The 70,208-nt window shown below is 45.7% G+C and overlaps 2 protein-coding genes across 2 annotated transcripts; both read right to left on the bottom strand.

Moving 5' to 3' along the window:
• Window positions 1-14,101: 14,101 nt before the first annotated feature.
• LOC148056481 (myosin heavy chain, skeletal muscle, adult-like) lies at window positions 14,102-29,869 on the bottom strand. The gene is made up of 38 exons (XM_087751353.1): window positions 29,663-29,869; window positions 29,433-29,576; window positions 29,183-29,339; window positions 27,577-27,604; window positions 27,364-27,478; window positions 27,178-27,270; window positions 26,984-27,047; window positions 26,793-26,891; window positions 26,583-26,686; window positions 26,363-26,501; window positions 25,584-25,702; window positions 25,317-25,466; window positions 24,344-24,514; window positions 23,685-23,994; window positions 23,474-23,541; window positions 22,599-22,686; window positions 22,390-22,507; window positions 22,047-22,170; window positions 21,824-21,960; window positions 21,464-21,719; window positions 20,433-20,675; window positions 20,026-20,202; window positions 19,794-19,939; window positions 19,616-19,706; window positions 19,138-19,527; window positions 18,859-18,985; window positions 18,592-18,710; window positions 17,887-18,083; window positions 17,286-17,469; window positions 17,034-17,199; window positions 16,737-16,861; window positions 16,261-16,569; window positions 15,957-16,160; window positions 15,563-15,688; window positions 15,298-15,468; window positions 15,107-15,211; window positions 14,872-14,967; window positions 14,102-14,257 (listed from the first exon to the last, which is right to left on the bottom strand). The coding sequence occupies exons 1-38, from the start codon at window positions 29,867-29,869 to the stop codon at window positions 14,102-14,104; spliced, it is 5,823 nt and encodes a 1,940-aa protein (XP_087607479.1).
• Window positions 29,870-51,722: 21,853 nt separating this feature from the next.
• On the bottom strand, window positions 51,723-69,148 carry LOC104014557 (myosin heavy chain, skeletal muscle, adult-like). The gene is made up of 38 exons (XM_087751337.1): window positions 68,942-69,148; window positions 68,711-68,854; window positions 68,461-68,617; window positions 67,156-67,183; window positions 66,943-67,057; window positions 66,765-66,857; window positions 66,575-66,638; window positions 66,394-66,492; window positions 66,185-66,288; window positions 65,966-66,104; window positions 65,117-65,235; window positions 64,870-65,019; window positions 64,337-64,507; window positions 63,561-63,870; window positions 63,338-63,408; window positions 62,390-62,477; window positions 62,178-62,295; window positions 61,880-62,003; window positions 61,658-61,794; window positions 61,301-61,556; window positions 58,876-59,118; window positions 58,591-58,767; window positions 58,359-58,504; window positions 58,181-58,271; window positions 57,703-58,092; window positions 57,415-57,541; window positions 57,121-57,239; window positions 56,334-56,530; window positions 55,752-55,935; window positions 55,500-55,665; window positions 55,203-55,327; window positions 54,701-55,009; window positions 54,397-54,600; window positions 53,978-54,103; window positions 53,713-53,883; window positions 53,522-53,626; window positions 53,283-53,378; window positions 51,723-51,934 (listed from the first exon to the last, which is right to left on the bottom strand). Exons 1-38 carry the CDS (start codon window positions 69,146-69,148, stop codon window positions 51,779-51,781), a joined length of 5,826 nt encoding a protein of 1,941 aa, XP_087607463.1. The 3' UTR covers window positions 51,723-51,778.
• Window positions 69,149-70,208: the final 1,060 nt, after the last annotated feature.

The following is a 70,208-nucleotide window of genomic DNA, read 5'->3' as shown; positions in this document are numbered from 1 at the left end:
CTAGACCACTCCGATAAGTTCTTCCGCATGAGTGAGCAACAGGTCCAGCAGTGCCTCTCCTCTGGTCGGGCTCTCCATCGCCTGTACTAGGAAGTTGTCCTCAACGTACTCCAGTAGTTTCCTGGACTGCCTGCAGTTTGCTGTGCTGCTTTTGCAGCAGGCGTCTGGGCGGTTGAGGTCCCCTATCAGGATCAGGGCCTGTGAGCGTGATGCTTCCTGCAGCTGAAGCAAAACTCTTCGTCCACCTCCTCTTCTTGATCAGGTGGCCTGTAGTTGACACCAGCCACAAAGTTTCCTTTGTTGGTTTGGTCTCTCATTTTCACCCATAAGCTCTCGACCTGCACATTGCTGTTTTTCAAAGGTAGCTCCGTGCAATCAATCCCATTTTGGACATAGAGGGCAACTCCCCCACCTCTCCTTCCTTGCCTGTCCCTTCTGAACAGTTTGTAGCCATCAATCACAGCACTCCAATTGTGCGATTCATCCCACCAAGTTTCTGTGATAGCAATCAGGTCATAGTTTTCCATCTGGGTGGCGGCTACCAGCTGCTGCTCTTTGTTTCTCATGCTGCGTGCACTGGTATAGAGGCACTTCAGCTGGGCTATGGGCCACATCCCCGTTTTAGGGGAGTTTGCCCTAATTCCCTTGAGGCAATTCACAGGTGTTTCCCTGTTGCTCCCTAATGCCTTGGCACCCCATTTGCACATTGAGCCTTTGACTGTAACTCCTTGGATGCGGCCATCCAGACAATTCCTTATCCATCTAACTGCGCATCCATCCAAACCATAACTCTCTGGTTTAGCGGCAAGAATGTTGTGGGGCACTGTATCGGAGGCCCTACAGAAGTCCAGGTAGATGGTATCGGTTGCTCTTCCCTTGTCCACTGATGCAGTCACTCCCTCATCGAAGGCCACTAGGTGAGTCAGGCACAATTTGCTCTTGGTGAAGCCATGTTGGCTGTCTCTTATCACCTCCCTGTGTCCCATGGACTTTGACATAACTTCCAGGAAGGTGTGTTCCGTGATCTTGCCAGTCACTGACATGAGGCTGACTGGTTGGTAGTTCCCAGGGTCCTCCTTATTACTCTGTTTAAACAATGAGAATAATTCCAAGCATGAAAATAGTTCCAAGAGAATTCCTGTATAAGTAATGTGAGCCTAACTGACTGTGGGCAGAGTCAAGGAAAGGTAATGAGCTGACTTCCATTGAGAAGCAGAAGGAAAAACATTCCAAGAGAAGACCACTGGTAGGTGAGAAGACGCCTAGGAGATCTGTAAAGGAGAACCCAGAAAACTGCAGACAGCAGCATCCAGAAAGGAGGATGCAGAAGGCTGCCTGTCTGCTCAGGGTGCAGAAGAACACAACGCACTGTCCCACCTAACCCTGCATGTGGCTGGAAGGTCTTGGAGGAGGTTTTCCTTTGACAGAATGTTTCTCTGGTCAAATGCTAGCAGCAGATACAAATCCACAGCATGAACGTATGCGCTGGCTACCTCTTGAAGAAGAAACTGCAGTTGCAACGGAGCTCTATTTGCAATTTCTGTGCTCAGCACGGAAGTTGGCCTCTGTCTATTAATAGCTCTGCATTGACACCTTATGCCCCAGGTACACGCAATGGAGGTTAACATAAAGCAGTTACAGATGTGCGGGCTGTGTTTGGTGGGATGGAGCAAAACACACCTTGAAAGGTGACTGCTATTAATCAAGTAATAATCAGGAGGATTAGCGAAAGGAAGCAAAATTCTCCAAACTATTGCATACAGAGGTTCAGTCTTCGCACTGAGAACACTTTGCAAATGAGTTCAGCTAAAAAACCACAAAATCTCTCCATTAAATGCTGATGTCCCCACCATTGTGTGACTCCTGCAAATGGCACCAGATGTGTCGTCTTATCCTTCTGTCAGTTGTCTTGTAGCGCAAAAATGGTACAAGCTCGGCAGGTCAGGCCCAGCAGTGGTGGTTACAGGGTTGAGCCTTACACTATTCCAGGCTCAGCTGTAAACATTTCACTGTAATACAAAGTAAACAGAAACAGCAATGAACACGGGAGAAGTCCCATTTCCAGTCATGCTACCCATTCGTCATGCCCGCCATTCATAACCATAAGCTGTTCTCGCAAATCCTGATTTAGGATCCTGCCGACTACGCCAGTTTGTCGCAAATGGGTGATTTAGAATGCTTAAGGAATCGCCGACAAAGGTATTAGCAAAAGTGGTTTTAATATGATGTTGTAAAAGTGTGACTTAACCAAGTTCGATGGCAAGGTTCACTCTATTAATTACTGCGTGGAAGAATCACACAAGGGAAAACTGAGTTGCACTCAAGTCAGAATGATTCGTAGAGAGACCAGAGATGCAAAGAGTAAGGAAGACCCTCCCGTTGAGTCACGGGTTCAGAGTCGGCCACCTTGCTTTCTAAACTCCTGATGGATCTTAGGTGCGGCTAGGTCCAATCTTAGTCTCACACCTGGTCGACGGTTTATGTCTAAGGGATTATACGTGCAGTTTAGATAATGTTTCATGAGCATCAATTTGGCATGCAATCAAAGTTGCCAAGACAAAATCAAAGTTACCGTACTACAAGGTTATGCACGATGTCGGTCGCTTACCAAAGATCTGTTGTTGGTAAAATGTCTCTCTGCCTCAAGGAGCAACCTTGAGAGGTGTCCCAGCTGAAAGGGAGATCACTGCCATGCAGCCACGCTGCCTAGCAGGGAGAACTCAAGGAAGGCTCACTTAGGCTGTTGTATTTATAGGATAAAGTGGTTGGCTTGTAGTCAGTTACATGCAATGGGAAAGGTATGCAGGAGACTCCTTGTACCCACAACTTTCTTTGTTCCTTGAGTCTTGGAAAAGCCACCCGCTCTTCCTGTGTCAATCGCATGATCGGTGTTCCAAGCTCATATGCATCGATGCTCACTATGTCACTCTGCTCCTTTGTGGGTTTTCAGAGAACAGATTGAAACTAGAGGAGTGCATGGCCCGGCTACAGCTCAGGCCTTTACCTCTTCCAGAGCCTGCACCAAACCACCACCAGTCTGGTCAAGGGGTCGAGCACATCCATCACAGCTGTAACTTTTCCTTTTGGAAATTAAAGGTAGTTAATTCTTAGAGCAGCAGCAGCAGCCTTGTAACCTGTCTAGTTAGAAGGAAATTCCAGGACCAGGATCTCCGTGTCATTGTCATGGAACCACCTTCAGGCCTCCTGCTTAGGTCCTCCACTCCTTCCACCCCCGACCAGGCTGACCAGGACCTCCTGTCCAGTGGCAATAACAGGAAAAGAAGCATGATTGCAAGCCTCTGGCCTCCATTTCAGGCCCATTGTCTTCTTTTCTGCCCAGAGAGAAGCAACTAAAGCAAACCCAGCTGGGCCATGTGGGAATCAACCAGCAAAGTTCAAGAAGGCATCTTCTTGGGGGTCAGTACGTGTGGGGTAAAATTTAACCTTGGCAGCAGTGACTGCCAGTACAGAAAGGTAGCTGAGTTGGTGAGCTCCCATCTAAGCCTTTGAAGGAGCACAACATCGGGGTCACCCTCATGTAGTTCATGCTTTCACAATAGCATTGCGTACTTTTGTTACTCTCATTGGATTCCCTTAACCATGCAGCCATCTTAGAGCAGCCGCACCATGGATTTCACAGGCATTTTGAGGAGGGGTATTCATGGTGATATAACAGGATAAGCCATCCCTCTTTTCCCAAGCCGTCCTGAAGTGCCTCAGTGATGATGTAAAGTCCTCTTCTACTCGGAAGTTTTAGTCAGGCCACCAAGCAGCAGCCAGCCGGCTGTTCCTCCTGCCGGAAAACATCTCAGCACAGCTTGTGGAGGTCAAGTCCCATAACTGCCGTGAGCCACAATGGATGGCATGGCCTAAACTGAGCTGCCCATTTTTCCTGCTGGCTGCTCCTGCTATCCTGGCCATTCTCGTTAGCTGCTCCTTTCCCAGTACTTCCTCCAGCTAGTTACTCCTTCCTCCACCAATCTCTCCAGCCAGGCCTTCCTTCTTTACACGCCCACCCTGCAACTGCTCATGCCCTGATCACGGTTCTAAATAGCTGCTAGCTGAAGGGATTACTTTCAGCACTGACAACGGAGCAACTTCTTCCAAATCTTCTGCCTTTAGCAAGACCCCATGGAGCAACCAGAAGGCACAAAGTCTGTGCTGCTGAATGGGCCTGACCGAAAGAAACTGATGTGCCTGTGCACAACAGTAACATTTCCTTCCCATTCTGGCACGCCCGACATTTTGACGGACATGCCCCTAAATACAACCAACTACAAAGCACAGATCGAACATACTTTGGGCCTGCCCGCTGGTTCCTTGTGTCACACTGTGCTTCCTGTTGGCAGTGAAGCCTGTGACCGTCTGCAAGCAGGCAGGCGTCTGTTGGCGCTGCACACTGCAGGAGGGATACTGATTCGTACCAGCCAGTGGACATGCCAGACCTCAGACCTCAGCTAGCCCTTTGAGGTTTGGCAGAAAACTGTTCCAGGACCTGGGCCCCACAGTGTTTGTTCCCAGTCAATGGTGGGCTTTTCCCCCAGTTGCTGCTGGAACCATTGTTTCACGTAGGTGTTACACGTACTGTTACGTTCAATACTTAACGTGTCCCTGGTAAAGTAATAAGCCACCCTTGGAAACATCAAAGGCCAGGATGCAGTCAAACCCTCTCTCTGCTGTTTCCAAAATGCTTCTGTGAGACAGCACTGAACCTGCTACCCTGCTGCTAAGCCCAGAAAGATGGGGTAGAGTTTGTGGTTCCAGTAGATGACTTTGCAAAAGCAGTCCCTGTGGGATTTGCAGCATGCTGGTGTTATCAGCCATGCTGTCTGGATTAGCAAAGCATGCTTGCAGGGATCAGCACACCCTGTGAATCACCAGCAGATCATGTGACATGGAAGACCTAGCTTCAAGCTAGTGTGCAGCAAGGCAGACTTGACAGAGAACACTGGCTGCTGAAGAGGGAGCTACAGCAGAGGTGAGATGTCAGTGTGTCACCAACTCATCCACAATGCCTTCCTTCTTTCTTTCCTTCCTTCCTTCCTTCCTTCCTTCTTTCCTTCCTTTCTTCCTTCCTTCCTTCCTTCCTTCCTTCCTGCCTGCCTGCCTTCCTTCCTTCCTTCTTTCCAGATTTTTTAATTGGTTTCACAGAGCAGATTTCCTGCTCACAGGGTTAAGGGGATGGTGCCTCGCATGGGTGATGCTGTATGGCGCTTCTTAGGTGAAAAAATAAAGCTATCGTAAACCTGCATTCAGTAACGGGTAGGGATTGCATTTGTTCAGCACTGAACCCAGGGTGCTTAGAGATGCAGTAAAAGCATTCCCAGCACCGGCAGAGACAAAAGATGTTAGAAAACATCCACTGTAAGAAGCGCAGCTTTCAAATGGTGTTGTCAGTTTATGCTGCAGTTATTTGTTAGGCATGCTGAGAGAGATGTCACCAGACGCGATGGGCAGTTTGACAGGGAATGCCCAGCCTCCACTTCAGCAGTGTTTCTTCAGACAGCAGTCCTCTGTGTAAAAGGAGAACTGCCAGGAATGCTAGCCCAGGCTGAACAGAAATGCCGGCACCCTAATCCTTTGGAGGAAAACTCCTCTTCCCTGCCCTTCTGCTAAGACATGGCTGAGTGCTGGAGCCTGTATATGGTACGGACGCACTTTCCTCGTTAAGAAGCCTGTTTATTCTGCTGATGGTCATTGAGTCATGTGGAATTAAATATGAGGAGTGCTTTCTTCATGCCTAGCACACCAGGTCTACTCCACGTAGGTGTTTGTGTGTTATCTGGTTAAGATATATCCTATCTCAGGATAGCCACGAAGAGACCGGGATGGCCTTTTGCCATCTCCTCATGCTGCTTCTCCACTCAGGGACCAATTTCTGTAGGTATTCCATGACCTCACAGCAGGGAAAAGGGAATTGAAGGCATCTTTCCTTTGGGGAGTTTGATTCACAGCTTTATCTAGTGGTCGTGTCTTCTCTTTCCAGTGATGACACTCTTACATGGCTTCCTGCAGCCTGAAAAAGACAGAGCATCTCAGTGGAGAAGGACCAGACTGTCTAACTGAAAAGGCAAGCAGAGTGGCCGGTAGGACAGACCTGTCATTTGAAGTTGGGCTGCACTTGAACGAGTGCCCGAGTTGCACAGTTACTCAGACGCCTCTTATGTTCTCAGCTAACGTCTCTGGAAGCAATCGCTGCTGAGCAGTGAGTCCTGGCTGAGAAGGTGACCTTCCGAACACCCGTCAAAGCAACTGGAGGGCTCCTGCTGCAGGGCAGGTGAGGAGGGGAACAGGCCTCTTGGGTAAAAACAGGGAAGGAAATGGGTCAGAAATGAAGCAATGATGGCGACGTGCCACCAGATAGCCAGCAGCCATAGCATCAGGGTGCTCTAACAGTGTTGCATCCCCTGTCTGGAGGAGATTCCCTGCTCACCCCATTAAAGGCTGCTGGGGACACACCTTTCTTTCCATGAGGCTTGTACTTGGCAAGGTCTGAGTTTAACCTGAGAGACGGGGACATTGTCTGAGCTCTAAGCAAGTAGACTTGGGAAAATGCATCTCATATCCTCCCCAGCTCAAGCTGCAACGGCCCCTTCACTTGGTCACTGCTTGGCCAGGCAGCACAGGTGTATATTGCCCTCCTTCCAGACCAGTCTCTTCAGCTCCCTGAGAAGTGCCTCCAGTCAGGCAGTATCTTGCAGGGTGACTCACAGGGTCTCAGAGCAGAGCCATCCCATGACCCCACGCTGCTCTCGGCCTCACACGTTAGCCAAGCTTGGACTTTACCTCCTTGGGCTCCGATTCCAAAGCCTTCCTGTGTGCTGGACCGTGTTTACCCAGCACTACTGTGCTGATGTTGGGGCTGTGCTGCTGGCATGGCGAGGGGGGTGCGGCGTGCCTATTCTGCGGGAGGTGTAAGAGCACTGTCATGAGAACCTAAGAGCAAGGCTCAGGTGCTAGTTGATTCCTCTACCCCATGGAGGGGTGTGACAGGGTGCTCAACTCTGCTCGTGGAACAGAGCAGGTGAATTGAACTTTTCTGACAAAATTGCTACTGGAATGCTGTTTTTGTGCTTGGGAGAGACAACGTGCTATTTCTTGTTCAGATTCTCATAGGTCCATGATCCTGGTGTTTTACTTCGATGTTTATTGTTAGTTATCTTCAGTGGGCGTTCTCCATCACAGATCCAGCAGCAGAGCATTAGTACATGGGACAGATCAGAATTCGCTGACAGTAACGTGCCTTGGGATTTATAGTGTAAGTTTAAGCAAGTACATGGTTATAGTTGATAAGACATTCCTCAGAATCTGTCACATTAGTGCACTAAAGTTGCTGATGAGCCTGAGTATTTTCAGGGTGTTTCAGTGTGAGAACAGCTGTTGGATGTTTTTCTCCAATTTGTCAATTTCATTTTCTCCCATTTTATTTTTCGTCCTGATGGTGTCCTCTGAAATTGCTTGGTTGCCCTTTTCTCCACTGGTTCCTGGGCCCTGTGTTATTTTCAGTGAGTGTAATCATAGTATCGTGTGACGGTAATCGTTAAGCTGTGCAAACACGCAGTGAGTGACTTGGCAGCTCAACGGCAGAAGGCCTGATGTCCTTGTGTTTCTTGCCTTACCCCCAGTCACTGAAGCTCAACATTTCCTAGCAGACTTTGCTGGGCAGCTCTTCTCCATACTTTTACCTGTCAGTAGCTTGGCTGCTGTTTGATGAGTGTTAGTATTCTGAGTGAGCAGCATACTCACTGCCCCTTAGAAGTTTCTTCAGATCTGTAAAAATGGAGCACAGCACAGATTGATTTTGTTCTATAATAATAACTAGGAATACTGAGTTTTCCCAATGAGCTGCATTCCCATGAACATGGAGCTGATGAGCTTCCAAGTTCCCAGACTGGAAGGACATGAGGGGCAGAATGTCATCATCCCACTGTAGCCCTGCTCTGCTTCTGTGTGTGAACAGTGAAGGCCTAGGTGAGCTTTGCTTGGGTTCACAGTACCATTTTCACATCCACTTCATGGGGGCAAATATTGTGATTACTTGTGTGTTTTGAGCCAGCATAAAGGTAGACCATGAGAGTGACTCCTGTACACTTCACTGTGCAGAAGGCTTCCTGTAAAGCAGCTGCTCTGTTCCTGGTGGGGAGACCATGTCCCAGGAGAGGATAGTGAGAATCCAAGGTTCTGGGTTCACACAGTGTTGTTCAGCTGACTTCACACTCTTGCAGAATGATGAGAGAGAGCACATCCAGGCCTGCTGCTGATTCTCAGTGTTTGAAGCAGAAAAGGAAATGTGCCTGACTGATGTGGGCATCTGCACTGTGCCCTAAAATGGCAATTACAACACATTACAATGCAGCATGAGGAAGATTCAGTAGTCCATGTGTTGAATACCATTATGGGTTATTAGAGGAAGATTATCCCTAGAAGGAGACATGATCAGAGTGCAGGAGCTCTCCTAGAGAAGTACATTCCATAAGCAAAGCACCCTATGCTCAGCTTTCACCCAATAGCTCTGCACAGCAGTGTGTCTCAGTGTCAGCATTTTGGGACTTTTTTCCCGTGGCACATATGTTGGCCTTATGTCCGGCCCATGGGTAGAACTTTCTGGCAAGCTGGGTAAGGACCTACACAGTTTGAAGGAATAAACCAGGCTCTTTCTTGGTTGCTTCTCACTCCTAGGAAGTTTATGATTACCTCCTGAGCTGGTTACTTTGTGCTCAGGTACCAAGAGCGGTGAACCAGCAGAAATACACACCTCAGTAGAGCACACAAGGCAAGGCCACAACACATCAATTTACTTGTGCTGATGGAAAGTCCTGACTGATAGCATGCGCCTGCATTTCTTATCAAGGACAGAATAGGAACTGAACAGCTTCCAAGACACATTCCAACAAAGCTACTGCCTGTTACACTAAGGAGAAGAGACCCAGCAAAGGACCTGGTATGTCGTAGTAGTCCTTCAATGAACGCATTACCTTTGCTGCAGTGTGGTTTGCACCAATTACTTCACTACAAGATTATCAAAGAAAGTATGTACTATGTTGCAAAGGGAAACTCTGCACCCTGCTTCACATCCACAAGCTTCCACGGCAGAGGACACTGCAGGGTCTGTAAAGCAAATTCATGCTTGTATAGAGTAGCCCTGTCATCATTACATTTAACAGGGATACTCAGGAAATGCTGTGTGTCATCTAGGCTTTACCCAGCGCCACCTGAAGCTTTGGAGATGTGGTTGTGGATGGGGATTTGTGGTGGGTTGACCTTGGCTGGATGCCAGGTGCCCACCAGCTGCTCTATCACTCCCCTCCTCAGCAGGACAGGGCGGGGAGAAAATAAGATGGAAAAAACTTGTGGGTCAACATAGAGGCAGTTTAATAAAGCAAAACCAAAAGCCATGCATGGAAGCAAAGGAAAACAAAAGATTCATTCTCTACTTCCCATCAGCAGGTGATGTCCAGCCACTTCCTGGGAAGCAGGGCTTCAGTTGGTGTAGTGGTTGCTCTGGAAGACAAACATTGTAATAATGAATGCTCCTCCCCCCCTTTCTCTTAGCTTTTATTGCTGAGCAGACATCACATGGTATGGAATATCCCTTTGGTCAGTTTGGGTCAGCTGTCCTGGCTATGACCCCTCCCAAGATCTTTCCCACTCCCAGCCTACTGGTGAGGGGGGAATGTTGGAGAAAGAGCCTTGATGCTGTGCAAGCACCACTCAGCAGTAACCAAAACACGGGCATGTTATCAACACCTTTCTATCTACCAATACAAAGCACAGCACTATGAGGGCTGCTATGGGGAAAATTAACTCCATCTCAGCCAGATCCAATACAGGATTCTGGAGTCATCTAAGAGTAGCAGTGGTCTTGGAGATAGGCTTGAACAAGCAAAGCTCAGCACAGAGACACTGCTGCCATGGTAGAGCCATTCAGCAGGCCAGACTGCCTGACAAGCTCTGGCTGTTGGTGAGGTTGGACCTGGAAGCCAGGTAAGGTGAAGCCCTTTGGATAATGCTGTCATGCAATTTGACAAATTGCTAAATGCAACTTCCCAGAAGTGTGAGTGTCCCTTTGGAAGCCAAGACCATGCTCAGACAGTACATGTTGACCACTGTCAACCCACAGGACTTCCCAGTGACCTTCACTTCCCGGGAGCTCTGCTAGCAAGCCTTCCTTTCTAACACTGTGGCAACTAAAGTTTAGAAGATTTCAGAGACCACCTGTCTCAAGCTTGAGCACTGCAGGCTGCAGCTGGGGACTACTGACAGCTGAGCAGATGATCACTTCCTAGACTTCCCCTGCACTGCTCTCTGCTGGGGCATGCAGCCCCATGGAAATTGCAATCATAGCTGCAGCCTGAATTCACAAGACCTTGTCCTTAAGGACCCCTAAAGTAGTGGGTGGGCATCCAAAGAGCCAACTGTGCGGAGCACAGGCATGTAAACTCAGTAGAACTACCCAAAAACCTACCTCCCTCTTTTCTGCTTCTCAGGTAAACAACCCCATAAGTGTCTCAACCTGGGAAAGTCCAGTAGTGTTGTTAGTGTGGCAAGCCAAACATTTGTGGAAAAACAGGGGGATTCAACACCTCTGCCCCTGTGTTCCCTTGGGGTGCCTGATTTGGTGGCTGTGTTCTGACTGGCAGCGTCATTTTGATTGAGTGTGGCCCTGCTGAGAAGGACTTGGGGGTACTGATAGAAAAAAAGCTGGACATGAATCAGCAATGTGCTCTTGCAGCCCAGAAAGCCAACTGTATCCTGGGCTGCATCAAAAGAAGCGTGGCCAGCAGGTCGAGGGAGGGGATTCTGCCCCTCTGCTCTGCTCTGATGAGACCCCACCTGGAGCACTGTGTCCAGTTCTGGGGTCCTCAGTACAAGAAAGACATAGACCTGTTTGTTGGAGAGGGTCCAGATCATGGAACACCTCTGCTATGAGGAAAGGCTGAAAGAGCTGGGGTTGTTCAGCCTGGAGAAGAGAAGGCTGTGGGGAGACATTATTGCAGCCTTTCACTACTTAAAGGGGGTTTATAAGAATCACAGAATCATAGAATCATAGAATTGTTAAGGTTGGAAAAGACCCTTAAGATCATCGAGTCCAACCGTTAAGCTATCACTGCCAAGTCCAGCACTAAACCATGTCCTTAAGCACCACGTCTACCCGTCTTTTAAATACCTCCAGGGATAGGGACTCAACCCCTTCCCTGGGCAGCCTGTGCCAGGGCCTGACAGCCCTTTGGGTGAAGAAGTTTTTCCTAATATCCAGCCTAAACCTGCCCTGGTGCAGCTTGAGGCCATTTCCTCTCATCCTATCACTTGTTACTTGGGAGAAGAGACCAATCCCCACCTCACTACAACCTCCCTTGAGGTAGTTGTAGAGAGCGATGAGGGCTCCCCTCAGCCTCCTCTTCTCCAGGCTAAACAACCCCAGCTCCCTCAGCCACTCCTCGTAAGACTTGTTCTCTAGACCCTTCACCAACTTCGTTGCCTTTCTCTGGACACACTCTAGTACTCGATGTCCTTCTTGTAGTGAGGGGCCCAACACTGAACACAGTACTCGAGGTGCGGCCTCACCAGTGCCAAGTACAGGGGCACTATCACCTCCCTGGTCCTGCTGGCCACACTGTTCCTAATACAAGCTAGGATGCCATTGGCCGCCTTGGCCACCTGAGCACACTGCTGGCTCATGTTCAGCCGGCTGTTGACGAACACCCCCAGGTCCTTTTCCACCAGGCAGCTCTCCAGCCACTCCTCCCCCAGCCTGTAGCGTTGCATGGGGTTGTTGTGACCCAAGTGCAGGACCCGGCCCTGAGCCCTCTTGAATCTCATACAGTTGGCCTCGGCCCATCGATCCAGCCTGTTCAGGTCCTTCTGCAGAGCGTTCCTACCCTCCAGCAGATCAACACTCCCAACCAACTTGGTGTCATCTGCAAACTGGCTGAGGGTGCACTTGATCCCCTCACCCAGATCATCAATAAAGGTATTGAACAGGACTGGCCCCAATACTGAGCCCTGGGGAACACCACTTGTGACCAACTGCCACAGAAAGATGGGGACAGACTTTTTAGCAGGGCCAATACCGATAGGACAAGGGGTAATGGTTTTAAACTAAAAAGGGGTAGATTCAGACTAGATATAAGGAAGAAATTTTTTACAATGAGGGTAATGAAACACTGGAATGGGTTGCACAGAGCGGTGGTAGATGCCCCGTCCTTGGAAACATTCAAGGCCAGGCTGGATGGGCCTCTGAGCAACCTGATCTAGTTGTAGATATCCTTGCCAGTTGCAGGGGGGATGGACTAGATGACCTTTAAAGGTCCCTTCCATCCCAAAGCATTCTATGATTCTATGATTCTATGATTTTCTACCCTCAAAATCCACTTGAGGTGGAGGCTGTCATTCCTTCCCCTGTCCCATACACAGAAATGCACAGATATGCTTTGTGCAATGGCCTGCTGTTTGGTTCACCTCTCAAGAAGTGGATGTCCAGGACTCTCTGCCTGCTCCCAGTCCTAGGAAGGAGTCTGGTTCTCTATTGGGACTACAATGGAGCTAGGAGTCAGGAATGGTCCCTCAGCAGTTCAGGCATGCATCCAGCATGAAAGAGACCTGGTTCTCTACTCCCAGCTGCCTCAATTTTCTCATTTTTACCCTGATACTTGCCAACAGGGAAATGTGCTCTCTGTCGAAATGCAAGACACCACAAAGAGGTCCTGCAGATGCTTGCCTGCACATTTTCATTTTCTGTTGGTTTCCTTGGGCATTGCAAGATCTTGTTAGACCTAGGGTCTAAATGCCCCTTTTCTCTGTGAAATGAGCAACGGTGCATCTAAAAGTGATGTAGGTAGATGCTGGATGGAAGCACAGCTTTCTTCCTGATGAGAGTGAGCAGAGAATCACTGTTGTTACACTGGATGCAGTTGTGCAAATTTGCACATTTTAAAGGATTTGCAATCTGTAAAGGAAAGGCTATTTAAGGCAACTCTCAGTTCAGCAGATCAGAGTCACTGTCTCCTCAGCCTGCCATGCCATCTCCACTCCTACCCGTTGTACTCTGCTAGACCCACTGCTCAGTGCAGGAACTAGCTCCTGCTTCAAACACCAGCACATGCATGGCAGAGCTGGAAAGAGATACACTGTCACAAGTATTCAACATCAACACATACTCTGGCCTCCACTTTGTAATGTGCTTCTTGTTCTCCCCTCATTGCCAGCTGCTCTTTATTCCTCATTTTTTTCTGACTTGTATCTCGTTCAGTTACCATTCATCTCTCACGCAGAGCTCCTTCCGTCTTTCTGGTTTCTGAGAAAATCCTCCAAGGTTGTCTGGTCTTCCTGAAAATAGGGGACAGAAGTTATTTCAAAGCACAGAGCTATCAAAATACCAGCTTAGGCAGACATCTCTGTGTATGTTTTTCTTTTAACATACCATGACAGTGTTCATGTGTCTTTCATCCAGAGGCAACATGTAATGCATAAGCATAATCCAGCTCAGACAGCTGAGAGAGCACATAAGAATTCATGGCTGTACATGCCCAGTGTGCCTCTGCTGTTCAGATCAGGATCTAAATGAAGGAAAAAGTATTTGCCAATACTCACCTATCTCTTCCCCTCCAAAAAAAAATATAGTCATGATGCAGCCCTATGAAGTGCCCAACAGCTCTATGAAATTCTGGAGCCAAGAGGTGTAGGTGAAAGGAAGAGTAGAGAGACTGAGGAGAGAAAAAATGCATAATTGTGGGGTATCAGTGAAGCACCTAAACAGTGTGGTGTCTGTTGTAAATAGGTTCTCTTCTACGTCCTTTCCCTTAGCAAGAAAAATACATTATAACTTATACTTTTAAACAATTGCAAAATAAAAGCATGTGCTACACATCAACACAAGCTAAACATTCAGCAATAGCCAAAGTTCAATGGGATCCCATAGTTAACTATGGAGATAAAAATAGCAAAACAAAGAGAATAAGAAGAAGATACTCATGGTCTGTATGCAAAGGATTCTACGGTCTTTATTCACTACACACTATTACAAAGGCTCATTGCAGAAGAAAGTGACCGAGAGGTTCACATTTTTGCAGCCCTCAGGTCACTTTGCTGCCTCATGACATCCTCACTCTTCCTCTTCTATCTTCTTGCCGTGAAACTCCCGGCTTTTGACTCGGAGCTTGTTGACCTGCGACTCTGCAATGTCAGCCCGCTCCTCGGCTTCCTCCAGCTCATGCTGGATCTTGCGGAACTTGGAGAGGTTGACATTGGACAGCTCCTCCTGTGTGGGGAGAGGGTGGTGAGGAGCCCAGGGCAGGGGTTTCACTCCTCCTGCGCCTCGGCCTTGCGGGGCTGCGGCTCTTCCCTGGGGGAAGGCACAAACCTCCATCCCCCACCCACCACTGCTTACACATAAGCCTCACACAGACCTCCCATCTTCCCTCATTCAGGACTCCACTGTGAAGAGCTTCCCCAGTAGCGTGACACTCTTGAGGAGCTATTTTGTCACTGGGATTTGTCATTGGTGTACTTAGTCTCCCACTACTTGCTGCCCAGCTATCAGCGTAACTTATTAGGTTGAGAAAGACCCTGAAGCCTTCTGCTGTAGATTAGTGAGATTCATGAACTTCTCAGTCAGTGGATGTGGCCCCCGAGTTTCTTTAGTCTCACCTCCTGTATAAAACAGGCTGCAGACCTTCCCTCAGTTCATCCCCGACAGCTGCAGGGTGCCCACAACTCAGCAAGGCCTCATGACAAGATAGTAAAATGGCGTGGCCAAGACTGTTGTGTCTTGGGAGTTTCTTTCATGATCATTTCCTCGTATTCACATTCATCTCAAGGAGCGTGCTGCCCCAATGGAAAGTGGCTTTTGCCCATTCTCCAAGCAATACTTACAGCCTCCTCAGCTTGTCTCTTGTAGGATTTCACCTTCATTTGCAGCTTGTCCACCAGATCCTGGAGCCTGAGAATATTCTTCCGGTCTTCCTCGGACTAGAGTGGTTGGTAAGGAGGAAAAAGAGTGAATTGCTTTCCCTGACATGTGAGTTAGCAATTGCCCTTGGCGATCAAGTGCAAAAATTTTTACTTCCTGCAAGAGGGTGTGTCAGCCCGCAGAGGCCTCCTGCCTTACCTGGTAGGTCAGCTCCTTCACCCTCCTCTCGTACTTGCGCACACCCTTCACGGCTTCAGCGCTGCGCTTCTGCTCAGCATCAACCTCCCCTTCCAGCTCTCGCACCTGCAATGAGAAGCCCATCTTTGGAGCTTCCCTGGTATCTCTCCAAGGGACACGCTCACTCATGCACAAGTATCAGCCCTACGCACTCTGGCCTCCAGCTTCTGGATTTGCTTCTTGCCTCCCTTCAGTGCCAACTGCTCAGCCTCATCCAGACGGTGCTGCAGGTCCTTCACCGTCTGGTCCAGGTTCTTCTTCATCCTCTCCAGGTGGGCGCTGGTGTCCTGCTCCTTCTTCAGCTCTTCTGCCATCATGGCTGCCTGATGAGAGCAAAGGGTCAAAGCCATTTTGGGGCTGCAGACAGTTTGCAGAGAAGGTACTTATCTCCAGCAGTGAAAGGAGCCCCCAACTCACATCTGTGATGGCCTTCTTGGCCTTCTCTTCAGCATTGCGGGCTTCCTGGATCGTATCCTCCATTTCACCCTGAATTTGCACGATGTCTGTTTCCAGCTTCTTCTTGGTGTTGATCAAGCTGGTGTTCTGTGCAACCGGAAAGACATGATTTTTACCGTTAGACCTAATGCCTCCAGACAAGAGCTAAAAGTGTGAGTATTGTTTATGAAAGTCTTTAATGCAAGAGTCCTCTTTAGAGCCATAGCAGGAAACCAGACATGGGTGGCTGGCTAGATTGGCCCTATCACAGCATGGCTGTTCAAGTGTTTGCATAGTAATCACTTACAAGATGCATAGCAATCGCATTCTGTGTTATCCCTTCTTGACAGGATTAATTTCCAGCAGAGCGCCTGACCTGGGTATGGAGGAGCTGCACACGTTCAGTGGCATCCAGAAGCTCCTGCTCAGCCACTTTCCTCGACCGCTCCGTCTGCTCCAGGGCTGCCCTTAGTTCTTCAACTTCAGCCTGCAGCAGGTTTGCTCTGCGCTCCACCATGGCCACCTGCTCCTTCAGGTCCTCCTGTGTCCTGAGAGCATCGTCCAAGTGCAGCTGGGTATCCTGTAAAAGAGGCAAGAGAAGTTGCAAGGCAGCAGTGTGAGCTTGGGTGCCAAAAATGTCAGGGATGTCATTTCTCTTTCTGTAGCTTTGCTGAACACACCTTGAGCACTGCCTGTGTGTTCCTCAGGTTCTTTTGTGCCTCTGCAGCCACGCGGTTGGCATGGCTCAGCTGGATCTCCATTTCATTCAGGTCTCCCTCCATCTTCTTCTTCAGCCGCAGGGCTTCGTTCCTGCTCCTGATCTCAGCGTCCAGGGTGCTCTGCATCGACTCCACAATTCTGAGGTGGTTTCTCTTCATCTGGTCGATCTCCTCATCTTTCTCTGCTATCTTCCTGTCAATCTCAGACTTCACCTGGTTGAGCTCAAGCTGGAGGCGCAGGATCTTGCTCTCTTCGTGTTCCAGGGAGGCCTGGACAAGTCAGCAGGAACAGTGACTTAAACTACTGCTTCCTTTCTAGAGTAATCTCCTCTGATGTAGTCCTTCTTCATGAAATCTAAGTTTGCTTTCCTGCTGTTTCTGCAGAAAACTGTTCCCATACTTTCAGTCTGGACACCATGCATTAGCACTGTGTGTACCTCAGCTTCCTCCAGGGAGGCTTGGAGTTCAGATTTCTCCTGCTCAATCTGCTTCTTGACTTTCTCCAGCTCATGAATCGCCTTTCCTCCCTCAGCAATCTGCTCCGTGAGGTCGGAAATCTCCTCTGTGGGAACAAAGACCAAGGGCATGGTCAGGCACAGAGCAGAATGGGAAGGGCCCTGCCACACCAACGTAAAAGGCAGCTTTGCAGACCTGCAGGCACAGACCCATGTGGAGCGGTGGGTAGTGGTGCATAGTGAGAAAGCCCTGCCAGGAGCAGAGGGCCAGGGACTTACGCTGCAAGTTCTTGTTCTCACGCTTCAGCGTTTCCAGGTGGTCCAAGGACTCCTCATAGGCATTCTTCATCTTAAACAGCTCCGTGCTGAGAGAGCGAGCCTCCTTCTGGGAGGCTTCCAGCTCAGCCTGCGTTTCCTCATACTTCTGCTTCCATTCTGCCAGGATCTGAAGAGAAACGGGGCGTGAGTATGGATGTGGCAATGAGGAGGGGATGCTCTGCCCAGGAGCCCCAGGTCTGGAGCCCAAAACACCTTGTCAAAGTTCCTCTGCTTCTTATCCAGAGCTGCGCATGCAGCATTCGATCGCTCCACGTCAATCATCAGGTCCTCCACTTCGTTCTGCAGCCTCTGCTTTGTCTTTTCCAGAGAGGCACATTTGGCATTGACGGCTTCAACGTGTTCCTCTGCATCCTGCAGGCGCTGTGCCAGCTTCTTCCTGGGAGGAGATAAGCACAGCTCCAGGTTAGCGCTTAGAGAGGAGCCAATGTTGTACTGTTCACAAGAGGGCGGTTGGCCGCTTTGGGGGCTTTGAGCCTAGTGCTTTTCACAGTGTTTGTTCTGTTCCAAGATTGCATGCAGCCTGAAGGGTCTATCACTTCCGTGTCTTAGCACCTACTGAGTATTCGGCCTGTCTTAGCCTTTCTAGCCCTAAAGGCTATGTTTGTCCTTCCAATCTACACTTCTTCCACAGCACCCTTTTCCTCTCCCTCCCTCTCTCCCCTTCACCACAAAGACAGTATATCCCTGCCTTCGTCCCACCCCTGTCCTATTCCACTCTCAGAGACTCCAGTTTCCAATTTCCCTTGACAGTCTCCGTCTTCTCCAGCCATTCGACATCCCGCTTGCCACATACTTGGCCTCCTCCAGCTCTTCCGTGCGCTGAATAGCATCCGTCTCATATTTGGTTCTCCACTGGGCCACTTCGCTGTTGGCCTTGGACAGGGCACGCTGCAGCTCCCCCTTGGCTTCCTGCTCCTCCTCATATTGCTCCCGGAGCAAGTCACAGTCGTGGCGAGCAGACTGCAAGGCGTGGGCCAGGGCGTTCTTGGCCTGTGGGGACATTGGGGCTGGTAACCTGAATACTTGACTTGAGATACCTCTCGACAGTGAAACCGACAGTGGAATTAGAATGAAACTCTCAGCAGGCAACTGCAAAGAGTTGATGAAGCCTTCATCAGTGTGTTCTGGAGATCAGGATGTGTTAGTGACGGGTGCTCTGGGGACAGTAAGCTGCTGTTTCTCTAAATGTTTGGACGTGTGCGTCTGAATCCCGCCTTGGACAGTATCGTCAGAATCCCATGAAAGCCTTGTGGATGACTTCCTCCAGCATCAAAATCATTATGCTTCCTTCCCCCTCTAGCTTATGAGTTGGGGTATGCGCATTGCTGCTGTTCCCTCCAGTACCACGTGTGTTTGGGGGAAGAATGCTGAATCCCTTTTGGTTTTAAAACACAAAATATTGTAGACAAGATTTTCCAGATTCATTTAGGGGTGATGTCACTAGTTGAAAGAACGGTTTTATCCCCAGAAAAAATAATTTTATACTAAATATCCTCACCTTTGTTTCTTCCTCTAAATGTCTCTTGAGTTCCTCAATTTGTTGGGTAAAGCCTTGCTTGCCTCTCGAAAGCTGAGAAATCAGAGCATCCTTCTCCTCCACCTGGCGTGAATATTCACCTGGGAAAGGTACGGTGAAGAAAAGGAACCAGACTATTAATGATATTTGTTCCTGTAAAACCCTGTGACCATTAGCTCTGAGATACTGCGTGGTATTGGCATAGCGTGCAGCTCCTCCCCTTGCACCTCAGGAATGAGGATGTCTCACCTGATTCTGTCTGCAGACGAGCTCTTTGAGTATTGAGGTCATTGATCATGCGCTGATTCTGCTCCTCCTTAGTTTTAATCTCACTCAGCTGATCTTCCAGAGTGCGGCACATCTTCTCCAGATTTGCCTACATAGCAGATGCAAGGAAGGAAAGGAAATGAACACCTGGACTCTGCCTTATCATCGCAGCAGGGACTTTTTTATGAGAATGTGGCTGGGAGATGTAGCCTATTGTGCCATACCTTGGCCCTGTGAGAATGTTCTACTGCAATTCTATACCTTGGCTTTGGAGACAGACTCCATGTTACTGGCCAAGTCGTCAATCTCCATCTTCAGCTCACTCTTCTCCTTCTCCAGCTTCTGCTTCACTCGTTGCAGGTTGTCGATCTGCTCCCCAAGCTCAGCTGTGCTGTCCGCGTGCTTCTTCCGCAGGGCAGCAGCTGTGGCTTCGTGCTGCAGCGTGGCCTCTTCGAGGTCGCGACGCATCTTCTGAAACTCTGCCTCACGCTTCTTGTTCATCTCAATCTGAGCTGCGGTAGCCCCTCCTGCTTCTTCCAGGCGCTCGCTGATCTCCTCTAGCTCCCGCGAGAGGTCAGCCCGATGCTTCTCTGCTTTTGCCCGAGAAGTTCGCTCTGCCTCAATTTCCTCCTCCAGTTCCTCAATGCGAGCCTGGGGAACATTAGGGACCCTTCACACCCGTGCCCTCCTCCTACCTGATGTCTTTCTGAAGGGCAGAAGAGAAGGAACAGAGACTTGCCTGCAGCTCCTTGATCTTCTTCTGTAGTTGCATGCCCAGGGCTTGCTCATCCTCGATTTTGCTCTGGATCTGGCTGATTTCAAAGTCTTTCCTTTGGGCAAAGCAAACCGTGTTAGAGCTCAAAGGAAGAAGACAAGTGCACCAGCCCAGCACTCAGGTGCCCCACAGCCACACTTACTTCTTCAGTTTCTCATCCAGCTGCTGCTTATCATTTTCCAGATCCATTATGCTGTCATTTGCCAGCTTCAGGTCTCCTTCGAGTTTCCTCTTAGCTCTCTCAAGGTCCATGCGCAGTTTCTTCTCTTGCTCCAGGGACCCTTCCAGCTACAAAGAACAAGACCATCAGTGCGCTGCCAGCCAGTTCGAACTCCGTACCTGGACTTATTCTTGCTCTATGCCTGTGTGCTTACATCGTCCACTTGCTGCTCCAGCTTGGTCTTAGCTTTGGTCAGAGTATTGACCTTGTCCTCTTCTACCTGCAGGTCATCCAGTGTCTGCTGATGGGCCTCTTGGAGGGCTTTCTTCTCTTTTGTCAGCTTGGCAATGGTCTCATCCAGGGCTGACATCTCCTCTGTGAGGTTTTTCACCTGTTGATTGTAAAAAAGTGCCAAAAGCCTGTGTAGAAGACTTGACTGCTAATGCAGTGACCTTTTCACCTTGCAGTCCTTAGCCAGGAGCTTGGTTTTTCTGGGGGCTGCCTAGCTGCCCTGCTCTTATGCTCCTGGTATGCTCCAAACCTAGCTTCGTTCTGAGGGTACCAGGCTGATGTGGGAGGCATCTGTCCCTTCACCCTTTACGTGCCTCCCTGTGTGTGTACCTTGTTTTCAGTGGCATGCTTCTCTTTCTCCACTTTGGCCAATGTTAACTCGAGGTCATCAATATCTTTCTTCAGCTCTGAACATTCATCCTCCAGTTTTCTCTTCTTGGCTGTCAGCTCAGCATTGATTTCCTCCTCATCCTCAGCCCTTTCAGTCACCTCCTTAATTTTGGCTTCCAGCTGGATTTTGGTTTTGATGAGCTGGTCACATCTTTCCTCAGCATCAGCCAAGCTGTCCGCTTCCTGGTGGGGAGACACAGATTTTTGTGGGTTGTAATGGTTTGAAGTTTCTCCTCTCTGTCTTTTCTGTCACTGAGGAGGCATCTGTTAAAATGGGAGCCAAACCTGGTCTTCCACTCCCGCAACTGCAAGATCTTGCCCGGTGTCTACTGGGAAACCTTGTCATCTGGAATCAACAGTGATTCCAATTGTTTTGTGTCTCTTAAAAATGCCTCACAGAGAGGGTAGCTGACAGAAACAGTACTCAACAGCTGCTTCTTTTTAATGGACTCCTCACGAACCTCGTCATGTTTGGGGAGAAGAGGCTTTGTGAGAATAATTTAGTGGAGCAAGTGGTGTTCTGTTTGGTGTGAAGAAACTGCCTTTTCCTAATGGACTTTGAACGGGAAGTATCTGTGTTTCGGGAAGTAATCAAGGCCTTCCAGTGTAGCTGTAAGTAGGAAAATGGGGCCTTCCCAGGTTTGCCTTGACTCTATTAGACAGATCCATTGCTCTGAAAGCTGCGTAGATGGAGATACTTCCCTTCCAGTTCAGAGCTCGCTGTTGTGGATTACATGTTGGCTAGTGTTACATGGCTCTTTCCTCAGGTAGCAGGAATGCTGAGTCTCAGGTGGGGCTGCCATGAGACTCACCATGCCCCTGCCAGTGCCTGGTTACTCAGCATTGGAGCGTGTGATTTCGACTGTTTTCTACTGCATGTTAGTCAGCTTCCTCTGAGTCTCTGCGTAGGACAAGAAGCATTCTGACTGTATATCATTCTTTCCCAGGGACAAATGAATGGTAATGCTCACCGCCTGCACTTGGAGCTGCAGGTCATTTTTCTCCTGCAGTAAGGTCACCATTTTCTCCTCCAGCTCTTTCCTCTTTGCCTCAGACTTTGCAAGCTCTTCCTTGGTTTTCTCAAACTCTTGTTTCATGTTGGCCATCTCCTTCTCAGATTCTGCACTCTTCAGCAAGGGCTTGATCTTGAAGAACAGCTTCATCCATGGCCAGTGCTTGACATTCATGAATGCACGAACATTGTACTGGATACAGAAAATGGCATCCCTGAAATGAAATTCACATGGCTATTGCATACTTTGTGGATGGTGAATTTAGACTCAGTTAGCCAAGTACCATGAGAACAAGATACATGGGTGAGAAATGTCTACCTCCTCTCCACCATTCTCCGATACTCCACTCTCATCAGGAAGCCCCTGGCCCTGGCCTGTGTCCTGGTCATAATCTCTGCTAGTTTCTCATCTCTCATCTCCTCCAGCAGACCTATCAGCCCAGCTTTGAAGAACACCTTAAGAAATGGAACATTGCAGCACATCAGTCTCAGGTAGTACATAACAGAGGCACATAGTTTTTGAACACGGGACTTGTTTCTACCTTGGTGTGACCAAATCTGTACTGGGTGTGGTCCACATCAATGGACCCAAGAAGCTTCTCTGAAGCCTTCTTGCTATCCATGAACTGACCTTCTGGAATAGCACTTATATTAAGCACTCTGTATCTGTAGAAGAAAACAGGACATGAAGAAATGCACATTACTGAGACCATCACTGTGACTGAACCCCACAGTCTTCTCAAGCAACAGCTGACTGCCTGACTGAGCAATGTCATGTAGTAGGGACAGACACAAAACTGTGTAGTAAATATGCTACTTAAGTAATTTAGGACATTGAAGGAGTGGAACAGGAAAAGAATGGGGAGAAAGGTGGAGCACTCTTACCTTTGTTTGAAGTCAGCATACAGGACTCTGCTGGGGAATCCTTTCCTGCAAATTCTGATCCCTTCCAGCACACCGTTACACCGCAGCTGATGCAGCACCAGCTCATGCTCCATGGCACCTAAGAAACAGCAGTAGTGACTACCCCCTTCTTTGATACTCAGGAGAAGAGCTGCTGTGCCTTGAGTTTTCCTCCTATTGGATCCCCTTACCAGGTGTTTTTGTCTCATTTGGGATGATGCATCGTACAAAATGGGGGTGAGTGCTGCGTAGATTTGTCATCAGCTTGTTTAAATTCTCCTGTGAGATTACAAGGTAAAGTTTAGATCAACAAATTAAAGATGTGCATCCCTGCACCTGCATGTATTTCATCCATGGAAAGGACTTAATTTGTCAGATTTAAACTAAATTCCAAAATTTCCATGTTAATGTACAAAAGCTTATGCTTTCATCCATCTTTTGCTATGGAACGTTACTATGAAAAAGAAACAGAATTTGGTTACTGTGTCATCATAATTTATTATTTACAAAAAATGGGATACAGCGCATTTGATAGCCTGAGAGGCATGGCTTTGAAAGTCATGAACAATTCCCTCTGCTTGCCCTCCTGAATCAATATACTGGTTAGGCTTTTATGTGTGATAATCTTAAAGCCAGCCTCTCTGTTTTTCAGAACTGCCCCATTACTGATGAATTGTGCCTGGTAGCAGTATTGAAAAGATTCAGAAGTCCAAAAACTCTATTTGGTAAAACATTCTGAACTCTGTGCAATAGCTGAAAGGAATTGACCTATTTCAATGTCATATTTAGCTTAAAAAGTAGAGCTGTACGGAAAAAAGATCTGAATAACAACATCCTCAGCGATTTGAAGGACTTTTCATTTTGATATTTTAATGAGACAATATCGTTCCACATTGAAAAAGAGAAGAAACTAGTCCCTCATTTAAATGGAAAGAAAATTTACCTATAGTACATCATCTTCTTCATGCTCTTGCTATAGGACTTCAAGAGTTGCAACATCCCTTTTCACATTTCAAATTCCCTTTCTTCAAGGAAAAAGAGAAGAAATAAGGAAACCACTACGTACCCGGAAAAGAGCTGAGACAGTCTGGAAAGAAGAACCCTTCTTCTTGCCACCCTTCTTGCCACCACCCTCTGTAATCGAAAGAAGGGGAAAACAAAGTTAAAATAGTGATGTTGAACATTGAACTACAGAGAGAAAACAATTTTTAAACATTTCTGTTTGACTTCCTGTCAACATTTTCCCACATTGAAAGTACAATTTTCACAGAGCTGACCTGCATCTGCTCCACCATAGTTGGCAAAGAGTAAAGCCAGTGTCTTCACGGATGATTTCTGGTACAACCCAATGACAGTTTCGTTCAGGGGGTCCTTGTTCTTCTCAAGCCAGCCAGTGATGTTGTAGTCCACTGTACCAGCATAGTGTATCAGGGAGAAGTGGGCCTCAGCTTTGCCTTTGACAGGCTTGGGCTTCTGGAAGTTGCTGGACTTGCCCAGATGCTGGTCATAGAGCTTGTTCTTGAAAGAGGTGTCAGTTGCCTTGGGGAACATGCACTCCTCTTCCAGGATGGAGAAGATGCCCATGGGCTGGAAGACATTACAACAGATAAGAGGGAGAAAGAGATTCCTTGGTTGGAAAGAGGCTAGTGTTAGGACAGAACGCTGTGAAACAAATCAGAAGAAAAGGTTGCTTCTTTTCTTTTCTGGACAATATGTCAGAGAAAATTAACTGAGGTTCATAATTTTTAATCCTTAGTATTTCACCTTTACTTGTGGAACTACTTTTAATCATTACTGTTATCATTACAAATTATGGAAATACAGAGCACTTTAATAACTGAAATCTATCATTTTAATCCATATATAAACAAATTCTTTATGTGTCCCTCAATAACTAGAGAATTCCAACACTAATGCACTTGAACAGGAAGGATACCTTCTCAATGAGCTCAATGCAGGCAGCCAGGTCCATCCCAAAGTCAATGAATGTCCACTCAATCCCTTCCTTCTTGTACTCCTCCTGCTCCAGCACAAACATGTGGTGGTTGAAGAACTGTTGCAGTTTCTCGTTGGTGAAGTTGATGCACAGCTGCTCAAAGCTATTGAACTGCCAAATGTAAAACAAGACGCAACATTTTCAAGGTTCAACCATCACCACAAGGCTTTTCCCTGTGTAGTTCTGATCCTTCATGTGTCTCTTTCAACAAATACAAGGCCCCTTCCCTATCTGTTCTCCCAGAAATCCTTCAGTGGGACGGTACTTGCATTCTGAAGACAGAAAAGACTTCTAATTCATTGTAATGTGGAGATATTTTTGTTTGTTTGTTATCATTCCATATAATATGGATACTTTAATGATGATAATTATCCCTTTTCCCTTTGGCATCCCTTAATTCCAAAGCAAATTTCCTATCAGAACAAATTTATTACTAGACTCTGCGTCTCCCAACACCTCGATCATGAAGACTGCCTCAATTTGCTACTCAAATATATTTCTGTTCTATAGAGGGTGGCTTTAGGTATTTCCATGCACCGGTATGGAAGCTTTTGGAGTTCTTTCACTAACAGCATGAGCATTTCCTAATCTGTTTCAATAATTTCCACCAACAGCATGAATATTTCTAATCTCTTTCAATATTTTCCACACCTTTGGCCCGCATAACTTTGTCACAGATGTCTTCATTTTTTCTTTTGTTTTAACTAAGCTTGCATGCATTCTTGCATGCTGTGGAATTAGTTTCTTTCCTATTAAGATCTAACAGTTTAAAAGGCCAATCTCTTTAATAGTCAGATCTCTTGATCATTGTATTTTTTACAAAAAATCTGACTCTTCATGAAAGAAGTCTTAGAATTTTCTTAACACCCATTGTCCCTTCCATGAAGCTGTTGTGAAATCCCTGTTCCCTTACATCAAAGATCTCAAAGCCAGCAATGTCCAGGACACCAATGAAGTACTGTCTGGGTTGCTTGGTATCCAGCTGTTGGTTGATGCGAATAACCATCCACAAGAACATCCTCTCATAGACAGCCTTTGCTAGAGCACCTACAGCATTGTTCACCTAAAGCAAATGGGAGATGTGCAAAAGTTAGGGCACAGAGAAAATTTAAGGAATTTTAACTGTCTGAAGAGAAATTCTGAGGTATAACCATGTATTCCTAGTAACCAATTACTTTACCTGCTCCACAGTTTGACCTTTGGTCACAAATTCATTCCCAACTTTGACTCGAGGATAACATAGGGCTTTGAGCAGGTCAGCTGAATTCAGACCCATCAGGTAGGCAGCCTTGTCAGCAACTGAAAGACAAGAGAGACAAAGAAAAAATTTTGATCATTGGACAAGGACTGGAATTTTATCAATGTCTGTGTGTCTCAGAAATGACACCAATGTTCAAAATTCTTGACTGCAAATCTTTTAATCTAGTATCACAGCAAGAATATTGCATACAGGAAAGCTGTGAAAGCCAATACTGGTAGTTTTTTGAAAGTAGTTATCAGTAAGAAATCTGTCCTTGAATATTTTAACTAAATTTGTAAACTGAAACAATGCTTTCACTAACTTCCACTTTAAAAATACATGAAGATTACAACTTGGCATTTTAGTAAAAATCTAAGAAATTATATTATATTTAAATAGGCCACGGTCTCCACTGTCAATAGGAGAAGTATGTAGAATCTAATTCTAGAGCCTATGTATGAAACTAGGGAAGCTGCCTCTTCAGAAAAACTTATAAAAACCCTCTGCATGCTAAACAGAAAAATGCATGAAACAAGCCCATCAAAAGCTAACTGAAGGAGGACCATTCAGTAACATAGGCCAGGAATCAGATTCACAACTTCATGGACATTAAAGAAACATTACTTAGTTTTCACTTCATGAAGCAATAGCTTTTGTCCTGCTAAAAAAAGTATCATCCCAAAACTGATGTCCTTATTAAAAGGTCAATTGCTAACGACCTTCTGTGCCATCGGGCTCTGCCTGCTCCTCTCGTTGCTTCTGTTTGAACTTCAAGTTCCCGTAGTGCATGACAGCCCCTGTCAGCTTGTAGATGGCAGTCTTTTCATCAGCAGTGAAGCCCAGGATGTCAATGGCACTCTGCAGTCAAAACAATGAAGTAAAAACATTGCCTAACAACCTTCGCAATCTCATTAAAAATATTTTCTTTACAGTACTTACATCTGTAGCCATGAGCTCCTCCTGGTCATCAATACTGGGAACAGTGACCTCACCTTGACTTACAAAGTGGAAATCATAAGGGTTGGTGGTAATGAGGAGCATGTCTGAAAGCAGGAAGAGGCAAGGCACAGGCTTAGTTTAGCCAGCCGGGTAATAGCGGGAACTGTTGCTCAGCAATCTTCCTCAAAAAGTCATAATGATCCTTCCTACCAATCAGCTCCGGCTTCTTGTTGGAGGTGATCTGATAAAATATGTGGTAACTTCTTTCTGCCTTGAGCTGAAAAGTGACTCTGGACTTCTCCAGCAGATCTGGCAAGGAAGGTAGAAAGAGTGAGGCACAGGAACGCACAAGGAGGTGGGAATTTAGGAAGGAATGGGATGAGGTCAGGAGAGTCTCTTACAGGTTTCAATGTCAGCAGAAGCCAGTTTGCCTGTGGCCCCAAAGTGGATTCTGATGAATTTGCCCTGTTAAGGAGAAGCAGCAGCATTTCAGCCTGGATGGGTTCTTTTGATGTCTCCTTTACGTGGAATACTGCTAGGGCCATCACTTTTCTTATAATGAGAGGGAGAGATTTTGTCCAAAGCAACAACTTACAAAGCGTGAGGAGTTGTCGTTCCTCACAGTCTTGGCGTTTCCAAAGGCCTCCAGCAGTGGGTTGGCGCTGATGATTTGATCCTCAAGCGTTCCCTGCAGGACAATAATTATGGCAGGTTATCCTTTCCAAAACTCTTGTCAGGAGCAGAGAAAAGCATTGATTTAAGCCAGCATTTATTAATTTACCTGCATTTTGCCAGACTGCTGCTCTTCCTTCTTCTTCTCCCCACTCGCTGCAATTATTGCAAAGTACTGGATGACACGCTTTGTGTTCACAGTCTTCCCTGCACCGGATTCTCCGCTGTCAAACCAAAGAGAGAGGCAGAGAGCGTGTGGTCAGGCAGGAGGTCCCCTGGCACCGGGCAGCCCCACGGTGACCCGAGATGGGAGTGTACATACGTGATCAGGATCGACTGGTTCTCACGATCTGTGAAAAGACAGAGTTTTCTTAGTGCTCCTCAATTGCAGAGAAATCAAAATCTATGACAGAAACTATGAACTGAAGCTTCCTTAAGAGTGCAGTAGTGCTTGATAGTCAATTCCCAATTAAAATGCCCTGGAAATGTAGTACTTAATCCCTTTCAGGATTTTTTGAGGTTCTCCCAATAAAAAAATAAAGTCTTATTTGGATAGGGATGTACGATAAAATATACTAGTTTCTTTTTAAGATAATTCTCTTTAAATCAAGATCTATGTTTCTGTATATAAGTAGGAACCAATACCAAATATTATTTTGTAATATCAATATGATTAAAGTAACTAAAACCTTTAACATAAAATGAATTGACACTTTCTGGGGACTCAAGAGCCTTCCAAGATCGGACCATAGGCCCTTCTGAGTTCAAGGATTTTATGAGCCAGGCAGAGTATAATTGTATGTAATGGTTTGGGTAGACTTTGCATGAATTCATCTCCTTCCTTCAGTCATTGAAATAGACCTTTAGGACATAGGATTTTCTTTGATAAAGAATATCCAGAACTTAAGTATGTTGTATAGGATTTGTGATTCCCTTTGCTTTTTAAAAAATATTTCAACTGATAGTTGTCTTGATGCTTCCTAGCTGTTCAAATGTTAGACAGAAGGAAAGAATGAATTCTGATTCTGCTTTCTATACAACCCTTGATTTCTATACAATTCCTGATTTTATAAATTCCTGTCAGATATCCCCTCACTTTTCTCTTCTCCATCATCGAAGTGTCCTTACTTACTTAGTTGTTATTCATACTGAATTTATTTCATGCCTATGAATATTGTTTTGTTCCTCAGTGAACTTTTCCACTATCTCCTTTTTTAACATGAGAAAACTAGAACTGACTGCATTATTCAAGATGTCAATGTTGCACTTTTTAATGGAATAGGATATCATGGAACTATTGCTCCTTTTATTCTCTTTTTTTTTTCCCCCAAGTAATTCCTAAAGTTCATTTTGTTTTCTTCTGCCCTAATGAGCAGTGAGCCAAAATTTCTGTAGCATTATTCATTGTAAGTCTGAGAACTTATTCATGGGAGGCAATAGCCATTTCTTAGCTAACCATTCTGCCAATCTTCCATTTTCCATTGTATCTCCTGCCTTTTAGGCTCTGTCTCCTTCATCTGACAATCCCTAATCATTTGGGGTTCTAGAGCAGTAAAAAAGCTCTGATAGTGCACTTATTTGGATTTGAAACTTCAATTTATAGTGATTCTTTCTTACTTTCTGATATGGATATTATGTTAGTAATGTTTGATTCCATAGCGCCAACATTTCTGTAGCATTGCTAATTCTGCTTTCCATCAGACTTTTTACTCCGCAACTACAAAAAATTTCTAGACTTCCCTCTACAACATTCCCAGTGTGCTTTCTCTGCTACTTATCTCATTTAAAGACAGGCATTCTAGTTTACTCAGCTAACATATATGACAAAAACATGACTCCATATGTTCAAAGATTATCTTCAGAGAAAAGGAAGATTTTTCCTGAAGTGCACACTACAATATCATTTGAAGGTATATCAAGCTACTCACCATTTAACATGAACTGATAGGCGTTGTCAGAGATGGAGAAGATGTGTGGAGGGGCCTCCTGGCGCTTCTTGCCTCGGTAGGCCAACACCACCTCTGGGTTGTACACCGGCAGCCATTTGTAGGGGTTGACAGTGACACAGAAGAGTCCCGAGTAGGTCTGTGAGGAAGGGAGACAGCACGTTGGCTTCCACTTAGCCTGGCAGAGCAGTTCCACCTAGCCGCCCAAAGGAAGACTGCTGCTGGTACTTACGTAGATCATCCAGGCTGCATAACGCTCTTTGAGGTTGTACAGCACAGCGGGTTCATGGAGGTGGGTCATCATGGCCATGTCCTCGACTTTATCATACTTGGGAGGGTTCATGGAGAAGATTTGATCTTCCTTCACAGTCAGAGTCTGCCAAGGAAGAGAGACTGATACATGTCAGCCATGAGCTCAGAGTGAGAATTAAATTATGTTCTCAAGCCTTGCATTTTACCCACCTCTCCACCTTCAGTTTGGACAGTGACCTTCCCTGATTCCCGGCTCTGGATTGTCCCTTTCACAAAGGATTCCTTAGGATGTACCACAAAGACAGATGTCTTGGCATCAAAAGGCCTGTTCTGGGCCTCGATTCTCTCCTTTTCTGACTTTCGGAGGTAAGGAGCCGCCTCCCCAAAGGCAGCCATCTCAGAGTCTGGAGAAGCCATGTCTGCACTTTACTGAAGATACGTCAGCAGAAGACTCTGAGGGGAAAGAAGACACTTTCCCTCAGTTAGACAATAGTTTTCTGTGCCGGTGATGAAATCTCTTACGGTTTCTATCTTTACAGTATTTAAACTAGTACGTCATTTTCAATAACACCTTTTGAAAGCTAGTTTTGATTTGAACAACTAAGTACTTACATTCCACTTGAGAATGAGACAGCATTCTAAATAATTTTAGTCTTCTAACTATGGACAGAATTTTTAATATTGATTATAATTTTGCAATATTATCATACTGGTAGGTGTTTTGCCATTTTAATATAGTTATACTGAAGAACTAAACCTAAAGCAACTGTCTCACTTCTGTTGCCCTTAATTATCAGCGATGAGTCTCCAAGAAGTCCTTTCATTGCCCATGATCTGTGGAAAGTGAATTTCCTTACTTTCACACTGTACACATCCTATCAGGCTCAGTCTTTTCTGCAATGGATATGCGTACGAAAAATGGGGAATGAATATAGTAAAATTACCTCAAGGTAATTGGACTAACAGTTAATAACTCAGGGTATTGCCTGTCATGACATCAGAGGTTCTAAAAGTCAGTTGTTATCAAGCGGGTAACTTTCTTCTCATAGTACTCCAGAGATAAATTTTAAGTTGGAAATAAAAGGATGCCATGGAAAGCAGATTGAAAATTTCAGCTATGAGAAGCAAGCCCTCCCTTCTGGTTACCAGAAAAAATCAGAATGTAGTGAGACATGCAAGATAAAAAGAAATTGCTCAGTCTCTGCAATCCAACAGAACCCATACACTTACCTTGCAACTTTCAGTGAGAGCAGGGCAAAATAGTTCCAAGGAGATTTTATAGAGTTTGGTATGCAGATGCTCTGGATTCTTCCTCTTTCTTCGGTCAAAGCATTTTTGGCCAACCTTCTTTGGCAAAGCATTGTTTGGCAGACTTACCTAAAGACATAATTGTCATTTGATTTGACTAGATATAATTAGAAATTTTTTATATCTTACCAACTATGTTGCTATATCTACTATAAATAATTTGACAAGAGAATTAACGAGGGAATCTCGATCAGTTAAAGCACTTAGAGAACTTGGATGCAGGACATGGATTATGCTGACATACTTCTGGGTGACTTTCTGATCTACCCAAGACAGATTGTTTTGTACACAGTGCTGCAACAATTCAAACTATATAATGCAGGTAGTAGCATTATCTTCTTCACATGATGCTGTGAGGTTTATGAAGAAATACTTGAAAAATAACAGTATACCAAAACCTACAACTCACAGTGACTAAAATCAAGGCATTTTTCTTGAAAATAGAAAGCCAGAAACCTACTGTAGCTCAGATTCCTGCAGGGATAATATATCAACTCTTGAAACACAGCTCATGTATAGAGAGTGATTTCCAGGGTCTTGAGATAAGTACAAATGCTGATGGATATAAAGATATTATAAAGATAAATATAAAGGTATATTATATTTTTAAAATATTATATTTAAAAGATATTCAATTGCCCAGAAAGGTTAGGTATCTAAAGACATTCTTCATGTCCCTAACAAGGAGTTGCAAATTGTTGTGGCATCTACGATATAACATATGAGAACAAAAGTTCAAAAAGTGCCTTCTGATTTTAACAGCTAAAAAAATCACAGAATCCCCATGTCTGTAAAAAAGGAAGTGTTTTCAGTTGAGCAAAAAGATGAAATTCCTGATTTACAGAGTTCAGCCAGAGGAAATATGTAACAACACTTGCTTGAGCTGCTTTGAATTGTGTCAGATCTAAACACGTTCATCTCCTGGTCATTGGCATTTTGGTTATTAAAAGAGCTCAGTGGATAACACATGCATGGATGGTGTATGGATCTGACGTAATATCCAGCATCAGGCAATGTCCTGTGCTTGTAAAGCCCATTCCAGGGAGGGCTGCAGCGCTGCAGCGCCCACTCTTTTGGAGCCCAAATCCAGAGCTCACCACTGGGCTCCACGCACAGAACATGAGGAGGCTGATGGAAACACCCTGCACCCTGCAGAAGGAGCCCAGAGCCAGGCAGTGGGAAATGGTGAGCACAGGGGTGTATCTGAAGTCCTGCCTCTCTGGGAAGAAGGCACCAAGGGCTGCTGGTGGGGACACCTCCCTCCAGCAGGACCCAGAGCACAACTGTGCTCCCAGCATGGGGCCAGCAGGCATTGCTCTGAGGGGCTCTTGCAGCTGAGTCCCTGAGGTGCTGGGGTGCCACGTGGTGTCCAGTAGCCCAGTGGCTATCAGTCCTGACCAAGGAGGGGACAGAAAGGTCTTGGCAGCTCAGAGCCCAGGGTTAAGAAGACCATGCAAGAAGAGCAAGGGATGGCTGAGGCCTCTCCCAGGGTGTGAGAGCTGGGGGTTTTCTCCCCTCAGGCTGGGGACTCAAAATCTTTGGCTTTCCAGTGGTCAGTGACAAAGCCAGCCTTCTCAGTAGAGCTCTTCTGGGTTTTTGCTGTTGTGTGGTTTGGGATGTGGACCCAGCTGTGTAACAAGCAGGAGTGAGGCACATGGCCAGGCAGCTCTGGGCATGCAGGTGGCCAAGGGAAGGTCTAGTTTGAAAGGGAAGTGGCCAGTGAGTTGAGGTGTCTCCAGGTGTTGACAGTCAGTCAGCAGTGCTTTTAGGATGGTGCATTTGGGTGTAGCATCTGCTCTGCCCACACAAGCCAGTGTTAGAAACTAAAACATTTTTTGAAAGTGCTCTTAGACTCAGACAATGGTAGCATTTCCTATGTGAGACAACCCATAAAATGGAAGAAGAGGAATTGTGCCTCACTTGCCCATCTCCATAACTCCTTCCCCACTGCCTAAACAACACAGTTGGACAGCAAATGGAGTTTTTAGATCAGCTAGTCAATAGGGCTATGAAGTACCAAAGACAGTATAAGATAACTAGCACTAAGATCTCTACAGGACTAAAAGGAAGGACCATGCAAGTAATGTGGTCTACTTGGTTAAGCAGAGTAGCCCACAGAGAATGAACAGACATGTTTTAAAATCCAGGCTGTCAGATGGGGAGTGCTGAGACTGCATGGTTCATTCTCCTGTAGCTGTGCATAAGCAGATCCAAAACCTTCAGTAGCTTCTTGGAGACATCGACTCTGTTACTAACAATACTACAACTTGGACCAATTAACTGTTGTTACTTTCACATCCTGCCTTAGCTTGCAGAAGACCCTCAGAAAGGCTAGCCTTAAAACAATAAGGTAATATATCAGAGTTCCCAAACAGACAATTAGGAATTTGCATGCATACAGCTTGGTTCCTAATTTTCCTGAAAAGAAGTAGTTTATCTTCTTCATGAGCAAGCTTAATCTTGTTCTCTATAAAGTATGGCTATGAGGACTTGACTATGCATTTTTTACTTAAATAAAATTAAGAGATCAAGACTGTTCATGTTTTGCCTAGATAGAAGATAATCAGCAAAAGAAGTATAATTGAAAATGGATACATGCGTACCGGAGGAGGAAAACTCAATTAAAACAAGTTTGTTTTTTTTTTAATACATGAGTTCTTGCTCTAAAACATCTAAGAAGTATTACTGGGGAAGAAAGGAGGCAAACAGAAAGATCCTTCTCAGTACCTCTACAAGCAAGAAAAGTGTCTCCTATCTCCTGCAAGAAGGACCTGAGCAGTGTTGGAAAAATAACCAGCACATAAGAGCATATTTCCAGGGACTGTGAGCAGAAGACTCATGGATCACAGTTGCTGTTTTGCATCATGTAGGAACTTAACACTGTGTGCCTCTAAATTGTCTAGGAACTAGGCACTGCAAAAAAACAAATCCATTTGATTTGTGGTTTAAACTTATGATGAGCATTAGAAGTTGAACATGCATTGAGTGAGACGGCTGTAACTTCAGCATAAGCCTAAGGAGCTAGCCGGACATAGAATGGTGTAAGGGCATCTGATATCTGCTTGAATGATTTGACATGAACACATATCAGCAAATTCTTCAGCCCTTTCATCTGTGTCTTGACAGAAATTTTCGGGAATTCACTGAGATATTGTGTTCCTGACACACACCTCAAAAAGCGGGCATTCCCTGTCTGTTCTCCTTGCTCTGTGATTACATGTGATTACAACTCCACCCTCACAGGTAAATGAGGCCTATAATCACCTGATTAGGAGACAAAGGAACCTTGCTTACATGGGAGCACTGGAAGATTTCCACTAGAGCTGGGCTGGCTTAGATGTGTCCAGCCAGTAAATGAACTACTCTCATCAGCACATCTAGAAAGCTGTTAAAATGAAGTGTTTAAGACCCTTTGTAGGTCCTACATAGGCAGAAGTCTCTGGAACCAATTGCTAGTAGCGGGCAGTGTGCATATAGGTGCAGATTACTGCTCAAAAAGGAATAAGCTGTTGTTAAACAGGAGGTCAACTTTCAACTGAGCTCTTTTTACTGTTTGTTCTCTCAAGCTTTGCTTTATAACTGAGAATTTAAAATATCATGTCAAGAAATTGGTATTAAATCATATCACATTCCAAAAAGTAAGCAAAATTCATCATATGGTTGCAGACTTAAGGGTTTGCCTTTTTCCTTAAAATTCTCATTACAAAGGTTCTTCAAAAATGTACCCACCTTTGAGCTGTCCTTACAGACTACACCTAGTGCACTTGTCTATTTTTCTGTTACTTTGGTTGTACAATTAAGGTGATTGCTAATTTATCAGGCCCATCAAGGATATAGGTGTTCAACAGGTTGAACAGTAAACTGCTCAGTGCTTCATATTAAACAATTCAATGCCAATAAAATGAATGACAGCGTAAATTCAGTAAGTCCTGCTGGAGCAAACTGTAATTAAAACCTTTTGCTAAGTATGAAGAAAAATAAGACATTTAATATTTAACATTTCATTTGAAAACTGTAATATCATACAATTTTCTTTCTCCAATTGTCATCAACAGAAAATTCCCTGCTTTTCCACAGATGCTATTAAAATGCATATATTTTAAGCAAGAAAAAATGATTGATAGCAATAGCAGCTGTGACAGAGCATGTGATGTCGATCACAAGATAGACATGAATTCCCAGTACAGGTTTAGAAAGGAAAGACCTTTGCCACTTGGATTAGCTTTGAAGATGTTGCAAAAGGAAAAGAGATGAGAAGACAATACATGCAAAAGAGACTAAGAGGAAAAAGTTAATTGCTTCTTTGCCAGTGAGAATGTCTGTGTATGATTATCATTTGCAACTATATCCTCTAACGGTTCTTTCTAGAGACTAGTAATGATAGTATGAAAGCTTGCAGGCAGCCTATCCTTGAAAGGCCATGTTCCATAGCATAAGAAACTCCTGCAAAGAAAATTAGAGTGTTTAATCATCTAGCCGCTCAAATGAGTGTTTGTGAAAAACTTCTGGGCTACACAGCATTTGCTTTGCTGTCTTTCTGAAATACTTATCATGAAAGGCAGTTATTTGAATGCTAGCTCTTCATAAAGGATCTGCTGTAAGAAGCAACAACACCTTAATGCAAAAAGAAAAATTAAATAGATCCTGCCCACCCCTAATTTCTTCCAGTCCTGTTACTGTCTCTGCAGGGCTGGACTCCACTGCAGCTGAAAGCAAAGCACAGCACAATAAAAAGAGAAGAGGCAGAGTGAGAGCAGTCCCTGGATACAGAATGTCCTGCTCAGCAATGTGGCATGGGCAAGGTGCTGCAGTGCTGACATTTCCCAGGGAGAAGAAGAGACTCAGGCATGCTGAAAATAGAACCATCTTGAGAAAGAGATCAGGCAGCTGCCTCACTCTCTGCCAGCCCTTAAGATATGACTTCTCTTCCATCAGGCTCTGTGTTAGCAGACAGAGAAAGAGAGAGCATACTCAGCAACACATCATAGCCAAAGTGAAAATATGCACATAGATACAGATTTCCAGCCTACGGCCAGGCAGAATCTCACAATGAGTTTTACTTTTAGATTTGCATTGTGAACTGGAGACTCGAGTTTATGACATTCCAGTGTGGAAGGAAATTTCACAGCCTGGAAGTGTGATAGCTTCTTCTCTACTTGTACCCCTGAGTTTCGATGTGATCATTAGTGGAAGAAACCTCATGGTCTTTGTTCTGGTGCCAGAACCTCCTGCCAAAAATAAACCTAGGAAAAGAGTGATCACAGGCCCCAGATCTTTATATAGTACTCATCTCTTCTGTTTTACAACTTGAAAGAAGCCATTGAAGAGGAACACTGATGATTTCTTACATTTGGCTAGGAAGGTCTTTGCATCTTCTCTAGGTTAAATCTTACCATAAACAGGTTGCTCTGTGGCAGTCTGGAAATTCCAGTACAGTAGAGAATAAATTGTGAGGTCCCATTTCTTCTTTCATTATGGCACAGCAGTGAAATTCTGTTCAATTTATAATTTTTATATGTTCATCAGATACCTTTGGCAGTCTCATTAGCTTCCACTTTTTCACTAAGTTTCCCAGTACAGTCCCAACAATTTCAGACATGTCTTGGGGAGATTTGTTTATCCAGTAGAACATCTGCTCAGTGAGCAGTAGATTAAGAAGTCCTAGTTCATAGATCCATTCCGGTCATAAAGGAACCTCCAAAAGTTAGGTAGCATCATGCCTTGTACTGAGAAATTGTCACTCCTGACTTCTGTCATGCAACTTTTCCCGAAGATTGGCTGCTATGGCATTTATTTCTTACTGACTGTATCTTTGGAGAGAATTCATTTGTCAATAAGCATTAGTAAATTCCAGCATAACACTGATTGTACTTATATGATGAACATGTCCTCTGATCTATGCCTTGCAAGATTTTACTGCTTACACAGTGGCATGGCATGGGAAAGATGCAGGTAGAAAGGGATTCATGGGGATAACGATGCATTGCAGAGTAAAATTGGGTATAGATAAGTACATTACTACTGCCATAAAATGAAGAGGAAGAATGAACCATGAGGAAAAATGCACGGGATGAACTGTGGAGGTCCCAGTTGACTGGAGGTCAGCAAAAGTGACACCCATCTACAAGAAGGGCCGAAAGGAGGATCCAGGGAACTACAGGCCTGTCAGCCTGACCTCGGTGCTAGGGAAGGTTATGGAGCAGATCATCCTGAGTGCCATCATGCACCATGTACAGGACAACCAGGTGATCAGGCCCAGACAGGGCCTTTATGAAAGGCAGGTCCTCCTTGACTAACCTGATCTCTTTCTATGACAAGGTAACCTGCTTAGTGGATGAGGGAAAGGCTGTGGATGTTGTCTACCTGGACTTTAGTAAGGCCTTTGACACCATTTCCGTCAGCATTCTCCTGGAGAAACTGACTGCTTATGGCTTGGATGGCCGTACTCTTCACTGGGTAAAAAACTAGCTGGATGGCCGGGCCCAGAGAGTGGTGGTCAATGGAGTTAAATCCAGTTGGCGGCCAGTCACGAGTGGTGTTCCCCAAGGCTCAGTATTGGGGACAGTTCTGTTTAATATCTTTATCAATGGATGAGGGGATCAAGTGCACCCTCAGAGTTTGCAGATGACACCAAGTTGGGTGGAAGTGTTGATCTGCTGGAGGGTAGGAAGGCTCTGCAGAGGGACCTGGACAGCCTGGATCGATGGGCTGAGGCCAACTGTATGAGGTTCAACAAGGCTGAGTGCCAGGTCCTGCACTTGGGTCACAACAACCCCATGCAATGCTACAGGCTGGGGGAGGAGTGGCTGGAGAGCTGCCTGGTGGAAAAGGACGTGGGGGTGTTCGTCAACAGCCGGCTGAACATGAGCCAGCAGTGTGCTCAGGTGGCCAAGGCGGCCAATGGCATCCTAGCTTGTATTAGGAACAGTGTGGCCAGCAGGACCAGGGAGGTGATAGTGCCCCTGTACTTGGCACTGGTGAGGCCGCACCTCGAGTACTGTGTTCAGTGTTGGGCCCCTCACTACAAGAAGGACATCGAGTACTAGAGTGTGTCCAGAGAAAGGCAACGAAGTTGGTGAAGGGTCTAGAGAACAAGTCGTATGAGGAGCAGCTGAGGGAACTGGGTTTGTTTGGCCTGGAGACAAAGAGGCTCAGGGGGAGATCTTATCACTCTCTACAACTACCTGAAAGGAGGCTGTAGTGAGGTGGGGGCTGGTCTCTTCTCCCCAGTAACAAGCGATAGGACAAGAGGAAACGGCCTCAAGTTGTGCCAGGGGAGGTTTAGGTTGGATACTAGGAAAAATTTTTTCACCCAAAGGGCTGTCAGGCCCTGGCACAGGCTGCCCAGGGAAGCGGTTGAGTCCCCGTCCCTGGAGGTATTTAAAAGACAGGTAGACGTGGTGCTTAGGGACATGGTTTAGTGGTGGGCTTGGCAGTGCTGGGTTAATGGTTGGACTTGATGATCTTAAAGATCTTTTCCAACCTAAGAGATTCTATGATTCTATGATTCTAAGATTAAAAGCATGACTCCAAGTGACCTACTTATCTCCCTCTCAGCACAAGGCTCACAGGATAAAGCAAACAACCCCTGCTAGTGAGCCCCAGGAGGCTGGAGAGAGCTCAGAGCTGCTCAGCTTCTGCTCCAGTAGGAAACCTCCTCCTGTGGGTCAGTGGCCTGGAGAGCAGGCTCAGGTGCCTACACAGATAGCAGCGTCACCTGTGCCTGGGGACAGGTCACTTCAGCTGCTCCTCCTCAGGTGATCGGGGTCCCTGATGCCCTAACCAGGAACTAGGAGGTGCTCAGGGACAGGGAATATCTGCATGGATGTGCTGCTCTCTGACAGACCATGGGCCTGCATGAACTAAGCACGGGTGTAGCTGGGAGAGCAGAGGTGCGGTGCATGTGTGCCTGTCCCACCCTGTGCATGGGCAGGGAAAGGGCTGGCATGCAGTGCGACAGATATCCCATCAAGGACAGGTCGTGGCTGGGTGAGTGAGGGCAAGAAGAATGAGAGACACTGATCAGTGGAGAAACTGAGATGGAGTAATGCAGGACAGGCGATGTAAAGAGAGGAAGAAGAAATGAGCGGGGAGCCTCTATGGAGGGACAGGTGGTGGAGAGAGCAAATGCAGTCATGTGGGTGAGTTGAGGGTGATGCAGCAATAGTTTTGCAGGAATGGAAAGGGTCTGAGCTAATTTCAGCTGTTGTACCTATAGGAATCCAAAAGGCAAAGTCATTACAGCATCATTCATTTCAGAATGGAGTGGAGTGTTCTTTAATTGCTGATTAACACTCTTTCACATTTCTTTTTCAGTCTGAAAGACCAAAAATCCCAGGAGGAGCTGTGTCCTTTGGAGATGAAAGTTGAGAATTATGATGAAATCCTGTCCCCTTTCATGTGGATTTGCAAGACTGCTGCAGTCCCACACTTCTTACACACACAACACTTCGGACTGCAGTGTATTCTGTATTAATGGCATGTGGGAGCACAGTGCAGTTTGTGCAGTCCCACCTGGTGAGACCTTGTCCTGGTACCTAATTTCATTGCAATGAAGTCAAAAAGCAGCTCAGGGAAATGAGAAATCCTTGCTGAAACTCAGTCTGTCTTTCTGTGAAATGCCATTTTTCCACTGGCTTTCTGCATAACATTTGCTCATTTCAGTGTTTCTTTGTGACTCCCTCACTGAGAGGCTGGGGTCCAAGAGCTTTCTGCAGAGCAAATGCAGCCAACAGTGTTTTCTTACTGGGCCATACATTCATTGTCCTATATGTATACAAACAGAATCATATTCAGACAGTGGGTGTGGAAGGCTGTCATCCACTTTTCGTGGTTGGAAATGCCAAGCACACGTCAGTAACAAACATCTCATCACACGATTTTCAACAAAAGGAGCTACCACTATCAGAATAACACAGCTTCCAGATAATCCTGCTGAAGGTACAAGTGGCTGCCTTCTGCACTTAGCTACTCAGGTGCAGCTCTAGGGCTCCAAGCTGGCTTTAAGTGTGACATTGGGACATCTATATCAAAGACGACCTCCCCTGTAGATGTTCATTGCAGGTTACAGTTGTCCCTAGGGACACCAGACCTGCCTGGCTAGGTAGGAAGGCATCAGATCCAGTAAGAGGAAGGAATGGAAAAGCTGAGGTAGAGCATAATGAAGGAAAAAAGGCATTTTCCCTGACTAGTTCTTTGCTCCCAAGGAAAAACCTCCTCTCCTCTCACTCCAAACAGTTTGATTTAGGCCTGGTTCCTGCTGACACAGGACAGAAATCCTGCTTCCCTTCATCTTCCCACAGTGGACTTGAATGGCAGATCTGGGCAAAGCAACGCCAGAACAACCCTGACTTCCAAACAGCATGGGGCACCATCGATTTGTAGCTCACAATTCATTGCCTCCCCACTTCTCCTCTGCAGACCCGTGTTAGAGAAGGAGATGTGTTTGGACTGCCTGTGGTGTCACTGGACACCTGTATCTCATGCTCATACTATTTGCATGTGCCCATTGCAGGAAACAGCTAGGTTTCCATAGCAGAAGTACACAGCCAGTATAAGGTTTGTGCCTAATACCATTAAATTCCTTTGCTAAGAGTGCTCAAAATATATTAGTGTTCTAATATATGCTTATGGAAAACAACACTGGAAGGTTTATCACTAAAAAATTGTAACAGCTGATCTTTACTGATGCCTTTCATGTTAGGATGTTGCTTCTTTTCACAGGCTAACTGCAGTTCTTCCCTAGACATGGCAGCATAAATTCATGCCACTAACTTTGTATCTTGTCCCTTTTACTAAAACAGTATAATCAAATAATAACTTTTAAATGTTGCTGAAGTGTCAGAGTACCTCTGACAGAACCTCTGCTAACCTCAAAGGAGAAAGGACCTGGGGAGCTGGAAGAAGAACCTGGTTAGGCCAACAGTTACAGATGAGAGGCCTAGGTCTTTCATAAAAAAAAAAAAAAATTAAGTTAGAAAAAAAGTCAGAGTAAGAAAGCATATAAAAAATTCTCACTGCCCTCTGTGTCTTTCTGGAGCAGGTCCTTTTCTCCAGTATTAGTTTCAGCTGTGGAATTTCTAGTTGTCTGGGTTCAGCAAGCTCTGCAAACCTTTCCAGTCTGTTGGACATCCTTCTAGCTGATGCTTTTGAGACCTGACTGTGTGCCTGCTCCCTGCTATTCTGAGCAGTCTGCTGCAGGCCCCTCTGTTCAGATGTCTTTCTTGCACCCCTGTTCTCCCCTTCAATCTGGAAGTCACCTCTCATCTTCCTGTCCTACTGCTATCAGGTAAGGTTCAGTCTTCGCTTCAGAAGACTTCACCTGACCCACAGTGAAACAGGCAGGACAAGGCTTTCCTATCTCCTCCCAAGTCACAGCCTTTTAACAAAATGCCACTCCACTGATTGCAGGGTTGAAGAGAACTAATCAAAACCTATTGTTGAGCTGAGGATAGCAATATATCAGCTTTTCAGTGGGCATCCCGATATTTCATCAGTTCCAAGTTTTTGGCAATACATTACAGTCACATATAGCCTGTAGCCTCCAGAAATCAAACACGAAAGTGAGCATTGCAATCAGACTTTATAAGTAAAACCTTTAAGCTATTCACTCTCTGTGAGATCTTTCAAAGACATCTAACTGAAACACCATCTGTTTTTCTTTCTTCATCATACCCTACGATTATTTTTAGACCCCAAAGTGGCCACCCTGCACTGCAGTTCTGTTAGGCAGGAACTTACCACTTGAGAAGGTTATTTGATTTCCATCAAAGGAAACAAGAGGCATAGGATTCAGTGTAAGACATTAACCACAGAATGCTTTGAATAAACAGCAAGACAAAAGCATACAGTACTGTTCTGTTCTACACAGAGGGATGACCAGCTTCCATTATGACCAGAGATCCTGGAATTAAATTTTACACGTCCCTGTTGCTTTACTCTGGATCACACTTCCTCTGAAGGTGGATAGTCCAAGAGTTCTCCACAGATCAACTAGTGTTTCATTCTCTTCTGTGAAGTGGGTAAAACACAGGGTTCGGTCACTGGCTCTTGAAAAAATACAGGTCACCTGTTCAGAAAATCAAGTGTGATGTGTGAATAGATTGAGGTGAGATGTATGAGATGTTTCCTTGAGAAATCTGTACTTCATAGCACAAAATACTCTTTCTCCAAACTTCCTATACAATTCCTTTGTGTCCTAAGCACTTTCAGATCTAAAGGCTCTCTATGTAAGTAAAGCAAAAACTCTCAAGATTTGAACATTTTAAATAATTCTCCATTCTGGTTATACAAATAGCTTAGCTTCAGTAGACTGAACCCAGAAAAAAAAACTAATCCAAATGCTACAGCTGGAATACAAACACATTTCTTCTTGTTGCCAAAATAGGTTATTGAACACATGGATTTAGGAAATGGACTTAACACCCACAGGGTTGCTAGAATAATTTATCTTGGGAATGAGAGTGCTAGGATATGACAAGTCTTTAGCTAAAGGAATCAAATTATCAACATGCAACAAAATAGGTTGTCTCATAATGCTGAATTACTCACAAAATGCAAAGATAAGCATCCAAGTTTCTTGTTAAAAATGAAAGATATTCAGTATTTTTTACTGCTTAGTGTTAGTTTTTACACTAATCTTGAAAAAAATTCCTGATGGGATTTACAGCTTGCAAATGCTGTTCTCAGCTATGCTGTTAATATTTATAAAACATGCCAAGAGGGATCTTTGTGCCTGTGGATCCTTAATGAACAGACTGATAAGGAATGTGTAGCCTCATACTGAAGATCTCTGGGTAAAATAAGACCTCTCAGGAATCCTGGCATAAGACAAGGAGAAATGCCGGACCACTAATTCTCTGGTGCAAAGCTGCTCATTCTGACACTTCTGCTAAGATGTGGCTGGACACTGGATCCTGGAGATGGTAAGGACACTTTTCACATAAAAAGTTCTTTTTATTCTACTGAAAGGTGGGCGTTGTGTTCAATTAAATGGAATATGATGAGTGCTTTCTCTGTTCCTGGCATAGCATATCTAGTCTGGGTAATTGTTTGTGGTTTATCTGGGTAAGATGTGTCCTTCAGGGATTTGAGCTATCATTCCAGATGAGCAGTGATAAAAAGGATGGAGTAGGAAAGGAGCTGGGGATCATTTCTAGGGAAAAGCCAGTGATGAGCCTAACAAATAAAGGACTAACTCACCTGGTAATATGTAAGGTACGTTGGCCCAGTGCTGGTTTGGCTATTGCAAAGACAAAACACAGTAAGCTAACCTTTGTGTCTGTTGCTGTTCAGAACCTCCTTGTATCTCAGGCTAGCTATGAAGGGACTGAGATGGCCTTGCTAGCTTCTGATCCTGTTCCTTTGTTTGGAGACTAATTTCTGCAGTGCTTGATATAGTTATTATTTGACCTCACAGAAGGGAAAAAAGGAGTGACTTCTACTTGGGAGGTTTCAAAAGTAGATTTTAAACCCGGGAATGTCTTTACTTTGCTCTGATGACACGTAAGTAGCTGCCTACTGAGTAAAAGTAACAGTCTTGCAAAGAAAAGTGAAGAGGGTGGACAAAATCAGCTAGAGATTAGAGACAGTTAACACACAGCACTTTTAGATTTAAAGATGAACAGCTCTTGAATGTGCATGAGATTTCTATGGTTACTCAAATTCCTCCTATCTCCACAGCAAATGTCAGAGAAAGATATGTGAGCTGTAGGTCCTGGCCCAGAAGGTGACATTCAGGATGCCCTTTCTATCACATGCCAAAGCAGCCGAACAGCTTCAGTTACAGAACAGGTGAGTGGGGTGGACAGGCTCTGACGGCAATGGAAGGGGAAGGAAAAGGCAAAAGCAGTTGGAGAATGGCATGAAAGGAGAAGAAATGAGGACAGCAATATAAACTAAAATTACCAGACACTTGATTAATTGACTTGTTTCTCTGTTGACAGTACACCTGTGAGAGAAACAGGGAGAAGCTATACTATGGAGATAGATTTGTTTAGATTTTCACAACTAGCTTTTTGTTGCTATAAGTGGATGTTACAATTATATCCAAAATTTTTACCTGCTTTCTTCATAAAACAAGAAAGACTTCTGAACATTAAAACTATTTAAATTGTGCAAGGCATTCTCAAGTGCAGAAAGAGTTTACATCACTGATACTATGTGAGATGTTTTCTATCGGTAATTCCCATATTCATCATTTATATTGAAAAAAGAGGATTCTCAAAACTTGCTTTCAGTTTGGAGAATAATAGGATATTATTATTATCCTCCTCCTCATGGGAGGACAGGATATATTGGTGTTCATGCAAAATTAGCCTATTTTCATACTAGCCTAACTAGCTAAATGTGTAATGACCACTTAATTTGGTCACTGCCATGCCAGGCGGCACAGATCAGTCTCTTCAGCTCCCTGACAAATCCCTCCAGTCACCCGTATATTCCCGGTGCCTCGTAGTCTCTCAGAGCAGAGTCATCCCATGACCCCACACTGGTGTCTGACTCATGTTAGCTAAGCTTGGACTTTATCTCTTTGGGCTCCAATTCCAAAGCCTTCATGTGTGCTGAACTGTATTTCTCCCAGCTGTACCATGCTGATGTTGCGGTTGTGCTGCTGGCATGGTGGGGCCGGGGGGATGCCTATTATGTGGGAGGTGTAAGAGCACTGTCAGGAGACCTGAGCAGCAAAGCTCAGGTGCTAGGTGATTTCCTCCTTGCGTGGGGTGGGATGGGGAACTCACCGTGTGAACTGTTGAATTTTACTTTATTGGCAAAGAGTGTCTGAGGGGAAATGTTTTCAACCATTTGTGCTGCTATTACTGGAACACTGCTTTTGTGCTCCAGAGATCCCTTGCCAATCTCCTGCTGTCCACATGGGACAGAAGCTCTGTTTGAACCCATTAACTGCATCTATTTTAAACTTTTCTCTGAGAGGTCTGTCTTTATGGCCATTATGGACCAACATTTTTTTCAGGACCTTTGTACTAGTACTGATCAGATGACAGAGAGCTTAACTCTAAAAATAGTGCATTAGTGCAAAGCAACCCCTGACCTCCACACATAGCAGATAATCACAAGTCGAGAAAAAGAAAACTTTAGTTTCTCACGGGTGTTCTACATGTGTCCTAATAATGTAATATATTGGATCCTCAGTAAAGGTGCACTGTAATTCAAGCACAGGACAATATGCAGGGCTAGAATAATCTATCTAAAGATGGCTTTAGGAGGAGCATAACTTGACTGATATGATTAGTTCAGACTGAAAATTACAGCAAGTTGTAAGGAGTCTGAGAAAAACCTGCACAATAAAACGTCCTATAAGAGCAATGTGAGTTTAAAATCCTAAAGAACATGATAATTTTCAAGTAAGGCAGATCATATATTTAAAATATTTCTAATTTATGGTAAATATTTTAAGATTTTATTTTGTTCAAAATATATTTTCCAAAGTAAAGGTACTGGTGTTTGATTCACGTAATTACCAATCCAACCCACTGAAATGTGGGCAAAAATAACATTCAAACCCCAATACAGACCAAGAAATTACCTAGAAACCTTCAAAAATATCAAAATGTGCTTTTTTTCAGTGTTAACTTGAGATATGTTACAATCCCTACTGCCTTTCCTTCTTAGTTCAACAGCCGTAAACCATGCATTTGTCTATCTCATCTAATCTTCCCCAAAGTACTTTGTTTCTCTTCATTAAATTTCCTTCTGAAAATTTGAGAAAATTTCTCCAGTTTCCCAGAGCTACTTCTAATTCTGATCCCATTTCACCCTGCCAAAGTGCTTGAATGCCCCTCTTCCACAAGCTCTCAGGCCCTTCACAAAGTCTGCAATGCAACAGCCGTATGAGGTAACCAGAGCAGGTAGTCATGATAATCATGGTGTGGTTAAAATGGCAGCTCCTGTGTGGTTCCCAAGCGTGCCACTGAATACCCCTGCTTTAAAAGCCAACAGATATCCCATGACGGGATGTCCAAGTGCTCTTTACTGGCCATTGTGGATTTTATCCCAGAGACTCTTGGCCCTGGAGACCCAGGCCTCTGGCAGGCTCGTACTGGGACAGCCCATTACCATCTCAGTAGCTGTATCATGAAGGAAATGTCACGGTCTGGGGTCCTCCTTGGAGAAGGAATCCATAGAGCCAAGGGCACGAAGCACAGCTCACCTAAATAAGGCAAGTATCTGTTCTTGGCCTTCCCAAACTGTCTCCTTCTGCAGTCGTGGCTAACATTGCCACAGGTAAGGGCAGAAATAGAGGAAAGACTTCAGCCCTGTCAGCAAGAGGAAGGAGAGGATTTTAGGGCAGTGCAACCAGAGGGCACTTCTGTGCCTGCAGCCTAGGCTGCACAGAGACTCTCAGCCCCTGCCTCACCTGGGGTCTGCACATGCCGCCACAGTGCAATCAGCATTAATTGCACAGGGAGTCTTTGAGAATGTCTTCATTAACGCTTAGTGTCAAACAACAAAATGCTATTGAAGCAGATCTCCCTGTTGTCCCACACTTTGGTTTTCATGACAGGTGTGCTCCAGGGACACATCTAATGTGCTCCCACCTCAGACAGGCATTCAACTCTTGGGACTCCCACCCTTTCCCCACAAAATCCGTTTAGTCTAGGTGCCAGGTGCTCAGCACTTGCTGTGCTGCCCCACTGATCACTTATCATGCCACTCTGCTGGCTAAGGGAGAGACAGCCTGTGTTTCAAGCGTGTGTTTGTGGCTGACCCTGCCTCTCACAGCAGCCCTGTCTCCCAGAAAGCTGGTCCTGCTGACACGTCCCAGAGGGAAAGGGGTTTGCTCTCACCCCAGCCCCGGGCTTCCTCTGCAAGAGGAAACCTCAGGACTGGAGAGGCAGATGAGGGAGATGAGGGGCAGGATTTCTTCTGCCCGATGTAGCCCTGCGCTGCTTTTGTGTTTGAACAGTGAAGGTGGGCTTTGCTTGGGTTCACAGCGCCGTTTTTGCATCCGCTTCATAGGGAAGAACATTGTGATTACTTCTGTGTTTTGAGACAGCACAAAGGTAGGCCATGGGAATGACTCGTCTACACTTTAAGCTGCAAAGGGCTTGCTTTCTCATCCTTGCTAGCCTAAGAGTCTATGAGGTCCTCATCTGTGGAGTCTGGGTCTCTTGGTCATCCTAAGATGAGTGAGGGTGGTCCAGAGCCCTGGGCCTCTTCTGGTACCTGCACTATGAAGGTCCAGCCAGATCACAGCTGCCAAAAGAGGTGCTGCAGTCGCTCTCCTTAGGCTGCTCTACCAGGTGTGTGGTGGAGTTGGCAGGGCCATTGAGTCCTCGTGATGGCCTTTTGGTAGTCACACGCTTCCAAGCACCTATGTGGTGCCCTTTCTCAGCAGGGTGCCCAGTGTGCCCTGCACACTGACCAGTGGCTGCTTCGGTCAGCTCAAGGTCTTTTCTTTCAGCATTGCTGACCCTAACGTTCCCAGGCCGCCTTTTGCCCCTTCCACCTGTCTTTGTTCAGTTCCAGTGGGGAACACATGAGACTGGATGACGCACCTGGCTGGATTTTAACCCTTCTGCTGTGATTCAGTGCTAACACGTGGGCCAGGAAGTTTCAGCAGCTTTAAAAGCACCCATTTTTAAGGGAGGCTTGGCTGCTGGTCTGTAGCAGGCCTGCCGCCCAGAGGAGGCTCCACCTTGGCGGCTCCATGCTGCCACCCCCTGGCAATGGGTGCCCTGAGCAGTGGGGCCGGTCAGCTGCTGCCTGGCTGAGCTCCTTGTGACTGACAGGACCACGAAGAAAGCTGATGGGGCCTGCGCCCTCAAAGCAACAGCCCAGATGGTGAGGCAAAAGGCACAGCCACCGGCCCAACTGATATCTCTGGGCCTTGGTTTCCTCTGCCTGATTGCCTGTGGTGACTGGACCAGGCAGTGACACCAGCTTCACTGAGATCTCCAAAAGGCTAGTGGGGTCAGGCTGCAGGCAGAGCTGGGTCTCCATAACCATCACGCGACCACCACCGGCCTGGCCAGGGGTTCTCCTGCCGCCCTGATACTCCAGTGGCCCTTGAGGGATCTCTGGTGTACAGCCCTACTACCTTCGTCAGTGACTGCTGCGAAAGCACAGCTTGGGCGGAGGGACATGGTATTCTGCAAAGCTGCTGAACCTTGGAGCAAGCCTTGCCTCTGTCTTCATCCTCACCCAGACAGGGACACAGGGGGAGGCAGCTGTAGAATCATACACTTTCAGATCTACAGCCCAGCCCTCCTTTTTCATTTCTTGATTTACAAAAGAAGTGATGCACCCATCCACCCCAAACTGAGCCCCAACTGACCGCTGGAAGTACCTGGGCAGCTGCTGTGTTCCCCATGGGGCAGCACGTCCCAGCAGGGCATGGCGAGCACCCAGGCCCTTGGTTGGCACAGTGTCATTGGGGCCACTCTTGATTTGTACTCTTTCCAAGGAGAGCACGCTCGGGCCTGCTTCTGATTTTTAACATTTCAGCTGAGAACGGAGCTGTGCCGGAGCAAGTTTCTCTGGGATAAGAATAGCATCGGCCATCTTAGGACACAACACAGTTGTCCAGCTCCTCCACGGCAGCACGTAGCACTGAGATATAGAAGGCAACCTACCCGCCGAGGAATGTCTTCGAGTGCTATTAGTGGAAGCATGGCATCTCCACAAACAGGCATGACCCCACGCAGGAGTCTTGCAAGAGCAGGGCTATTCTGAGCTTTTGACACTGAGGATGAAGGGAGACAAATGAGGGGCTGATCCTGCTGGCATGGGCAATCTCCAAAGCTCTCTGCAGCCTTGTCTCCTCCTCTGGGAATGACTCTTGTGAAGGCTGATGGGCGATTTGGTGGGACCTCAGAGCCCAGGAGGCGGGGGGCCAGGAGGGAGCTGTGAATTTGCTGGGGACACCAGGCCAAGCCTCAGTCCCATCAGCACTGCCCAGCCGTGCTTACGGCAAGTCCTGCCTGAGGGTGTGCGCCTGTCCCTGAGCTTAGGGCACGCAGCTGCCTGCTTTATGTTCGACCACATCCTTGAGAGCTAGAGAGACACCAGAGGGTGTGTAACTGCGTGCAAGTGAAACACACAGGAGGCTAGAGGAAGAAACAGTTGACTTTGCAAACCAGAGTCTAAAGGCGGCTACGGTAGGGCAGAACGGACACAGCTATACCCTTGACGCGAGAGCTGCTTCTTCAGTGACTTGCCTGTCCGTTCCCACCGATGCCCTTTGTGACAGTTCTTTTGTACAAGTCATCAAAGAAACTATCTCCAGGTGTCACACTTACCAGTGTGGCCAGGAGCCATCAGCCTGCTCGCTCCACTTCACGCCTGCCGCCTTCTCTCTTCCCTATGCCTGGCTTTGCTGGCTGCGTTCCTTCATTCTGATGACACAAGCTTCCACGGTGGAGGCAATGTGAGGCAAAGGATGGTGCAGGGTCTGTAAAGCAGGATTTCAGGGAGTCTCAGAAGGTTATGTTTGTACAAGCCATTACAGCTAACAGGGACACTCATGAGATGTTGTGTGCCACCTAGACTCTACCCAGCGCCACCTGAAGCTTTGGAGAAGCCTGCAGGTGTGGCTAGAGATTCTCAAGCCACCCAAGAGGAGCAGTCAGCTCATAGGCGGGTTTGGGCAGGCAAGGCTCACCACAAGAGACCCTGGCTGTGGGGTGGCAGACCAATGCATGCTGTCAGGCAAGGAGAAAGACTGCAGGAGATGAGGAGGGATGAACAAGTTGGAAGTCTGCTAGGGAGCCATGGGGAAAAGTTGTGCAGTGTCTTGAGAAGGGAGGACTAGTCTGGCATCTCTGCAAGGTGTTGGGTAGCTTGCTTAAAGTCCTTGGGACTGAAAACTGAGGTCTGCTCCTAAAGAACCATCTCCCGTTGCTCTCTTCAGACAGCACTGGCAGAGGTTCTGCTCGCCAGCGCTCGCTAGCGCCGCTGGAAGCAGGCTGGACGTCCTTGTGAGAGCTGGTGCGCTGGTGGGGCTGCACACTTGGGAGCCAGGTAAGGTGGGAGCCCTTTGGATATTGCTGTCATGGGTGTACAGCCATGGAGCTGTCCGTTGCAACTTCCCAGCAGCGTGAGCATCTATTTGTAGACAAAGCCTCTGGCCTTGACTTCTACAAGCTTAGACCAAGCAGACAGTGGCAGTCCTTACCACTTCCCATCACCCCAAGGAGCTCCACTGGCAAGCTCTCCCTTGAAAACACTGTAAGCAAATCAAGGGGGAAAGCATTCGGGGGCTACCTGCCTCAGGTTTGGGCACAACCATTTGCTGCAGAGCCTGCCTCCCTTCGGCCCACCACACCAGCCCCACTCCCATCCTTGCGGCCCTGCTAGGCTCAGTGCTCCATGGAGGACCCACCTCTGCTTTTGAATACTAGCGCTTGTACAGCTGACAGAGGTGGAAAGCTGTGGACTGTCGCAAGCTTTCAACATCAACACGTACCCTGGCCTCTGCTCCTGAGTCTGCTTCTTGTTTCCTTCTAGCGCCAGCTGAACCTCACTCCTCAGTCGCTTCTAATGTGCTGCTTGTTCACTCCGCATTGGTCTGCATCAAGGGATCCTGCAGCCTGGAGTCAGCTGGGGTGACTGGCGGTGAACGCTTCAGACAGGCAGTGCTGCAACAGTGGGTGCAATTGTGTGAGTTGATATTGCTGGAAGGATTTCCAAATTAACTTAATAGCCCTCAGTTACCTAACCTGTCCTTGATTCACTGTATACACAGCCCTGCAGGCTCTGAGGTTTCTGAGAAAATCCTCCAAGGCTGTGGGGTCTCCCTGAAAATAAGGGACAGAAGTTACCTGGAAGCCAAGAGCTGTTGGTTCTATGAGAACACCAGCTTAGGCAGACATCTGCGGGCTTGTCTTTAACATACCTTGGCACTGTCCATGTGTCTTTCACCCAAACTGGAGGCAAGGCTTAATGCATCGAAATAATCCAGCTGAGACGGCTGATAGAGCACATGAGACTTTGCAGTTGTACGTGCCCACCGTGCCTCTGCTGTTCAGGTCAGGGTCTGAATGAAGGAGAAAGCGTCTGACAATTTCCCCCTTCCCTTCCTGCCTCATCCCTTTCCCTTCTTCCCCAAAATCTATTGGCTGTTTAGACTGTAGGTAGGCCAAAAGCGAGGTACGGGTATGTGAGGAAGGAATGGGAAGGTACACCCATCAGTTTCCTTCTTGTCTCTTGCTTCAGGCAATGCCACGTGCAGCCTGCTGTGCAAGAGGTGACAAGGCTGACCTTCGAGGTGATGTGTTGAGGAGGTGTGTTGGTGCCACGCCGTGCGTGAGAAAGGGGCTCTAAGGGGCAGTCCTTCCAGCCCATCACCCCAGGCAGGACTCAGTGTTTTGTCCGCTGCAGAGAAACTAGGAGCAGGTGGTGGCAGCAGCTGCGGGAATCTAAGGTAAGAGAGATGGCACAATTTAGGGGCACTATCGATGTGTCGCAACAGTGCTCTCTGTGCCGAAAATCGCCTCTGCCAAGGGACTCGTTCATGGTGCTTCTGTGACTTTTGATAACTTACTCGGAGACTGATATTTAGGGTTTGTGACTGCCAGGATCACAAACAAAAGCAGGGAAAGGAGAAACGAAAGGGATCACCCTCTCTGGCCTCTCACATGGGAAGTAAGCTGTGCTGCAAGGACAACGGGAGAAGCATTAAGAGTATGCGAGGGCAGGGCAAGGAGCTGGTGCAGAAGGAAGAGAGCATGGGCTGGATATCAGTAGTCTCCACAGGAATGGCCACGCTCTAAGTTTGCGAGTCCTCAGTCCTGAGCTTGCATTAGCCCTTCCCTAGCCCTTGCATTGCCCTTCCCCCAGCCAGGAAAAGTAAGAAAACTTGTTCTGCAATGCAATATCCCAAGCTTGATCAGAAAAAAAAAACACAAAGAACGCACTATTCATACTGTGTATGCAGAGGATCTACAGTCTTTATTGTCTAGACATTGATATGGGTACAAAGACTAATTGCAGAAGAAAGTGACCGAGAGGTTCACATTTTGTGCAGCCCTCAGGTCACTTTGCTGCCTCATGACATCCTCACTCTTCCTCTCCTATCTTTTTGCTGTGAAACTCCCGGCTTTTGACTCGGAGCTTGTTGACCTGCGACTCTGCAATGTCAGCCCGCTCCTCGGCTTCCTCCAGCTCATGCTGGATCTTGCGGAACTTGGAGAGGTTGACATTGGACAGCTCCTCCTGTGTGGGGAGAAGGAGTCGGTGGTGAGGAGCCCAGGGCAGGGGTTTCACTCCTCCTGCGCCTCGGCCTTGCGGGGCTGCGGCTCTTCCCTGGGGGAAGGCACAAACCTCCGTCCCCCACCCACCACTGCTTACACATAAGCCTCACACAGACCTCCTCATCCTCCCCTTTTTAGAAGATCCATTGTAGACAGAGCACAACAGGGTTTGAACATAATTCTGTAAAGCACAGACCTCCTATCTCCCACCTACCAATGATGATCCAGAAGCCTCACACAGATCTCCTCATCCTCCCTTGCTTTAGAGTATCCCATCCAAACCAACTAAAACAGCTTTTGAATTGTTATCGCCGTTCTGCCCTCTGAAATGTGGAGAGGGGGATGGACAGCACAGCAGTCTCTGTTTTTAGCTATCAAGAAAAAGCTGTTTGGGCTTCAATTTGTTATCCTTTACACTCAAAGGTTAGGGCTAAGAAAGAGCAGCAGCACCAAGAAAGAACATGTATACTCCCCAAAGGTGAGTGTATATGGTATCCTCAGGGAAGAAGTACCTGCCCCCTCCTGCCACTCCCCACTAGTTGAGTATAGCTTCTCCTTCCTCCTCCATGTCTGCTGTGACAGCACTGTCGGGTAACTGCCCATCTCCTTCTTCTTCTGTAGCCACACAACACTCCCCACAATCCACCCTCCTCTTCCAGCCACTGTCTGCAGTCACATATCTCATCACTTTGTCTTATGAAGAATGTTGCTTTGCAGAAGAAATTGAAACTTATTTCTAGTTCAGCAGATCAGCTAAGCATTTTTGTCTCCTATTCTGGCTCAGTATCCTAGGTCTTCACTCTCTCGTAGTAGGTGAAGAACTTCACAGACATGAGTCAATTAGAACCCATCCATGCCTCTCTCACAAATCATTCACTCATCATAGGACAGCAAAACAGGTCTATACTGGTCTATGCAGGAAAGAACCTGACTCAATTTATCAGCTGAAAGGCTGGTTGTGAGCCATGTTTGTAAGTCTGTCCTGTAAAACAAAGATTGCAGGACATTCCTTAGTTTTTCTCTGACAGGAGACTGGCCAAAAGAAAGCAATGTCAACCATACTCCCAGGATTATGTTCCTAGAGTAGTTAAATTTCTCATGGGTAACAACTCCTTACGAAATTTACAAGGAGGAGTTTCTTGTAGGCACACGCTAAACCATTCCCAGATGACTGACCTTTCTTTCCCTGCACTTGAAATCCATCATTGTTCACCAGTTTCTATGCTTTCAAAAAACTGATATTCATTTACGATATGATTTGTAGTCCTCCTCAGAAAGTGATGTTTGTTACCACTACAAGCAATACTTACAGCCTCCTCAGCTTGTCTCTTGTAGGATTTCACCTTCATTTGCAGCTTGTCCACCAGATCCTGGAGCCTGAGAATATTCTTTCGGTCTTCCTCAGACTAGAGTGGTTGGTAAGCAGCAAAGACAATTAATTATTGGTTTCCCACCACGTCAGGTTTACAATTGCCCTTGGGGATGGTGTGTGCAAAATTTCACTGGCTTTGAGAAAACTCTGTCAGCCCGCAGAGGCCTCCTGCCTTACCTGGTAGGTCAGCTCCTTCACCCTCCTCTCGTACTTGCGCACACCCTTCACGGCTTCAGCGCTGCGCTTCTGCTCAGCATCAACCTCCCCTTCCAGCTCTCGCACCTGCAATGAGAAGCCCATCTTTGGAGCTTCCCTGCTGGCTGCTTATGTGACATGTTCACTCATGCACAAATAAAAGCTCTACGCACTCTGGCCTCCAGCTTCTGGATTTGCTTCTTGCCTCCCTTCAGTGCCAACTGCTCAGCCTCATCCAGACGGTGCTGCAGGTCCTTCACCGTCTGGTCCAGGTTCTTCTTCATCCTCTCCAGGTGGGCGCTGGTGTCCTGCTCTTTCTTCAGCTCTTCTGCCATCATGGCTGCCTGATGAGAGCAAAGGGTCAAAGCCATTTTGGGGCTGCAGACAGTTTGCGGAGAAGGTACTTATCTCCAGCAGTGAAAAGAGCCCCCAACTCACATCTGTGATGGCCTTCTTGGCCTTCTCTTCAGCATTGCGGGCTTCCTGGATCGTATCCTCCATTTCACTCTGAATTTGGGCAATGTCTGTTTCCAGCTTCTTCTTGGTGTTGATCAAGCTGGTGTTCTGTGTAAAGAGAGATTGCAAGACTTGTACTCTGAGGCCTGCAGTCCCAAACCTACAGTCTGAGCCAAGTCTTTACTCTTCAAGCTTGCAATTCAAAATCTGGAATTCTTTTTAAAGTCATTCTTTACAAAATGTCAGTGGTGGGCTCAGGTGATGGGCTCTCAGCATGCCTTTCCTTGTGGGTAGCAGCAGAGAGGCCATTCTAGACCACTGTCCTGCCCTATCCTCTGCTAGATAGCAGCCCTCTGTGTTTGTAAGGTGTCAACACAACTGCTTTTGCACCACACCCTTACCTGGGTATGGAGGAGCTGCACACGTTCAGTGGCATCCAGAAGCTCCTGCTCAGCCACTTTCCTCGACCGCTCCGTCTGCTCCAGGGCTGCCCGTAGCTCCTCAATTTCAGCCTGCAGCAGGTTTGCTCTGCGCTCCACCATGGCCATCTGCTCCTTCAGGTCCTCCTGTGTCCTGAGAGCATCATCCAAGTGCAGCTGGGTATCCTGTAAAAGAGGCAAGAGAAGTTGCAAGGCGGCAGTGTGAGCTTGGGTGCCAAAAATGTCAGGGATGTCGTTTCTCTTTCTGTAGCTTTGCTGAACGCACCTTGAGCACTGCCTGTGTGTTCCTCAGGTTCTTTTGTGCCTCTGCAGCCACGCGGTTGGCATGGCTCAGCTGGATCTCCATTTCATTCAGGTCTCCCTCCATCTTCTTCTTCAGCCGCAGGGCTTCATTCCTGCTCCTGATCTCAGCGTCCAGGCTGCTCTGCAAGGACTCCACAATTCTGAGGTGGTTTCTCTTCATCTGGTCGATCTCCTCATCTTTCTCTGCTATCTTCCTGTCAATCTCAGACTTCACCTGGTTGAGCTCAAGCTGGAGGCGCAGGATCTTGCCCTCTTCGTGTTCTAGGGAGGCCTGGACAAGTGGACACAAACATTTGTAACATCAATGAAGCTCCTGCTTGCTTTCTAGGCCATTACAGAACATTTCAGGAAATCTCCGTTGGCTGCACTCCCCAGCCAGAACAGACGGGGACCAAGCAGTTTTTACCCATATTTCCCCGCTGCTCCTATTTTTACTGCAGACCCCAGTGATTACAGGCATGTACCTCAGCTTCCTCCAAGGCAGCCTGGATTTCAGATTTCTCCTGCTCAATCTGCTTCTTGACTTTCTCCAGCTCATGAATCGCCTTTCCTCCCTCAGCAATCTGCTCCGTGAGGTCAGAAATCTCCTCTGTGGGAACAAAGACCAAGGGCATGGTCAGGCACAGAGCAGAATGGGAAGGGCCCTGCCACACCAACGTAAAAGGCAGCTTTGCAGACCTGCAGGCACAGACCCATGTGGAGCGGTGGGTAGTGGTGCATAGTGAGAAAGCCCTGCCAGGAGCAGAGGGCCAGGGACTTACGCTGCAAGTTCTTGTTCTCACGCTTCAGCGTTTCCAGGTGGTCCAAGGACTCCTCATAGGCATTCTTCATCTTAAACAGCTCCGTGCTGAGAGAGCGAGCCTCCTTCTGGGAGGCTTCCAGCTCAGCCTGCGTTTCCTCATACTTCTGCTTCCATTCTGCCAGGATCTGAAGAGAAACGGGGCGTGAGTATGGATGTGGCAATGAGGAGGGGATGCTCTGCCCAGGAACCCCAGGTCTGGAGCCCAAAAGACCTTGTCAAAGTTCTTCTGCTTCTTATCCAGAGCTGCGCAGGCAGCATTCGATCGCTCCACGTCAATCATCAGGTCCTCCACTTCGTTCTGCAGCCTCTGCTTGGTCTTTTCCAGGGAGGCACATTTGGCATTGACGGCTTCAACGTGTTCCTCTGCATCCTGCAGGCGCTGTGCCAGCTTCTTCCTGGGAGGAGATAAGCACAACTCATAACTGGGGACTAAATTGGACATCATCGTTTTTTTTCACTTTCACCACAGTGCTGAGGCACTTTGCAGTATTTGGTCCCCATGCACACAGTGCAGAGCCTATCCCAGCCACTTATTTTTCTTCTCATTCTTTTCCTCCCGGGTCTAGCTGTCCCTCTGCCCTCTGCACACACCACACATTGCCTTTCTCCTGCATTCTTCCGCATGTAGCCTTTTTGCCTTGTCTTTTTCAAAACCACACCCTTTATAGTGCATATTTCTGTTGCATATACCTCCTCCCCAACCTGCTACTGGGCTTTCACCTTTCAGCATCTCAATGCTCTTTTCAAGTTTCTGTTATTGCTTTCTGCCAGCTTTCCCACATTCCCCACGTACTTGGCCTCCTCCAGCTCCTCCGTGCGCTGAATAGCGTCTGTCTCATATTTGGTTCTCCACTGGGCCACTTCGCTGTTGGCCTTGGACAGGGCACGCTGCAGCTCCCCCTTGGCTTCCTGCTCCTCCTCATATTGTTCCCGGAGCAAGTCACAGTCGTGGCGAGCAGACTGCAAGGCGTGGGCCAGGGCGTTCTTGGCCTGGGGAGACAATGGTATTGGGACATAGAACTGCCTGTGAGACAGTAGAATGCTAACTTAGGGACAGTTTTTGAAAGCTCTTTGAATCTGACATTTAAAGTCAGCCCAAGGAAAAAAGGTACATTGATTCCATATTCTGAGCTGCTTCTTATCGCTTCATTCATCAGAATCTATAATGTTACCTCAGGAGAGATGATGGGTAAACTCTAAATCACAACTATAAAGCTGGGAATTTTTGAATCCTTTTAAGTATGTTCTAAAGTTTCAGCTTCTGTTACGGAAAAGTAGAATAAGAAACGCAGTTTTTTAGATATAACTCAAACTTTTTTAATACGCTATCATTGATCCAAATAAAGACCTAAAGTTGTCCTTCCCTGTCTCAGTATCCAGGTTGGAGGCGATGCCCTGCTCAGCTTTTCTTCCCACACTAGAGTGGGAGGTGGCAAAATTGTCCCTATAGTTTAGAGAGGGGCATTAAAATGATATGGCTAACATATACAGATTTTATGTGAGAGTAGGAAATATCCTGAAAGAAAATGGAATCTGAATCCAAGGTCAAGCCCCCTACAGGAAGTACCTTTACCCTTTACCTTTATTTCTTCCTCTAAATGTCTCTTTAGTTCCTCGATCTGTTGAGTAAAAGCCTGTTTGCCTCTGGATAGCTGAGATATCAAAGCATCCTTTTCTTCCACCTGGCGTGAATATTCACCTGAGAAATTTTACAGAGAGACTGTCATTTAATAAGCAATACTAAATCAATATATCTTTAAAGCACTGTACACCAGCTTACAGAGCATAGACCAATTTGAGTAAAACAGCACTATTTTTCCTGCCATCTTCAGTTACAGGTTCTCCCATTCCAGAGGCGTGTGGGGGCATGTTACCTGCTTCTGTCTGCAGACGAGCTCTTTGAGTATTGAGGTCATTGATCATGCGCTGATGCTCCTCTTCTTTTGTCTTAATCTCACTTAGCTGGTCTTCCAGAGTGCGACACATTTTTTCCAGGTTTGCCTATATGTAAAATACATGTAAATAAACCACAAAATTCTAGCATATTGTTCTCATGCTGAAAAACAATGCAACTGTGTGTGATAGCAAAATGCAATCAGAAGGTTCAAAATCATGTATCAGGTCACGTATCATAGGGCAGTAACCTGACAGAAGCTCTGTACCTTAGCTTTGGAGACAGACTCCATGTTACTGGCCAAGTCGTCAATCTCCATCTTCAGCTCACTCTTCTCCTTCTCCAGCTTCTGCTTCACTCGTTGCAGGTTGTCGATCTGCTCCCCAAGCTCAGCTGTGCTGTCCGCATGCTTCTTCCGCAGGGTGGCAGCTGTGGCTTCGTGCTGCAGCGTGGCCTCTTCGAGGTCGCGACGCATCTTCTGAAATTCTGCCTCACGCTTCTTGTTCATATCGATCTGAGCCGCGGTAGCCCCTCCTGCTTCTTCCAGGCGCTCGCTGATCTCCTCTAGCTCCCTCGAGAGGTCAGCCCGATGCTTCTCTGCTTTTGCCCGAGAAGTTCGCTCTGCCTCAATTTCCTCCTCCAGTTCCTCAATGCGAGCCTGGGGAACATTAGGGACCCTTCACACCCGTGCCCTCCTCCTTCCTGACCTGAGACTGGGTGAAAGAGGGGAAGGAACAGAGACTTGCCTGCAGCTCCTTGATCTTCTTCTGTAACTGGATGCCCAGAAGTTGCTCATCCTCGATTTTGCTCTGGATCTGGCTGATTTCAAAGTCTTTCCTTTGGGCAAAGCAAACCATGTTAGAGCTCAAAGGAAGAAGACAAGTGCACCAGCCGAGCACTCAGGTGCCCCACAGCTACACTTACTTCTTCAGTTTCTCATCCAGCTGCTGCTTATCATTTTCCAGATCCATTATGCTGTCATGGGCCAGCTTCAGGTCTCCTTCGAGTTTCCTCTTAGCTCTCTCAAGGTCCATGCGCAGTTTCTTCTCTTGCTCCAGGGACCCTTCCAGCTACAAAGAACAAGACCATCAGTGCGCTGCCAGCCAGGTCGAACTCCGTACCTGGACTTATTCTTGCTCTATGCCTGTGTGCTTACATCGTCCACTTGCTGCTCCAGCTTGGTCTTGGCTTTGGTCAGAGTATTGACTTTGTCCTCTTCTGCCTGCAGGTCATCCAGTGTCTGCTGATGGGCCTCTTGGAGGGCTTTCTTCTCTTTTGTCAGCTTGGCAATGGTCTCATCCAGGGCTGCCATCTCCTCTGTGAGGTTTTTCACCTTTGAGAAGAAGGGAGTGAGTGCAGATAAAAAATGTTGTTTAAAACCTTCATACTGAATAACAAAATAGAGGGCTCTTCTGTGAGAGTGACATCTTCTGCCTTATACCTTGTTTTCGGTGGCATGTTTTTCCTTCTCAACCTTGGCCAGTGTTAACTCAAGGTCATCAATATCTTTCTTCAGTTCTGAACATTCGTCCTCCAGTTTCCTCTTCTTGGCTGTCAGCTCAGCATTAATTTCCTCCTCATCCTCAGCCCTTTCAGTCACCTCTTTAACTTTGGCCTCCAGCTGGATTTTGGTTTTGATGAGCTGGTCACATCTTTCCTCAGCATCAGCCAAGCTATCTGCTTCCTGGTGGGGAGACACAGATTTTCTTGGTTTGTTTTCTGAACTTTTGTATGTAAGTGTGTGTTAAAATCTGGCCTGAAGGTGGCCTCTCCTCGAGCAACTTTAATCTTTTTTTTCTTTTTTTTTTTTTTTCCCCTGGGATGCATTATTTAGCTTCTGTGTTGGAAACAATATTGATTCCTAAACTTTTTTCTCTGTCCTAAAAATATCTCACAGATGTGGTAGGTGTGAGAATTTGTCATTTACCTAGAAGAGAAAGGGCTTGGAGACATTTCTCTTCACAAACGCAGTATTCAATACCTTTCCTTTTGTAACTGAATCCTTCTGAATCCATTATTATGTTGGGAGTAAAGGGTCTGGTCGTCTCAAAAATAATTTAATAGAAAAAAGATTACTCTCTCTCTAAATGTATTGTGACTGCTGCCTGCACAAGTAGGGGTCTTACCCTTGTAAATTAGCTACCTGTGTGTCATCCTTCCATCCTGTGTCTGGAGTGGCATATGCTGGTTTCAGCTGATCACCACATCATCTTACTCCTTGGTGGGCTTTTGGTATAATGAATTTGTTTTGTTCCAGATGAATTTGAAAGGCAAATATCTTACAAGAAAGTCCAATAGCATACTTATTTTTCTCCATATACTAGGGAAAACAGGTAACATGGGGTTCCTGTTTTCTATGGGAATGTTCAAATAACTGGGTAATTAAGTACATTTTTAGTTGGTAATTTAGGCAACTTAATGAGTAGCTTAAGATGCCTTTGCAAGGTTACATCTGAATATCAATACTTTTGTGTATATTTTTAAGCAATATTTTATTTTGTGAAGTGCTGTGTGTCTACAAAGTTCATAGGATTGTGGTGATAAAATTATTAAGATTTAAGATTGAGAAGTCTGGCTATGAAGTTATCTTTACTAAAAGAATATTCCCTTCAACTAAAAGCTAACAGTCCATGATTGTTTCCAGCTCCCCGCTTCTTAGCTAAGATAACACTGGGTGTGCCATTCCTAAAGCTCCACCGAGACCCAGTTTCTCCATACTGTCATGTTATTTACTGTTTGATTCCTTAGAATTGTTGCCGTTAGCAAGCTACTTATCCATCCAAGGATGGATACCTGGCTTTGTTAACATTGAAATGATTGTTTTTCCTCACCACTTTCTTTTTTTCTGATACAGTATATAGGTCAGGTCTCTTCCATCAATTGGCAGAGAACAGTGGAGCAGAGGGGGAGATGCTGTCTGAATGTTCTCTCACTGTGTTTATAGTTAATAAAGCTTCTGTCTGACCTGTTCTAAATTGTGCCCCCCAGGCTGGGGACCCCAACACAAGTACATTATGGAAAGATGGCTTTTAGTGGAAAGGAATGTTCTTTTAATAAGGATAACTTCTTAGCCAGACCTCTCAATCTTAAATATTAATGATTTTGCTACCACAGGATGTTGCTTGTAATGGAGCTACCACATAAAATCTGGATTAGAGATGCAAAAAACTACAATGTTCAAAAAAACCTGAAAACTTTGGCTTCATTATAAATTTCGTTTATGACCCTGATTCATACCAGTTAAGTCTAAAGTATACAGAGCTCTTGTGTAATTAAAAACTGAGGCAAGAAGAAACCCCCCTGGATGGTGTGACTTCTTCTCGGAAACAGGAATTCTGTGTCTATATATTCTTAGACTAAGGAGAGATTTGAAGCTGTATTTCCCAATTACTGAGTGAATAATTAACTGATAGTTATTGAGCAAAGGGTGGATGGTTTTTCCTGCACCTGAATTCACAAGTACCACTTTCAACTCTGGCTTGCATTTATGCTCCAAAATGAATTCATTGTTCTACATCCTGGTGAGATGGAGATACCCCCTGCAGGACTCACCTGCTCAGACAGAGTTGGGGGTTCAGGCAAAACTTTGCTCTGAGTATTTCATATTGGCTAGCTATATCTGCCTCCTTCCTCTGAAGGCAAGAGCACTGACTCCCACTTGAAGGTCCCTGCTTCTTTGCACTGTCGGAGTGCTCACCGTGCCACTGCCAGACGCTTGTTTCCTCAACTTCACATACATATAATGGATAATTCACGAAATATCTGACTTTTAGTCTCCCATAGTCTAACCTTCTGTTTCATAAAGAACAGCGTGAATGTATAGACCCCTTTTCTGAGCGATAAATTAATGGTGATAATAAACTCACAGCCTGCACTTGGAGCTGCAGGTCATTTTTCTCCTGCAGCAGAGCCACCATTTTCTCCTCCAGCTCCTTCCTCTTTGCCTCAGACTTTGCAAGCTCTTCCTTGGTTTTCTCAAACTCTTGTTTCATGTTGGCCATCTCCTTCTCAGATTCTGCACTCTTCAGCAAGGGCTTGATCTTGAAGAACAGCTTCATCCAGGGCCAGTGCTTCACGTTCATGAATGCACGAATATTGTACTGGATGCAGAAGATGGATTCCCTGAAGCACAATTAAAATGTGCATTGAACATTTTCAGCATGATGAGTGCCAACACTTTCCCCCAAGTACAGTGACTTTAACTGAAGATGAGGAATGTCTACCTCCTCTCCACCATTCTCTGGTACTCCACTCTCATCAGGAAGCCCCTGCACCTGGCCTGTGTGCGAGTGATGAGCTGTGCCAGCTTCTCATCCCTCATCTCCTCCAGGAGTCCCAGCAGCCCAGCTTTGAAGAACACCTTGAGAAAGGGAATGTTGCCACACATCACTGTCAGGTAGAGCAAAGCACAGACAGGCAGCGAGTGAGTGAAGGAAGGTTTGTACCTTGGTGTGGCCAAATTTGTACTGGGTGTGGTCCACATCGATTGAGCCCAGAAGCTTCTCAGAAGCCTTCTTGCTATCAATGAACTGTCCCTCTGGGATAGCACTGGCATTAAGCACCTTGTATCTGTGAAAAGAGAAAAAGGAAGATAAGGTTGTTTTGTCCCAACCACCACACACTAGCTAATGGACCCCACCAGCTCATACATAGCTGTTTTTGACAACAGTGCCCAGCCTGAATGAACATATATGAATGAACCAACATTGCTTTTAATGATGTTGAGAAGGGCAGTGCCCTTACCTCTGCTTGAAGTCAGCATAGAGAACTCTGCTGGGGAAACCTTTCCTGCAAATTCTGATGCCTTCCAGCACACCGTTACACCGCAGCTGGTGAAGTACCAGTTCATGCTCCATGGCACCTAGCAATTCAGAGCATAAATGAATACCACAGTTTCCAGTGCAGAGGGGAATGGCTGTATCAGAGGAAGTTGTCTTTCTTCTTGAGCGTCTTACCAGGTGTTTTTGTTTCATTTGGGATGATGCAACGGACAAAATGGGGGTGAGTGCTCCGTAGATTGGTCATCAGCTTGTTTAAATTCTCCTAGAGGGACCAGTTGGTAATGTGAGTTGCCCATGTTCATTGTTTGACACATCAAGCCCATGGTAATGACTTTACAAGTTTAATCTCAGAATTAGCTGGGTTTCAGAACACTTAGGTAAAGCCACAGAAACCAAATATTTCTTCTATTTAAAGACATTGAACACCATTTTTAAAGACTGAAATACTACTATGTTGCTATTGATCCAGTGGAAACTAATACAAAATTTCACACTTTCACACAAAGTAATTAACTTATAGGTTTTTCATGTTCAACCTTCGAAAGTCAATCTACTTAAGTTTAAAAAGTGGGTTTTTTTCAAATAAGATAACTATCTCCTTGGAGAATGTTTATAAGGAGACTCTCAATTCCCCAACATATCAATCTCACAGAAGTGCAGGAATGCTAAAATTACAGTTCTAGTCTGACCCAAAGACATAAAAATATAAAGATCTGAATAATATCCTTTCCAAACAAACAAAAAAAAAAGTCAGATTTTCTTGATCTTTCAAGACTGAATGCTTATTTTTAAGCACGATATATTAGCAATATTGAAATTGATCCTGGAAAAAAATCATAGCTCTAGTCTGTCCCAAAGACATAAAAATATAAAGATCTGAATAATACCCCCTCCAAACAAACAAACAAAAAAAAGGATTAGATTTTCATGATCTTTGAAGACTGAATGCTTATTTTTGAACACAACATATTAGCAATATTGAAATTGATCCTGGAATACCTGATGTGGAATTTCAAAAGAATTCTACCACTGTTACAGCAATGCAAAATAGCCCTTTCAAATATAATATTAGCTCACCCTCTTTCTTCATATTACAAAGAGATAACAAATGCAGTACTGTACCCGGAAAAGAGCTGAGACAGTCTGGAAAGAAGAACCCTTCTTCTTGCCACCTTTCTTGCCACCACCAGCCTCTGCAAATGAAAGAAAAGAAAAAAAGTATTAAAATACAGATGTTTCATATTTGAGACTATAGAACAGAAAACAATTTTAAATATTTAGTGTTTACTGCTTTAATTCTATGTCAACGTTGTCCCACACTGAAAATAGTTTTCACAGAGCTGACCTGCATCTGCTCCACCATAGTTGGCAAAGAGTAAAGCCAGCGTCTTCACGGATGATTTCTGGTACAACCCAATGACAGTTTCGTTCAGGGGGTCCTTGTTCTTCTCAAGCCAGCCAGAGATGTTGTAGTCCACTGTACCAGCATAGTGCACGAGGGAGAAGTGGGCCTCAGCCTTGCCTTTAGCAGGCTTGGGCTTCTGGAAGTTGCTGGACTTGCCCAGATGCTGGTCATAGAGCTTGTTCTTGAAAGAGGTGTCAGTTGCCTTGGGGAACATGCACTCCTCTTCCAGGATGGAGAAGATGCCCATGGGCTGGAAGACATTACAACAGGCAAGAGGGAGAAATAGATTAGAAAGGAGACATTCCTTGGTTGGAAACTTGCTGGAGTCAGAAGAGAAAGCTGTTCCCGTGCATTTCATGACAATAAGTCACAGAAAATTAACTAAGGGTCAACTTCTTCCAGTGTTGCTGTTTCATTTGAACTTGTGTAAATGCCTTTGCTGATGAAAAAATTACAAATACAACATTGCAAAATACTATCCTCTCCATAAAACTTCTTTACTGATAGGTACTTACAGAGCATGACAGTTCATTTTGTAATCTGGAAATGTATACTCTCACCAAAAGTCCTGATATCTGAGTATGAGCACCAAAACCACTTCCACCCTCTTGTCATTTTCACAGGGTATATATTTGAAAAAGCTGGAATGTTCTCACGTTTCTTAAGTATGTGTCTTGGCAAGTATGGAAGTTCCAACACTTGAACAGGAAGGATACCTTCTCAATGAGCTCAATGCAGGCAGCCAGGTCCATCCCAAAGTCAATGAACGTCCACTCAATCCCTTCCTTCTTGTACTCCTCCTGCTCCAGCACAAACATGTGGTGGTTGAAGAACTGTTGCAGTTTCTCGTTGGTGAAGTTGATGCACAGCTGCTCAAAGCTATTGAACTGCCAGACATAAAAAGACATGCAACATTTTCAAGGTTCAGCAATAACAGCAAGGTGTTTTCTTGTGTAATCCTAATTCATCATGGGTGATAGTTTAAACACAAGGCCTCTTCCTGTGTAGTTTTCCTATGCGCTCTCTCTAGGATAGGCTTTGCATTTAGAAAAGAGAGAAGGTTTCAAATTCAGTGTAATTAGGACATTAGTTTTCTATTATTATTATTTTGCAGGATTAAAAAAGGTGATTCCAAAAGCCCTGCAAATAAGTGTAGGAAGATACTAACTTCTATTAAAAATGTGCCTCAAAATTCCCTTTACTCTCAATTGTCCTTCTATGAAATTGCTAGGAAAACTGTGTTCCTTACATCAAAGATCTCGAAGCCAGCGATGTCCAGGACACCAATGAAGTACTGTCTGGGTTGCTTGGTATCCAGCTGTTGATTGATACGAACAACCATCCACAGGAACATCTTCTCATAGACAGCCTTTGCCAGAGCGCCCACTGAATTGTTCACCTAGAGCAAGGAGAAAGGTTTGGAGGTTACTATAGACAGCAGAGAAGGATCAACAGGAACCATCAAAGCATGTTCCAGGTTGCCACATTTTTCCTACCTGCTGCACAGTTTGACCCTTGGTCACATATTCATTCCCCACTTTGACTCGGGGGTAGCACAGCGCTTTGAGTAGGTCAGCTGAATTCAGACCCATCAGGTAGGCAGCCTTGTCAGCCACTAAACACCAGAAAAGAGTGAGACAGAAATAAATATTGGACAATTCCTAAAATTTGGTCCTTGAGGGACTGTCTCAAAAGTAACAGCAGTGTTCACTGTTACAGAGTTACACAAAAATGTCTGAGTCAAAGCTACAAAGATAATTTCTCTGTTGTCTTCAGGATTTAGAGTCTACAACACTTTCTGAGCTTTGGTTTCTACAAATGTTCTTCAAGAGAACTCGTTGCTTTCATCCTTTTTCAGGCATGACTGTGGGACTTCATACTTTCTTTCTAGTCGTATAGCAAGAAGATTCATCACTCGGAGAGCTGGAAGCATGGATTGTACTTCCTGTTATGACAGAGACTAATCAAATGAACATCTCACATCAGAGTTCCCCCCAATAGGTGAGGGTGAATAGGAGCACAGTTTCCCATCCTGTTAGGGCTGAACCACTTCACTACTCCACAATACAGCAGAGATTGCAAGATATATTCCAACAAAAATATGACTAATAATGTTACAGGAATTTACATCCATGCTTCCTGGCTTCCTGGCACGGTACACCAGATGTCGTATTTATTAAGTAGTCACATTATAAAATTACTGGTATCATTAGTCCCAACTGTCATCTAGCCATTGAACAAATATTTTTTTAGTTTACACTTTTGCATATTTAAAGCCTAAAATCTGCGGAAGTCCTTCTTTTGGTGAAAATCTCTTTTGGAAAGTTTGCTGAATCTGCTGATACCTTCTGTGCCATCGGGCTCTGCCTGCTCCTCTCGTTGTTTCTGCTTGAATTTCATGTTCCCATAGTGCATGACAGCCCCTGTCAGCTTGTAGATGGCAGTCTTTTCATCAGCAGTGAAGCCCAGGATGTCAATGGCACTCTGGCAACAGAAACAGTAAAATAAATGTATATGTGCCAGGGCTCTTATCCACCAGATGACCTGTTTGGTAAGTTACTTACATCTGTAGCCATCAGTTCCTCCTGGTCATCAATGCTGGGAACAGTGATCTCACCTTGACTCACAAAGTGGAAATCGTAAGGGTTGGTGGTAATGAGGAGCATGTCTGAAAGCAATAAAAGGGGAAAAACAAGCTTGCTTTGGCTTTCCAGATGACACAATGAGCTATTGCTCAGTGATCTTTCTTCAAAAAAGTTAGTGATCTTCCTACCAATGAGCTCTGGCTTCTTGTTGGAGGTGATCTGATAAAATATGTGGTAACTTCTTTCTGCCTTGAGCTGGAAAGTGACTCTGGACTTCTCCAGCAGATCTGGCAAGGACAGTATGACAGAGTTAGCACAAGTACTGGGGAGGGTTAGCAGGAATGGGATCAGGCCAGGAGAGTCTCTTACAAGTTTCAATGTCGGCAGAAGCCAGTTTGCCTGTCGCCCCAAAGTGGATTCTGATGAATTTGCCCTGTTAAGGGGAAAAAGAAGCATTTCGGCCTAGATGCATTTCATTGCCATCTCCTTATGTGAGAATAGCACTAGCCCATCACTACTGTTATAATCAGGAGGGATTTTGTTCAAAGCAACAACTTACAAAGCGTGAGGAGTTGTCGTTCCTCACGGTCTTGGCGTTTCCAAAGGCCTCCAGCAGTGGGTTGGCGCTGATGATTTGATCCTCAAGCGTTCCCTGCAGGATGATAATTATTCAGTTACAGCGTTTAGCTGACATGGCAATTGCACGTTGAAGATTCAGTCTGTTCTTCTTGTCTCACCTGCATTTTGCCTGACTGCTGCTCTTCCTTCTTCTTGTCCCCACTCGCTGCAATTGTTGCAAAGTACTGGATGACACGCTTTGTGTTCACAGTCTTCCCTGCACCGGATTCTCCGCTGTCAAACCAAAGAGAGAGGCAGAGAGCGTGTGGTCAGGCAGGAGGTCCCCTGGCACCCGACAGCCCCGCAGGGACCCGAGCAGGGAGTGTACATACGTGATCAGGATTGACTGGTTCTCGCGATCTGTGAAAAGACAGAGATAAGAAAGCTTTTCCTAGTCCTCATGAATAACAAAGAACTCCTAAACTAGGATAAAAATATGAACTGAAGCTTCCAGAGGATGCAGGGACATAAGAGAGTGAAAAGCCCTGGGAATTCTAGTGGGTACTTTTGATGATCCCAGCTTCAGGTATTATCAACTGGATTAGTCACTTCAGAGTAGCTTTTGTAGTCTTATGCCTTTCAGGATATTGTCTTCTCATCAGGCCAGTTCTTTCTCTCTTGTAAGTACATGTAATAAAAATATTGAGGTTGGGCTTTGACAGCATGAGGGTAAAATTTTCCTGAATAATCTTATGGAAATTTGGAGGCATCATGAACAACGGAAATGTCTGACCAACCTCTTTCACTATTTTTCATCTCTTTTTTTTTTTTGAACCCCTATACATACAGAAATTATGTATTCCTGAGATCATACACAGACAAGTTTAATTTTTCATTTTTTCATTCTGGATCTATTTCCCAGTTTGCAACAAAAGAACAGGAAAAGAAGATCTAAAATCCTGCACATCTTTGATTTCAATACACACATAGGGAAGAGAAAATAAGAAGTGGAAGGAAGAGGAGAAAGCAGAAAGAACTTTTTAAAAGCCATTCAATTTAAATGCTAAAAGGTTTATTTTTTTTCCTTCACATTGTTTTCTGAGGTTTACTTTTCACTGTAAGGTGCAATTGATTTACAATTGCATAGATCAGTGTAGGGGTTACATAGATCATTAAAGGCTGTATGTACTTTAGACCACTGGGTCATCTTTTCCATCATGAATGCCATTTGCATACTAATCAAGGGAAGCTTATGTACCTATTCAATGCAGAGATATTCTGTTTTAGTTGTTAGCAGTGATGCTTGCAAATTTGAATTGACCGTATACACATCGTTTATAAGGTATGTGTGATATTATTGTACTCTGCACTCTCCAGCTGAGGCCAGCTTAGTGATTAAGATACACAAATCTATGCATATATCTAAGATCCCATTACAGTCAGTAAAGTCTACACCAGAAAATAGGTGTCTTCTTTCCAGTGAATTTACTCCTTCTAGATTATTTTCATTAGGTCCAGGTCGTTATTGATTCTAATGGGAACACAGACACTCAGCTCACACAGACCATTACATTTACTTCCATTAATTTCACACACACGATATTTTAAGTGTTGCACCATATTTCCAGAAAATACCCTACATTTCCCTCTACAGAGAGTCAATTGCAAGAGCAGTTCAAAGGAAATCAAGCACTCACCAGTTAGCATGAACTGATAGGCGTTATCAGAGATGGAGAAGATGTGTGGAGGGGCCTCCTGGCGCTTCTTGCCTCGGTAGGCCAACACCACCTCCGGGTTGTACACCGGCAGCCACTTGTAGGGGTTGACAGTGACGCAGAAGAGACCTGAGTAGGTCTGCGAGGAAGGGAGACAGAACGTTGGCTTCCACTTAGCCTGGCAGAGCAGTTCCACCTAGCCGCCCAGAGGAAGACTGCTGCTGGTACTTACGTAGATCATCCAGGCTGCATAACGCTCTTTGAGGTTGTACAGCACAGCGGGTTCGTGGAGGTGGGTCATCATGGCCATGTCCTCAATTTTATCATACTTGGGAGGGTTCATGGAAAAGACCTGATCTTCTTTCACGGTCAGGGTCTGCCAAGGAGACGAAGGATCGCTGTATGTCAGCTAACAGCTCAGAGTGGGAATCAAATGCTGCTCTGAAGCTTGAATTTTGCTCACCTCTCCAGCTTCAGTCTTGACAGTGACCTTCCCTGTTTCCCTGCTCTGGATTGTCCCTTTCACAAAGGATTCTTTAGGATGAGCCACAAAGACAGATGTCTTGGCATCAAAAGGCTTGTTTTGGGCCTCAATTCTCTCCTTTTCTGACTTTCGGAGGTAAGGAGCTGCCTCCCCAAAAACAGCCATCTCAGAGTCTGAAGAGGCCATGTCTGCACTTTATTGAGAGCACGTCAGCACGTTAGCAGAGGTGTCTGGTGGGGAAAAAAATGTTGTGGATCACTGAGAAGAATAATATAATCTATATTAGTGAGGAAACTCCTTGCTCTTTAGCTAATAAATTGCTAGCTAGTCTCCCAGAAGATCTATTAGAAGCAACCACTGAAAACCACTTTGATTTGAACTTAAAAGTACCTAAGTCCCACTCAAGAGTGAGACTTAGTCTTCTAAAACACGTAGCCCTTGTAACAGTAAATAGAACATCTTCTGAATATTGACTACTGTTTGGTAACTCAGAATTCTGACCAGATTTGACATCTTCACATAAAAGAATCTACAGCCAGAGAAAATCACTCTCTGTTCTGGTCCTTAATTATGACTGATGAATCTTTAAAAGAGTACTTTCTTGTTAAAAGTATTACCTTGTGTGCTAAAAATTACTTCACTTTTTAGATCTTCCCTATTTTCAACAGTCTAGCCTAAGCAAAAGTTGGCAGAAATGTAAGAAGATTTACGAAGAGAGCTCATGCAGCTGTATAAAAGTCCTATCTTGGAGTCTAGTCTAGGAGTGCATTATTTAGGGTTTTACCTTTGGAGAAGTGCTTGTATCCTGGAAACTGGCCAACCCTGTAAAATAGGAATGGCAGTTGTTTCTTATTGCTCCATGGAATTCCAGAGACAAATTATAGATTGAAGATACAGACATGCATTGAAATTATATTGAAAATTTTTATTTACATGGGCATTGCCTTGTGGAAATGATTTACAGAGGCAGGAGAAACAGAATGGGATATTGCAAGGACACTGTCCTCTTTCTTCAAGCTCACAAAATGCATGCACTTACCTTGAAGCCTTCCGTGGAGACAGGCCAGACTTGTCCCTCTGAGATTTTATAGTGTCTTATCTGCAGATGCTGCAGATGCTCCCCCTTTCTTCGGTCAAAACATTTCTGGCAAACCTTCTTTGGCAAAGCATTGTCTGGCAAACTAAGGGCATAATTGTCATTTGATTTGAATGATATAATTAGAACATTTTTATGTCTTACTGACTA

Source organism: Nipponia nippon, unplaced genomic scaffold (genome assembly GCF_047370975.1).
Source record: "Nipponia nippon isolate SJK-2023a ecotype South Korea unplaced genomic scaffold, ASM4737097v1 scaffold_14, whole genome shotgun sequence".
Classification (NCBI taxonomy): Eukaryota; Metazoa; Chordata; class Aves; order Pelecaniformes; family Threskiornithidae; genus Nipponia; species Nipponia nippon.
Note: the sequence above shows the minus strand (reverse complement) of the source record. Positions and strands in the feature narration are given on the sequence as shown.

Bases quoted from the DNA above. Each gene is read 5' to 3' on its own strand.
- LOC148056481 (XM_087751353.1), bottom strand. From the start codon at position 29,869: ATGGCTTCTCCAGACTCTGAGATGGCTGCCTTTGGGGAGGCGGCTCCT. The intron at 19,528-19,615 runs GCAAGTCTCTGT...AATGTTCCCCAG, and splicing joins AGAAGATCAAGGAGCTGCAG to GCTCGCATTGAGGAACTGGA. The intron at 16,161-16,260 runs GTGTGTTCAGCA...CCTCTTTTACAG, and splicing joins ACACACAGGCAGTGCTCAAG to GATACCCAGCTGCACTTGGA.
- LOC104014557 (XM_087751337.1), bottom strand. From the start codon at position 69,148: ATGGCCTCTTCAGACTCTGAGATGGCTGTTTTTGGGGAGGCAGCTCCT. The intron at 62,296-62,389 runs GTAAGACGCTCA...CTGAATTGCTAG, and splicing joins AAATGAAACAAAAACACCTG to GTGCCATGGAGCATGAACTG. The intron at 57,240-57,414 runs GTAACATGCCCC...AAAATTTCTCAG, and splicing joins TCGTCTGCAGACAGAAGCAG to GTGAATATTCACGCCAGGTG.